The sequence below is a fragment of the Lactuca virosa genome, chromosome 1 (genome assembly GCF_052849685.1).
Source record: "Lactuca virosa cultivar CGN04683 chromosome 1, Lactuca_virosa_CGN04683_v6, whole genome shotgun sequence".
Taxonomy (NCBI): domain Eukaryota; kingdom Viridiplantae; phylum Streptophyta; class Magnoliopsida; order Asterales; family Asteraceae; genus Lactuca; species Lactuca virosa.
Window position 1 is genome coordinate 299837432 of NC_136426.1, and position 72089 is coordinate 299909520.

Here is a 72089-nt window from a genome sequence, read left to right on the forward strand (position 1 = left end):
CATGAAAGCGATATCTGTGGGCCCCTCGATGATTTAGTGATGACACCTAAGCGCTTGGCCAAGCCTAGACTAAGTTGATGTGTTCAATTGTAGTCTATTGTCAGTCGTCATAAATTCGAAATCAGGAAACAACACATGAATAGAGAGTATGATTAAAATCCATTTCTCAGTTCATACGATATCTAGAATGGAGGAATATATGATCCCTTATCTAAAGGACACGTTTTTTATAAGATCAGAGTTGACAGCGGATTTTGAAAGCTACGATTGCTGATCAGGTTCTGAAGTCGTAGTTGCAAAATAGTTATTAGACTTATCTAAGTGGGAGACTGTTGGATTAGGTGTCTAAGCCCATAACTATTTTGGTATGTACTTGACCCGATTATGAGCATGGTCCTTTTGGGTTGCCTTCACCATAGCAACTGATAGGATGAATTATGGAGAAAGAGGATTAATTATGATTTATTAATATATTATATGAATAATATATTAAAAGAGAAATCATATTGTTTAATTAATATTGATCATGAATTAATTTAGTATTAATTTGGTGATCAAAAGAGATTAATTAAACTTAGGGGACTGATACTGTAATTATAAGATAAATGCAATTGGGCTGATGGATCACTTTGGAATATAGGTTGGACGAATTCTGTGGGAAGCCCATAAGGAAATCGTCCAAGGGATATTCTAGAAGGAGTCAATGGACTGCTTAAGGCTTAAGCAGTCATATTAGGGTTTCCAGCTAAAAACCCTAGCAGCCACAAGTATAAATAGACCCCCTAGCCTACGGAATTTGGCCCTATGCTTCCTGGTGTTGCCCTAGCCGATTTCCTCCCCTCTCGTAAGTCATCTTGTTGCTAGTGGTCTTTGTGACTTCATTAGAGGTACAACATTTGAGGCACTAGGCTTTTAGAAGTCAAGATCAAGAAGGATTGTGATTGTTATTGCTACATAACAATCAAGGTAAGATCTAAACCCTAATTACATGTTAATTTCGATTATAGTATGCTAGATCTAGGTTTTATGAGCTTTGGATGATTATTGCATGTACAACTATATAAACTAGATCCAAAGCTTTAGGGTTTGCATGTGCACCATAAGATTGATGTAATGCTCAAAATCCATCATTGTTAATTAGAGATAATTATCATATGTGTTAGATGGAGGCTAGATTGGTGATTCCTGTACGAGGTTTATTTGCTTGCTTACGAAGTGAGTTTTCACACTATGCTTACTTAGAGTGGTAATCTTTGTGTGACCGGAAGGTCAGTGTGCTTATATTGAGTATTGTGATATCCTCCATTATGTATTTGTGATTTATGTTGTGTATTATTCTGAGCTTACTGAGTTAGGTCCGGAGGTGTTCACACGAGTTGTGGGACCGGAGGGTTCCACTGAGACACATTGACCGGAGGGTCTTATTCGAGTATATCCATGAGAGGCTAATAAGATTTGTGTGGTATTTTGGGGAACTGACTAAGCTTCATGCTTACCGTGTTATGTGTTATGTGTTTCAGGTACTTCTCAGGATCACGGGAAGGTGCCGAATTGATTGTACACACGAGACGGAGTTATGTTTTTTAGGATCCTGGATTTTGTTAAACAATTATGAATATGTGCTTTTGATAAATTGGCATTTTGGGGATTTATGAATTGTGTTCATGAGATTCATGTGATTTTAAAAATGAAAATTTTGTTTGAAAATTTACGGTGTTACAAGTTGGTATCAGAGCCTTGGTTTGAGGGATTCGTATGTACCATCGGGTGTATCTGGACTCAAACTGAGGATTTGAGAAAGATTTTCAAAAGAAATGATTTTTCTAAAAAAGAGTAAGAGTTTTAAGAGAAAAACAAGTTGGGGTAGTATGTACAATCAGCCAGTGCCCGATCGGTGATTTCCCAAAAATACCCTAACTTATTTGTGTTATGCGATATTTATGGGATGTTAGGGATGCATGCTAGAGGATAGGCTAAGTATTTCATAATTGAGGGCTCGAGTTGCCTGATTTGTGATGCCTTAGCCTAGGATTTGCTGCTATCTGTTGTTTGCTTTGAGTATGTGCTGAGTAGGAGTATCTAGCAGGAATCACTTAGAAAGAGTTCCGAGTCGAGGGATAATCTAGGAGAGATATCTAGATGAGTATACGAGGAGTCTAATGAGAGTGTAGTCTGATATGTTCGATTAGTGTCTAAGTCCATAACTATATTTGGTATGTACTTGACCCGACTCGGCATGGTCCATTTGGGTTGCATGGCATCATGCATTTGGATAGACTAAAATAAGAGAAATATCACTTAAGGTTTATTAATATATTATAAGTTCTAATATATTAATAAGATTATTTAATTTGTATTGATCAAGAATTAATTTGGAATTAATTAAGTGATCAAAAGGAGACTAATTAAATATATGGGTTGATTGTGTAAATCATCCATACTTGTATAGTGGGCTAATGCTCCATGGATTATCAGGTTGGGCTAAAACCCATAGGATGATCCATGGATGCTCCATGGTGTTTTTGTACCCATGGATCATGGAAATGAAAGGCCATGATAATTAGGGTTTACATGGTGTAACCCTAATTGTGACACACTATATAAGCATCTTATTCTTGACTAAAATCAGCCACTATGTATGTATGGTGAGGGCTAGCCGATTTCATGAACTGTATCATTTCTCTCAAGTTATTCCAAGTGTATTTTGATGTTGTGTGAACCATTTGAGGTGTCACACTTGGGGCACTCGGCTCTTAAGCATCAAGGAATCAAGCTACATAAAAGGTATGTCTTCTAACTTGTTTTATTACCCAAGTATAAAAGATTGTATGCTAGATAGAGTAATAACTTGGAATATTCATATTTGCATGTATAATAGAGAAAACATAGATCCAAGGTATTTAGGGTTGCATGTACACTTAGGAGTGTTAAAATGCTCATAACCCAACAGTGGTATCAGAGCCTAGGCTTGTTTTCTTGTTATACTTGCTAAAGTTGCTGAAAAATCGAAGTTTTTTGCTGTCTGAACAGCAGACTCACCGTGTCCATAAAAGGACTCGATGAGTCCAAGGCTAAAATCATCCAACTCAGCGAGTTGGTTCATGCACTCGACGAGTTGGACCCCCAGACAGCATATCTTCGACTCCTTTGGCTGGAATTGGACTTTGAACATTACCCTAAGCTGTTTTTCAACTTATAAACCTATTATTGATGTGGTAACGTTCAAGATAATCCAATTTCAAAGATAAATGTCAATAGATTCATGTTTTGTATTAGTTTAAGAGTTATTCTAATTACATGAAAAAAGTTTGATTGAATTATCTTGTTCTTATGAGTTGCTTAGATTAATAGAAAAGTTATGAGTAATTGATGTTTTCAATCCAAATTAATCTAAGAGTTGATTCTAAAATGTATATTTGTAACTTGTCCTCAAGTTATATGAAAAGTCACATTTAAGATTCATAAAACTCAAAAATATTTCCATGGTTATGAATAAAGAAAAATTCATATTCTTTTAATAGTTTAAAGTCTTCCATAGCTTGTCCTCAAGTTATGGAACTTGAAGAGTTTTTGAATTCAAACTACTTTAAACACATAAGTTATGGAATTGAATTGTTTTGAATAGTTTCAAAACTTGCCCTCAAGTTTTGGAATTTGAAAAGTTTTCTTTCATGAATACTTTAATTCCAAATTAAGCCCTTAGGATTTTAAAAGTTAAAATTCAACCCTTATACTTTATAATATTATAAGTTTATATATATATATATATATATATATATATATATATATATATGTATAAGAGCAAGTCGACTTACCATTAGTAGGCCTCATTCACGAAGTCGGTCTATAAGGGGGGGGGGGGAGGCGGTATAAGGTTACTGCCTATAAAAATGGCAGTTTAATGGGTGTCCACTCTCACTCACCGCTTCCTTGACTGGTGGAGGGTCGTTAGCCGAACGGGTAGGACAAGGACTATAATTCTTCCTTCATTATAAGTATAATGATAAATACTAAGTAACTAAAACACTTATAAATTCCCAAACTTAGTTACTTAGGAAAATGTGAATAAGGTGCTAATCCATGAAATTACACTTTGTACTTTGTTTGAGCTGTTAGTGGAGTGTGTGTGGTTAACCGACACACTAACTGGTTTTAACAAAGTAGGCAAAGGGTTTCTTAAAGTTTATCATAGGCCGGTGGAGCTGTGTGGTTAACCGGCACATCGGTTGAGTGATAAACATTTAAGAGTACCAAGTAATTTGCATGGTTACTTCACACCTTGTTTTGTGATCCTCGACATCCCAGTCACAAAAGCTGAAGGGCACAATCGAGATTGAAACATGCCATTGAAAAGTTCAATGAATCTCAAAAGAATCTAGGAGTTTCAAAACCAATTAAAAACGTAATGAATTATTTCGTTTTTCATGGTGGAAATTGGTGAATCGTCATTCACCTACCTTCAAATATTTTATAGCCTAGATTACGGCATCCCTCTTCCAAGTTATAAAGTATTGTGTTGGGTCCTAGCCTTAATATTTCATATTGGGTGTTATATTAAGGACTTTACATCAACTATCTTGAATATCTCCCAAAAGATGTCTAGTTCAGGCATCTATGATCTTCCCAAATCTCTTGGAACTTCACTTCCTCCACCTCCTCCAATTATTCTCCATAACCCACAAGTTCAAGGTCACTCAAGCCCTATTGGCAAGCAAGGTCTATGTGTGATTGCATCTTGGATATGAAGTCACATATTGACAAGCCGGGAGAGTTGGGTGTCAAAGTCTTGAGAAACTTGGTTGTTCAATCACTTTTTAAGTCACACAGTGAGTTCCTTTGGGACTACTATGTAACAGACCATGACATGACCCTTAATGATCTTATCTAGTTTCTTGGTGCAGCTGAATCAGCAATGATTTGGAGTTCTGGTAAAACAAATTTGATTAGTAGATCAACTTCCCAGACTTCCATGGACATTGACAATGGTAACATTGAATATCCAGAAAAGCTTTCTCTTCCCAATGGAAAGGGATCGGCCATAGTCAACTCGGTTGACCAAATGGTAAGGAGAAAAGATAAGTCTGAGATAGTCCTGTGTGTCATTCCCAAAGGGTCCATATGTTTCTGTTGCCAAAGGAAGGGAAATTGACTGCGAAGCTGCCTTAACTACCTGAAAGATCTAAGAGAAGGTCTAGTCAAAAGTTTGACTCTACTTCAGGTAAGTCCACTATCTAACTCTATTAAGTTTCTATTTGGAGATTCTTATTACATGATGTGACTGGGTCACATGTTGAAGTTTTAAGAATCAAAGAAAAAAAAGGAAACTTAAAAAAGAAGTAAGCTGATTTTGATCGCGAAGATGGATTTCGATCGCATGGTTCGGTGATCAGAATTTTTGAGCTGCTGCTTAAGAGTTGTGATAGATTGCTTAGGAATAGATAACAACATAGTTTTCATATGCATTTACATTGTAAGGATAAGTTTTTCCGCAAGTTTTAAAATAAAAGAATTTTTTTTTGATTTTATTTATTTTAAGTATCTTTACAATGACATTTGTGAAAAATTGTTGTTTATGTGATTCCATTGATAGCAATAATGGAAATATGAATTTGATTCTTTCTTTATGGTAGTGTCTGAATTTACCAAATAAGGAAAGACTCTCATCACCCAAGTGTCATTTGGACCGAAACTTGGAATCATGTAAGTTGTACAGTATGATGGATGAGAATTTTCAACTTTGGGAAATTAAGACTAGTTCCTTGTTTACAAGTATATGTGAGTCAAGTGAAGGACTAAGGGATCGAGTACACATTCTTGTGCACTGGTCAGGTTCACCACAAAAAGATCGATAAGACTGTTTGTCATGATTTACTAAAGTTTAGTAAATATGGTTATACTTACAAGTTTAAGTATAATTCTGAAACATTGGAAAGGTTTCGATGTATGGCAGAACGAATGAGAAGAATCAAATTTGGCAGAAAGATAAAAGTTTCTCAAATCTGAAAAGATGGGAGAGTACTTTAGTATCATATTTTGTGATCATCTCAATGATTAAGAAACAATATCACAATTGGTCCTCTAAGGACATCTTAGTGCATTTGTATGGCTAAGAAGAAGAATCAAGAATTGCTGAAATGGCTAAATCAAGAAGATGAGTCATACTTCGTTCCAAAACAATTCTTAGAGTTATACTCCAAGATTGTAACTTGAGTGACATATTTTAAAGAAAGGTTTATAACACTTGTCAAATGTAAGAGGACAAGTGTCCTACTCTAGTACATTTGAAATTGGTAAGTTGTGATGTTTTGGATAAAACAAAGACCAACTAAGGCTAATTGTGTGAAGTGTTTTTCCTGATAAAGGATCTGCACTATCTCTTGAATATTTGGCAAGTGAGTCTTATATGTCAAGAGGAGAGTGGGAGTGTTAATGATCTTGAAAAAGCTTCTAGATCTAATCAAGAAGAAAAAACCTATAGTTTATCACTAGCTCACGACTTGAGGTTTATAACCTATCGTGATGACATATTCTTCTTTCTGCGCCCATTCCAGTTAAAGTTGGCTTTGCATATGAGTTCTGAGAGTTATCAATTGGTTTCATAACAACTTGGAAGGAATGGAAGGCCCTTGTGCTGCCAGGTGGCAAGAAGTTAAGATTGCACAAGTTCGGTCCATATGAGTTTGGATTTGTCACTAACCTTGTCTTCTGATTATGGTTTTGACAAATTCATCTGGATAAGAACACATACACCATAAAATCTAAGTGTCATAAGGTTTCTCTCCGATTCATGAAAATGATGGTGAGGAAACACTTTCAATAAGTAGATTTTAAGTAGATGACAGTTGTGATATTTTCATTCTCAAAGTCGTTAGAGGAGCGTGTGTGGTTAACCGGCACACTAACATGGACTTGTGAGAAGTGGAAAAGGTCTAAAAAATTGAGACTATGATTACGGCATCCCTTTTCATAGTTCTAAAAATTGTTTAGACACACATATGAGCTATCTAAAGTAAGGTGTATGACTTTGATAAAGTTTTATCAATGCATCTCGTATCAGAAAATCTGAAATTTGGAAAGAAAGTCAATAAAGTATTGATTTCTAGAAGTCCAGCTGATTTCTGAGTACATGTCAAAGCTAGTGGGAGCATAAGTGTTATGCTAATAATCCTCATGTTAGTGGGAGCATGATAATTATTATTAGTATTGCAAGATAGCAATGTTAATTATAGAAAACAAAAGTTTCAATTCGTGGAGTTGCAGGGGTTGAAAAGTTGTTTTGCTATAATTAAGGGAGAGGAAATTATACTTCATTCCAATTCTAAAAGATTAGATTGAGGTTTTAATCGTCTTTAGTCAAGGATATATATACGAATTTTATGTTGGAGTGGCTCAACATAAGGAAATTCTATATATGGGTCCATTATTTGCGTTCTAAAATTCGATTATGATTACGGCATCCCTTTTCATAATCTGAATTATGAGAACTTGGCAAATAGACATAGAAATATTATAGCAAAAAGACTGGTCTAGTATCATGTCTTTATGTGAGACATCATGAATCGTGTCCCATATGCTTCGGATATAGGATCGATTGCATGTGCTATAATATTCATTTGTTCTAAATTTTTCAAATGCATATGGCATTAAGAAAGAAAAAGTACTAGAACTGGATATGACTAAAGTGATTAAGCAATTGTCGATAACAATCTAAGGTTTACCAAAGATTGGTTGCTCATGGACAAATTGGAAGTATAGTGTTAATTTTGAAAGGACTATATTGACATATTCTGAAAAGAGGCAACTCTTGTTCAGAAATGATAGTCAAAATAGGAATGTGGCAATATTTGCATAGGTGGAAGTTATTCATTAAATTTGTGTAAGATTAGAAAACTTAATGCAAGAAGAATGTTCAAAGGCAATTAACTTTGAATATGAGACTTCGATTCCATGGAATTGATCTCCATTGGAATACTCTGTAATGTTTTTTGTCAAGTCTTTGTGACTTTGTGCATAATAATTACAAGAGGACCAATTCATATAAGTTTAGAATCTAACAAATTTCGGTAAATGGCATGAATTTGGAATTCTTGAATTTGCGGTAAGGATTTGGGACTGTGAAATGAGAATCATTGGAATTATGTTCAATCGATCTATTTCACAAAGTAAAGATCATAGACAAACTTAGTATGCATACTTGGTGTATGGCATGACTAATGTTTAGACAAACATAGTGTGCATACTTGGTGTATGGCATGACTAGTGTTTAGAAAACATAGTGTACATGCTTGGAGCATGGGACAACTATTGTTTTAATTCAAGTATAAAGTTGATAGTTTGAACCAGTATGCAATGAATAATGTGTAATCAATATGGTGATAAATAAAAGGTGTTTTATTTTTATTCATAAGTTCTGAGACCATATTGGATTCGATTATTCTTGTATTTCACTTTGCATGTTTTGACTCCCAGAATAACTAGGTCGTTCTTCCTGAATGACTAAGTTATTCAAACCATCCACATTCGCCCATATGTTGGAAGTAGATATGAATCAAGACTGTCATGGGTTGGTTTGTAGAGGTCCAAGTTGGTGGACAAAGTGGTGCTACAACACTCATGAGTGCTCATAAGTTCTGAGTATTGGATTCAACCCGCGCTCATTTGAATCACTTCATGGATTTTATCACGAGTGATCATGAATTAATTTGGAATTAATTAAGGGATCAAAAGGAGACTAATTAAATCTATGGGTTGATTGTGTAAATCATTCATACTTGTATAGTGGGCTAATACTCCATGGATTATCAAGTTGGGCTAAAACCCATAGGATGCTCCATGGTGTTTTTGTACCCATGGATCATGGAAATGAAAGGCCATGACAATTAGGGTTTACATGGTGTAACCCTAATTGTGACACACTATATAAGCATCTTATTCTTGACTAAAATCGGCCACTATATATGTATGGTGAGGGCTAGCCGACTTCATGAAGCGTATCATTTCTCTCAAGTTATTCCAAGTGTATTTTGATGTTGTGTGAACCATTTGAGGTGTCACACTTGGGGCACTCGGCTCTTAAGCATCAAGGAATCAAGCTATATAAAAGGTATGTCTTCTAACTTGTTTTATTAACCAAGTATCAAAGATTGTATGCTAGATAGAGTAATACCTTGGAATATTCATATTTGCATGTATAATAGAGAAAACATAGATCCAAGGTATTTAGGGTTGCATGTACACTGAATTGGAATCCTAAGAGGAGGACTTGGGGTGACTATAGGTTAGTGTGGAAGGTAGTATTGGGCCCGTACTACTGAAAGCACTGGATCTGTAAGCAACCCAAGTAAGAATCCTTAGGATGCTAAGGAGCATGTAGGGACGGGTAATTGAGTGTGAGTATACTCGAGCTAATCTCTGATGATTTTGGTGTTGTGTTTCAGAGACTTCATGGTGGGTACATGACACAACCCCGGGAGCATAGGGACCAGTCACGAGGAGATCCACAGGATCATTCATGAGGAGGTGGACGCAGCCATCCGAGAGGCGATACCAAAGATGTTTGGGTCTATTAAGACCACACTGATTGAGACATACGATGAGCGATATGCTGCTGTTACTGAGGCTGCTGCTGCTGCTGCAGCCACAGCAGCTGTTGTCGCTGCTAGGCCACATGTAGGTGACTCGTTGTTGTTCCAGGAGTTCAGCAACACGAAACCACCAGAGTTTGATGGGACACAGGATCCGATTGCTGCCATGAGATAGATCTCTTACATTGAGGGATGTTTTTATACGTGTTCATGCCCAGATCACTTGAGAGTTCGGTTTGCGCTGAAACAGATTTGCTTGGGAGTGAAGAACTGGTGGAAGTTTCTGACTATCAGTTTTACTCCTGCAGACCATACTCCACACTTCACCTCCTCATTCTCTCTCACACTCTTCATCACCACTCCATCTTCTCTCTTCCCCTCACCCTAACCACGAAATTTTCCAGAAAAATGGCTCCAAGAACATACCTTAAACTCTAAATATTCATCATTTGAAGTAATCTTGAAGGTAATCCCGAATTTTCTTTCATTCTACTTCACATTTCCTTCAAGTTTTGCAATTTTCTTACACTTTCTCCTTCTTCTACTTCTTCATCTTCTTCAAACTTGTTTTGTTTTTGTTAAAATGGTTTTTAAAACATCATGGATGTGTTTTAACACCATGAATGTATGATAAACAAGGTTTCATGTTCATGATCTTAGTGCAAAAATCGATTTTCAAGATGAAAACATCAAACTCAAGTTAAGAGTTTTTGAGAAACAAAATTTTGTTCATAAATGTGTAACGCCCCGATTCCCATGTATCGTTTAAATAAGAATTTAATTGGTTTCAAGGCTTACTCGACGATTTGGTTGCCCTACTCATCGAGTAGCAACGGGTTTGATACGCGTGTTTAGTGACCTACTCGCCGAGTCCATGAAGAGACTCGACGAGTAGGATCTGGCAGAGGAAATCCTAAATTCGGGGTTTTGCACCCTATTTAAGGACCATGTTTTCCCCCTCAGCCTCTTTTACTAGCCCCTCTAATCCAGAAACCCTAATTCGTAATATTCTCTACTTTGGTGTGCTCTTTAGCTTGGAAGAAGGAGTTGAGTGAGGAAAAGTTGAGGGTCAAGGTGCTTTGAGCAAGGAAGCAGTTGAGGATGTGAAGTTTATCTCAGTTTATCATCTTTTGGAGGTATTCTTTCATCACCTTGAGCTTCTTCTAATAAAACCCCTTTTCTATATTTGAGTTTGGGATCATTTTGGGGCTTTGGTGTTGCATTTCGAGTAAGGAGCCAAGATCTGAAGTTGTAACTTCAGATCTGGGCTCATCTTGGCCATCATTATCGCAAGAACCCAACTTTTAGCATGTTGATGGAGTCCTTTTTGCCTAGAACCTTCTCTTTATGTCATTATGGGTCATTACCTCATTGCATGCACGTAAAGTTTGCAACTTTATGTGATAGACATGCCCTAGGAGCTTGGATATGTGGTTTGGAGGCGTTGCATGACCTAATAAGGTTCTGTATAGATGGAGAACTGCATGTACTCGGCGAGTCGCAAGGTTGACTCGGCGAGTCATATGAAGATGGCCATAAACTCGACGAGTTGGATGAACAACTCGGCGAGTCCGATGAAGATTGCCATAGACTCGGCGAGTTGTATAAACAACTCGGCGATTCAGATGAGTTTACTCCAGGATATGTATGCATGTATATCCGTCGAGTTGCAAGAAGGAAACTCGACGGGTGGCCTTAAAGTTTGATCAAGAATCGGAGGAACTCCACGAGTCACCTCGATGACTCGGCGAGTTGGAAAGTGCTTCAAGGAACTCGGCGAGTAGCCGAGGGTACTCGGCGAGTTAAGGTCAACATGGACTGTTGACCTTGACTGAGGACTTTGACTTTGACCAGGGGTTGACTAGTGGGTTATGGAGTACCTTATAAGGTTAAGGACTTATGAGTATATTGTACTATGGTAATAGGTGGTGGAGCCTGTGTCAAGTGATCCGAGAGTTGGATTTTACTTTCCCAGTCGACATCTGCGAGGTGAGTTGTCCTCACTATATCGATAGGGTCTAAGGCACCAAGGACGGCCCTTTAGTTGTCATCGTTATGGTATGCTACATGTGGATATGATCTGTTAGATCAGAATCAGGATAGACTATATGTTATACTCTTATGATCCGTAGGGATTTATATGTTAGTGAGCTGCTAGGTCAGTGCTCTAGTTGTGAGAGATTGCTATGTTTGGTAATCAGTGAGATAGATATGTTCAATGTTTGTATATGCCAGTAAATGTTAGTTATGCGCACATGGTTATTTGCTTGTTGCTTGGGTTGAGGCGGTCCTGCTTTGTGCTGAAGGCCAACACACCCTATGAGCGGTCCGGGAAGACTGTAGGCCCACGCGGTGGTCCAGTCATGCCGAAGGCTCGGTATAGATTCAGTTGGACTGTAGGCCCTGTAGGGCGGTACAGTCAGGCCGATGGCTCAGTATGCATGTTGATTGGTTGATTATTACGGATATGGTATTATCAATGTGGTATTGGTATTTTGGGGGTAGCTCACTAAGCCCTTGGTCTTACAGTTTTCAGTGATTGTTTCAGGTACTTCAGGAGATCGTGGCAAGGCGAAGGCGTGACCGTACCGCTCCTCATGCTTATGATCTGTTTTCGGGACACTCTGATGGAGATTGATTTGAAAATGTTTTGTAAACAAATACTATTTGGTTTTTATTATGGATTGAAAAGTTTAAATTTGGCATAAAATTTATGGATGTTACAAGTTGGTATCAGAGCCTTGGTTTGAGCGAATTGGAGGAACACTCGTGTGAATCCAGTCTCAAATCAAGGATATTTTCGGAAAGTAAAATTTTAAAATGGTTTTCAAAATAAAGGATGGAGGATGCAGAGGGTACGATCAGCCGGAGCATGTAAGTAAACCCCAAAATACCATACAGTCATTTGATATTTTGATATGTTAGAACAGCATGCTAGTGCTAGGCTAGGGATCTTCAGGAATCGCATGATACACTTGCCTGATTATATGATGCCCATTAGCCTAGGGTTTCTTGTATATGGAATTGACATCATAAATGTAGATGTTTAGTGTATGCATCACGGGTGTGCATAATAAAGACCTCATAGCCTGAGAATGTTGATTCGGCCTTCAGGTAGGATTGGACATTCGAAAGTCTATTGGGTCCAGCGTTATGTGCAGTTAGCATACACTAGCGCTACATGGGATGATGACAGTTTCATGGATGTGTGAGTTGTGAGAAGCGGTAAGACCCGTTGCGAGATAGTTGATATTCCTCTAGGGGTGAGGGTTGAGCGCATTTTATGTTGATGCTAGTGTTAGGGTGTTGTGGTGATACTTGAGACAAATATGGGTAGGTGTGGAAGGTAGTATGGGCCCGTACTACTGAAAGCACAGGACCCATACGCGTAGCAAGGAAGTCACAAACCCTAGGGTTTGTGGGTTTTGGTCTCCCGATATTATGTTATTATCTGATGAATTGAGTATATCTTTCAGTATGGTGGTGACGAGACGTTTTGCTGCTGGACCCGGATCAGGATCAGGGTTCGGATCAGGGTCAGGGTCAGGAGACGGAGGGTCGGACGTCCCGGTAGCACCTGAGCCCGTGGTACAGATAGGGACATAGGAGTTGGATGATAGGATCCAGGAGATTATGCACGACGAGATTGTTGCGGCATTCCGAGCGCAGCTGCCAGAGATGTTCGGGCCGATTAAGACCGTGATGGTTGAGTACTTTCATGAGCGATATGCAGCTCTAGCAGAGACAGTTGCCGTTGCAGCCACTTCGGCTGTAACTGCGGCAGGGGTTGGAGGAGGAGCCAACAGGGCTTTCCAGTACCGAGACTTCGATAATACGAAGCCCCCGACGTTTGTTGGTACATAGGATGCGATCAAGGCTATGAGGTGGTTATCTGACGTGGAGGGATGTTTCTTCACGTGTTCATGTCCTGCTGACCAGAAGGTCAGGTGTGCCCTGAACCTGCTGAGGCTTGGGGCAAAGGACTGGTGGAGATTGACGACAGGGTCGTACACTGATGATCAGCTGGCTGCCATTACTTGGGAGCAGTTCAGGGATATGTTCCGCACCCGCTACGTTCCACGTGTTGAGCGGGAGCGGCTTGCTCAGGAGTTTTTGATATTGAGACAGGATGGGGAGTCTGTGATGGAGATTACCCGTATGTTCACGGAGAGGGCTATGTTTTGCCTGGAGTTTGCTTCAGAGCTGTCTCAGATGACTCGTTATCTGAGTATGCTCAAGACTGATATTCGACAGTTTGTGTCTACACAGCGATGTGATACCCTCCTGGATCTTCAGGAAGCCGCGAGGCGGCGTGAGTTGGAGATAGAGCTGCAGTTGAAGGAGCAGCGTCAGGCACTGACACAGTCTCAGCCGGCGCCTAAGCGGTCTAAGACCGTTGATACTCGGACTGGGAATCAGCAGATCCGCACTTGTGGAAAGTGTGGCAGGGGTCATTCGGGGGTTTGTCGAGAAGGAGGTGGGTGCCACAAATGTGGCAAGGAGGGGCACTATGCCAGGGACTGCCGTCAGTCCGCCCCTCCAGCAGATATGAGGATTTGTTACCATTGTCATTAGGTTGGTCATGTGAAGACCAACTGTCCGCAGCTCGCCGCCAAGCCGACGTAGGGTCCCGTGCCAGCTACGGTGAGGATTGGAGATGGGATGCCAGTCAAGGTGGAGCCTCCGAAGGCTCAGGGTCGCACCTTCCAGCTTACGGCCGAGGAGGCCACGGTAGCACCGGATGTGGTTGCTAGTACGTTTCTATTCTCTGTCTCAGTTATTGTATTTGTGTTATGCTTATTGGTTGTACCTGTGATTAGGTACGTTTTTAGTGAATTCTTTGCCTGTTTTGGTTTTATTTAACTCGGGGGCGAGTCGGTCGTTCGTATCTCAGACTTTCAGTAGAGGGTTTAGTGTGCCGGTAAATGATCTTGAGTGTCCGTTGCGAGTTTTGATCGCCAACGAGCACGGGGTTTCTGCTTCTTCGGTCTACCGGGGATGTGAGTTGGTGATTTTCGGGGTGCCCTTCCCGATAGATTTGATTCCTTTTCCCATGGGGGAGGTGTGCGTGATCGTAGGGATGGATTGGCTCAGTCCATTTGGCGTCATGATCGACTGTGAGGGAGAGCGAGTGGTAGTTCGAACCCCAAGTGGGGGAGAACTGGTGGTATATGGTGAGGGCACCAGAGTAGGATCAGGGTTTTGTTCGGCCGCCAAGGCTCGACAGTATATTCAGCACGGATGTGCAGGTTATTTAGCATGTGTGGTGGGCACGCGGGTCAGGGATCAGATTTCAGTTTCAGAGGTCCCGGTGGTTAGAGAGTTTGCTGACATGTTTCCGGAGGAGTTACCTGGAGTGCCTCCGGAGAGGCAGGTTGAGTTTAGGATTGACCTAGTGTCGGGTGCGACACCTATCGCTAAGGCGCCATACCGTCTGGCACCGCCTGAGATGCAGGAGCTGTCATCTTAGTTGCAGGAACTACTAGGTAAGCAGTTTATTCGTCCGAGTAGTTCACCTTGGGGAGCACCGATCCTTTTCGTCAGGAAGAAGGACGGTTCGCACAGGATGTGCTTTGACTATAGGGAGTTGAATAAGTTAACGGTGAAGAACCATTATCTACTCCCGAGGATATATGATCTTTTCGATCAACTGCAGGGTGCATCTTGGTTTTCCAAGATCGATTTGAGGTCCGGATATCACCAGGTCAGGGTGAGGGAGGAAGACGTGGAGAAGAACGCATTTTGGACTCGTTATGGTCATTACGAGTTTGTGGTGATGCCGTTTGGGCTCACCAACGAGCCGGCAGTGTTCATGGATTTGATGAACCGGGTCTGCAGACCGATGCTCGATCGCTCGGTCATTGTGTTCATAGACGATATATTGGTGTATTCCAAGACCCGATAGCAGCATGAGGAGCATCTTAGGGAGCTGCTGGAAGTTCTGCGGCGAGAACGACTGTATGCCAAGTTCTCGAAGTGTGAGTTTTGGTTACGAGAGGTCCAGTTCCTCGGACATCTTGTTAACAAGGAGGGGATTTTGGTCGATCCTGCCAAGGTGGAGGCGGTTATACAGTGGGAGACTCTGAAATCTCCCTCAGACATCAGGAGTTTCTTGGGTTTAGCAGGGTACTACCGGAGATTTATTCGAGATTTCTCCAAGATCGCAGTACCCCACACTCGTCTTACGAGGAAGGGGGTGGATTTCCGGTGGGGCCCTGAGCAGCAGAGGGCGTTTGAGACCCTCCGACGATGTTTATGTGAGGCGCCAGTGTTGACGCTCCCCGAGGGAGTGGAGGATTTTTTGGTATTTTGTGATGCATCCATCACAGGTCTGGGGGCGGTCCTCATGCAGAGGTGACAGGTGATAGCCTATGCAGCACGGCAGTTGAAGTCGCATGAGACGAGATACCCTACGTACGATCTTGAGTTGGGAGCGGTGGTTTTCGCTCTCAAGATTTGGAGGCATTATCTGTACGGGGTCCGATGTACTATATACACGGATCACAAGAGTTTGAGGCACATCATGGATCAGCCGAACCTGAATATGAGGCAGCGCAGGTGGCTGGATGTAGTCAAGGACTATAATTGTGAGATCCTTTACCATCCTGGTAAAGCGAATGTGGTTGCGGACGCTTTGAGCCGCAAGTCAGCTGGGTCTTCTACCCCGGCAAGGTGTATGAGGATAGCGGTGGATTACCCGCTTGTGAGCTTGATTAGGGATGCTCAGGTCGAGGGCATGAGACCAGAGAACTGGAAGATGGAGCGGATTAAGGGCGAGAACGCCCGGTTTGTTCAGGATAGCCGCAGATTATTGACCCGACACGGTCGGGTTTAGGTCCCGATGTCCGGAGGGATCCGGCAGACAGTGATGGAGGAGGCTCATAAGTCTCACTTTTCTATACACCCGGGGGCCACCAAGATGTACCGGGATTTGAGTTTGAGCTACTGGTGGCCGTGCATGAAGCGAGAAATCGCTTGGTACGTCGAGAGGTGCTTGACTTATAGGATGGTCAAGGCCGAGCATCAAAGGCCGCATGGTAAACTGTAGCCCCTGGAGATTCCTATGTGGAAATGGGAGCAGATCACGATGGACTTTATTACCAAGTTGCCGAGAACGGCGAAGGGGCTTGATGCTATATGGGTAATCGTGGATCGATTGACCAAGAGTGCCCATTTCTTGGCCATACGGGAGAGTTCGTCGGCCGAGAAACTGGCCGATATGTACGTCAGTGAGATTGTTTCTCGCCATGGGGTTCCAGTCTCCATTGACTCCGATCGGGATGTCAGGTTTACTTCCTGTTTTTGGCAGAAATTCCACGAGGAACTGGGTACGCGGCTGCACTTTAGTACGGCTTTCCATCCGCAGACCGACGGTCAGAGCAAGCGGACCATTCAGACCCTCGAGGATATGTTGAGGGCGTGTGTTATTGATTTCGGTGGGAGCTGGGATTCTCACCTACCGCTGGCAGAGTTCGCCTACAACAACAACTATCATTCCAGTATTGGCGCCGCGCCTTTTGAGCTGTTGTATGGTTGGAGATGTAGAACCCCGGTCTGTTGGGGTGAAGTTGGACACAGAGTGATAGGTCGAACAGAGGTAGTCTTGCAGACTACCGAAAAGATCCAGCAGATCAGACAGCGGCTGCAAACCGCTCAGAGTCGGCAAAAGAGTTACGCTGATAGGCGCCGATCGGATTTAGAGTTTCAGGTTGGTGACATGGTACTTCTGAAGGTCTCGCCCTGGAAGGGTGTGATCCGTTTCAGGAAGAGGGGAAAATTGGGTCCCCATTATATTGGGCCATTCAGGATTATTGCCAGGGTTGGGAAGGTGGCTTATAGGCTTGAGCTACCGGAGGAGCTCAGCCGAATTCATAGCACATTCCATGTTTCGCAATTGCGGAAGTGTATTATGGACCAGGAGGCAGTAGTATCGATGGATGATATCCAGGGCGATGAGCGCCTGAATTACGTGGAGAGGCCGGTAGCCATCTTGGAAAGGAAGAAGAAGAATTTGCGGAATAAAGAGATACCTTTGGTAAAAGTGCAGTGGGAGCATCGGAGAGGATCCGAGTGGACATGGGAGCCGGAGGTGGAAATGCGGGAGCATTACCCGACATTGTTTAGTCCAGCGGACTTCGAGGGCGAAGTCTAGTTTAAGTGGGGGAGAATTGTAATGCCCCGATTCCCATGTATCGTTTAAATAAGAATTTAATTGGTTTCAAGGCTAACTCGACGAGTTGGTTGCCCTACTCGTCGAGTAGCAACGGGATTGATACGCGTGTTTACTGACCTACTCGCCGAGTCCATGAAGGGACTCGACGAGTAGGATCTGGCAGAGGAAAACCTAAATTCGGGGTTTTGCACCCTATTTAAGGACCATGTTGTCCCCCTCAGCCTCTTTTACTACTCCCCTCTAATACAGAAACCCTAATTCGTGATATTCTCTACTTTGGTGTGCTCTTTAGCTTGGAAGAAGGAGTTGAGTGAGGAAAAGTTGAGGGTCAATGAGCTTTGAGCAAGGAAGCAGTCGAGGATCTGAAGTTTATCTCATTTTATCATCTTTTGGAGGTATTCTTTCATCACCTTGAGCTTTTTCTAATAAAAACCCTTTTCTATATTTGAGTTTGGGATCATTTTAGAGCTTTGGTGTTGCATTTCGATTAAGGAGCCAAGATCTGAAGTTGTAACTTCAGATCTGGGCTCATCTTGGCCATCATTATCGCAAGAAGCCAGCTTTTAGCATGTTGATGGAGTCCTTCTTGCCTAGAACCTTCTCTTTATCTCATTATGGGTCATTACCTCATTGCATGCACGTAAATTTGCAACTTTATGTGATAGGCATGCCCTAGGAGCTTGGATCTGTGGTTTGTAGGCGTTGCATGGCGCATGTACTCGGCGAGTCGCAAGGTTGACTCGGCGAGTCATATGAAGATGGCCATAAACTCGACGAGTTGGATGAACAACTCGGCGAGTCCGATGAAGATTGCCATAGACTCGACGAGTTGTATGAACAACTCGGCGAGTCGGATGAGTTTTCTCCAGGATATGTATGCGTGTGTATCCGTCGAGTTGCAAGAAGGAAACTCGACGGGTGGCCTTAAAGTTTGATCAAGAATCGGAGGAACTCGATGAGTCACCTCGATGACTCGGCGAGTTGGAAAGTGCTTCAAGGAACTCGGCGAGTAGCCAAGGGTACTCAGCGAGTTAAGGTTAACATGGACTGTTGACCTTGACTGAGGACTTTGACTTTGACCAGGGGTTGACTAGTGGGTTATGGAGTACCTTATAAGGTTAAGGACTTATGAGTATATTGTACTATGGTAATAGGTGGTGGAGCATGTGTCAAGTGATCCGAGAGTTGGAGTTTACCTTCCGAGTCGACATCTGCGAGGTGAGTTATCTTCACTATATCGATAGGGTCTAAGGCACCAAGGTCGGCCCTTTAGTTGTTATCGTTATGGTATGCTACATGTGGATATGATCTGTTAGATCATAATCAGGATAGACTTTATGTTATGCTCTTATGATCCGTAGGGATTGATATGTTAGTGACCTGCTAGGTCAGTGCTCTAGTTGTGAGAGATTGCTATGTTTGGTAATCAGTGAGATAGATATGTTCGATGTTTGTATATGCCAGTAAATGTTAGTTATGCGCACATGGTTATTTGCTTGTTGCTTGGGTTGAGGCGGTCCTGCTTTGTGATGAAGGCCAACACACCCTATGAGCGGTCCGGGAAGACTGTAGGCCCACGCGGCGGTCCAGTCATGCCGAAGGCTCGGTATAGATTCAGTTGGACTGTAGGCCCTGTAGGGAGGTCCAGTCAGGCCGATGGCTCAGTATGCATGTTGATTGGTTGATTATTATGGATATGGTATTATCAGTGTGGTATTGGTATTTTGGGGGTAGCTCACTAAGCCCTTGGGCTTACAGTTTTCAGTGATTGTTTCAGGTACTTCAGGAGATCGTGGCAAGGCGAAGGCGTGACCGTACCGCTCCTCATCCTTATGATCTGTTTTCGGGACACTCTGATAGAGATTGATTTGAAAATGTTTTGTAAACAAAAACTATTTGGTTTTTATTATGGATTGAAAAGTTTAAATTTGGCATAAAATTTATGGATGTTACAACTTGGTATCAGAGCCTTGGTTTGAGCGAGTTGGAGGAACACTCGTGTGAATCCAGTCTCAAATCAAGGATATTTTCGGAAAGTAAAATTTTAAAATGGTTTTCAAAATAAAGGATGGAGGATGCAGAGGGTACGATCAGCCGGAGCATGTAAGTAAACCCCAAAATACCATACAGTTATTTGATATTTTGATATGTTAGAACAGCATGCTAGTGCTAGGCTAGGGATCTTCAGGAATCGCATGATAGACTTGCCTGATTATATGATTCCCATTAGCCTAGGGTTTCTTGTATATGGCATTGACATCATAACTGTAGATGTTTAGTGTATGCATCACGGGTATGCATAATAAAGACCTCATAGCCTGAGAATGTTGATTCGGCCTTCGGGTAGGATTGGACATTCGAAAGTCTATTGGGTCCAGCGTTATGTGTAGTTAGCATACACTACCGCTGCAGGGGATGATGAAAGTTTCATGGATGTGTGAGTTGTGAGAAGCGGTAAGACCCGTTGCGAGATAGTTGATATTCCTCTAGGGGTGAGGGTTGAGTGCATTTTATGTTGATGCTAGTGTTAGGGTGTTGTGGTGATACTTGAGACAAATATGGGTAGGTGTGGAAGGTAGTATGGGCCCCATCGTCTTAAGTCCCTTCTCTTACACTTTAATCCAACCATTAACTCTTTTAGCCAATGGTCATTATGGATAGCGCTATTAGGAATTGACAACTCCTCACTCGCCCGATTGCTGGAGTGCATGATACCATATAATCTATGGAAAGATAAGCATAGATCTTGATAGGGCATCGGTCATAGGCTTGGTTGGGAACTCATTATTTGCTCATACACATACAAACTCGTTACTTATTATAGCAATAAACTTTGTATCTCATTATAACAACGAACTTTTGTTACTAGATACTTATTTATTTGTTTTAGCAACGAACTTGGTTGCTCCTTATAGTAACAAACTTGTTTGCTCCTTGTAGCAACGAACTTGATTGCTCATTATAGCGATGAAACTTGTTTACTCATTTTAGTAACAAACTTTATTTCCCATGAGAATATGAACGTTGCATCTCATTTGGGCAACATACTTTATCTCTCATGATGACAACGAACTTTGTTTATGCAAACTTATTACTCATTGTTCCAATATATTTCTATTTATGGAAACTTTATTACTCGCTTTAGCAACGAACTTCTATTCATGAAAACTTATTTACTTATTTTAGCAATGAACATTTGTTTATGGAAACTGTTATCAATATTCAGATTATCATGAATTTCAAACTATATTATGTTATAAACTTGTGAGTGCTCACCAACTATTTTTATAGTTGACGCTCGTTTTACATGCTTTTTCAGGAATCATCGAGTAAGTGGCACTTAGTGACACTTCACTTTTAGGTGCATTCACATGTGTTGTATTTCAGTTTACATTGTAATTTCATTTAAAAATTTGTTCAAACTCATTGTAAATTTTCAAATGATTTTAATACTATGGTTGGTGGTGTCTTTTAACTTTTAATATGAAACCCTTCGTACTGCCAGGCCCCGTATTTCCGCTTTAGCGGGGTGTGACAGAAATGGTATCAGGGCCAAAATTTATAGAGAATACCAGTTTTCCTTTGGAGAACCACAACTATAGCCAAAAATTTTCAAAACGTTTTTAAAATACTGAACATACTACTGGTGTAACTAATTCTAGTATGCATTATTGGACTTTAATTAAGTATAGCCTGGCCAACTATGCTTAATCAAGGAAAGGTAATTTGAGGCTGGAAACTGTTATAGTAGAATTATGTTCAAAACGATTTTCAACTTGAACTTTTGAAAAACAAAATTTTCCGGTGTGCGTACGGGCATTGCATATTATAGGCATGCATCTAGGTACCCTTAGAAACTCCGTGCACTTTTACCACAATGTCTTATTTAGAAATATTCTTATCCCTTATCAATTGGTAGGTTAACCACTTAGGTTATATCACTAGCCACTCTAGGAGCAATCCACTTAGTACTGAGAATAAGTATTCCTCGGTAGCTATTGACTTTAGATGTAAGCTTAGTAGCTAGATAGACACTATTAATAATCTTAAGTCGAAACCTATACCAATTATTCCTCAATATCTCTTCATCGTCTTCGTACTAGACTTACAAATAGGAAAAGCGTTCCGATACCGACACAAATGAGAATTGGAGCATCGCGTAAGGAGGTAGACGAGTCGCCACTAAATAATCACTTGGAAACCATTGGCGGGCATTCCCAATACGACTCACAAGTAGACACAAAGGTTTAATCCATTGCTACTGATACGCAAGGCTTCTCTTCTATGCTACGATTGAGCTCTAGGTTGTTTCCACCTTGAACTTAAAACTTAACATAGGATATCCCTTTGACCTCTATAAAAGGGTGTAAATTGCATTGACACCATAAAACATTTTACAAACAATTTTTCTTATCCTTTATCTTTGGTAAAAGACATAGATACTCGCCTTGTACTCGCTTTGTACTCGCCTTAGTATTTAGGTACGATCAGTTACACTAATCTACCTATTCCTTACTTCTTAATCTTCCATCGAAAAGTTATTTTGCTTCATCGGTTTTATTTATCATCGATAAAATACTTTGTAACCGCTTCATATAACTTACTAGACCTTTCCTCACCATATAAGTCATATTTCTCGCTAAAAAACAACCAACTTCACTTTTGACAACATGCTTTAATTTAACACATTTCTTCAAAACCCAATTTAGCCAATGTTGGTTTTAACCTTGCTATTTCAATATCATTTCAAACTTATTTCAATGCAAATATGTGCTTTTTAAGGGCATATAAACTATTTTAAACCTTTCTTACCGTTTTGGCACGATTTCGAAAAACATAGAAACATTTTCTTTTGGAAAAGTGTTTAGACTCTATGCTATAAACCTTAAACATATGACATTGAAGTTCATATTACGTGTAAGAGCTTCACCGAATCTTTCAAACCACTTTTGTTTTGGCTCTTTTGACCACTTTCTCATCTAGGCATTGTACTTGACTTAAATGTGTTTTCTTGAAACCCAATATGATATTTCTGCAACTTTCTACTTCACACATGTTTAGAAGACATCTCTAATGCTTACATTTCAAAACACACCTTATTTGTTTATTTTATTTCAAATTGGTTTTATAATTTATAAAGTTTCTAGATTTTATCGGATTGTAAACCATGGCGTTCACTTTTAAATTTCCAGTGATACACTCTCAATAATGTATGATTACTCTTCTAAATATATTGATTCTTTACCTTATCCATTTTAACCATTGTTGGACTCCAGTCTAAAAGGTATAAACTGTCAGATTTTCAAATACCAGTTGTAGTGGTTCTTCGTTTTTGCACAAATGGAGTTTAACTTAATAGATCACCCATGATTTTTAGCAAACACTTTAAAACTTCCGTATGTCTATTTAATCATCAACATACATCAAAGATTTAAGATTGAAATATATCTCGACCTGGTTTTAAATCTACCTATATGTATTGTTCTTAAAATTTTAACAATAACAATCATTGCTACTACGTTCCTTTTCTTTCCCCCGAACTTGATTTTTTCTCTCCCTCTGACATGAGATCTCGCAAACCCATAATAATAACATAATACATTGCCTAACTTTGTTTCTGTCTATTTTGCTTCTCTTGGTACCATGTTTGTACACATATAGACTAGAAGTCTACCCTTTCGTTTTGAGCGATTAATACGTGTATAGTCCTGAGGAGATTTTTTAACTTCGTCAACTTTGAACTGTTCAATTTCGTCTTTTGTCATATACATTTTGTTTTTATTCTGAATTCTACTGTAAACAAGTAATCCTTATTTACATTTGCTCTTTCGTTCTAAATTCAGAAACTTGATTTAAAGTGCAATTTTCATTGTATTTCTTTCCTTACAATTAATACACAAGATGAATACCCTTGTTCTTATCATTTTTCTAAATCCGGAAAATATATGTGAAAGATAAATTTTCTTATGTTTCTTCTTCTTAAAAACATATATATATATATATATATATATATATATATATATATATATATATATATATATATATATAAAATATTACGATTATCTATCCTTCAAATGATTGTCTTTGGTACAATCACTGAGTTGAGAATGCACTATTTTCGATGATCGATATTCTTACTCACTTTTTAAAATAGCATTCTACTTTTCAATTTCCAATGAGTTCGTAAACTCTCAAACTTGTTTTCATAAGTATTCTGGCTCCTAGTAATCATGAATTTGTCCTGACTTAAATAATTGGACAAATTTTCAAAAAGCGTAATACCAATATTTCTATATGAATTCCCTTAATGGCGACTTAAACATTTAACCTTAATTAATCTTTATATTATTTTACTACTTTGTTTGATCGTCACTCATGTATCTTCATTCTCTTGGAATTCTTACATATTTTGATACTAGTGAGATTACTTATCATTTCTAAACACTCAAAATGCTATCTAGACAATGTGAATTAATTTATCATAAACTTTCATCGCCTCCATTTGCAAAAATGACTCTCTACATATATACATTCTTTGAATATGGTTTTATGTAGCAAGACTAAATTAGTAGTAAATATAGCCTCTAAGATCCTTGATCATTTCGTAATTTAATGTGTAATTCGACACTTGTATAATCTTCACATTTAAAATGCACAAAAACTTTGACGCCTACCCTTAATATGTATATGTAGGAACTTACCATCGATCGTTTCTCTTTCATTTGTGCTACCCCTTCTTATTTCGGAATATAAATTTTCCAGATTTAGTAGCCAACCCGGAAGCGAACAAATTGTTCCTAATCTCTTCGTTATTAGCCGGAAAACTTACACGTAGTGTTGATTTAGAGCGTGCCTCAAGGATCAATGCGGACTTAACGCTGAATGCAGTTGGTGCTTCAACAAAAATTATAGCTCTCTTTTAAGTCAGATAATATCCAACTAGACGATCTTTTTCTTCTAGGTCACCATGGTTGGATCATGATTTTCCATGATCCTAATTTCCCACAATCTAGACTCTAGAACTCGAATTAAGGACACACTAATTTGATTATAGCTAAAGAATTGGGCTCTTCCCTTAAGGAATTCACCGAAAATAATCAAAGAGCTTTTCAAGTCACCACCTCTCCAACTATACAATTGTATTCGGATGAGTTCTAATAGAATACGTCACAAATTGAATTTCAGGACGAAATTCTTTCAACCGGGGGAGACTGTGACAACCGTCAAAATTCGAGTCGGTTCTAGATTTGAATAAACTTAATTGCACATATAGGCACGACACATACTAGACTTTGTAACTTGATGCTAAGTTATAACCTACTAAAAAGTAGGAAACAAGTAGAATCGATGGATAGTGTACTTAGATTTCACATTGTTATGTGAATTCTACAACTACTTAACTATAGAGACTATCCATATTCGGGTCACTCTTTGACTCGAACACCTTTTCATGAATCATATACACACATTATGCACTTGACCTAGTAGTAAAAATTAGGTCGGAGTCTCGTGGAACTTAAGTCTAAGTTGAAACTATGACTAGTATACTTGGTTCTTCAAGTTCACTTGAATCTCGGAACCACTAGATATAAATGCCAATAAACCGACAAAAAGGAATTACAAACATTATTTATAACTATAAAAGAGTTATAAGACTCAAAAATAATTTGATGCCTCCAAAATTCAATCTACCTTGATGTCTAAAGGTTAGCAAAATCCGAAAAACCCTAAAAGCCCTAAAAACTCATATTTATAAACCTTAACCTTAAAAATCCTATAAAAATAATTATGAACCTTATAATATTATGTTATCATAATAATTATTATGAAATACAATCAAGGAAAAATAAAAATTAAGTTATTAACATTTACCCTTGATTTCTAAGTCAAAAATCAAGAGTTTTATGCATAAAAACTAGGTTAAGGTGCACATTTTATAAAAAGTTGGATATTTTTATAAAAGATTTGAATTTTTATAAAAGAAACAAGATATAGGGAGCCTCCCCCCCTAAAATTCATCCTCTCTCTCCCATTATCTCTCTTCCCCAAAATATGAATCATTTCTCACTTCTCCACACTTCACCTCTTCATTCTCTCTCACACTCTTCATCACCACTCCATCTTCTCTCTTCACCTCACCCTAACCACGAAATTTTCCAGAAAAATGGCTCCAAGAACACACCTTAAACTCTAAATATTCATCATTTGAAGTAATCTTGAAGGTAATTCCGAATTTTCTTTCATTCTACTTCACTTTTCCTTCAAGTTTTGCTATTTTCTTACACTTTCTCCTTCTTCTCCTTCTTCATCTTCTTCAAACTTGTTTTCTTTTTGTTAAAATGGTTTTCAAAACATCATGGATGTGTTTTAAAACCATGCATGTATGATAAACAAGGTTGCATGTTCATGATCTTAGTGCAAAAATCGATTTTAAGGATTAAAACATCAAACTCAAGTAAAGAGTTTTTGAGAAATAAAATTTTGTTCATAAATGCATGTATACATTTTGATAAGTTTTAATCTTTTGATCTCTGGAAACATGACTAGAATATGAGTTTATCATGATATCTTTAAAATATTTCAAAAGATTTACTCAAAGAAATCATGAAAACTCATTTTTCTAACCGATCATCATGCATGCAATTTGCTAGATTTCTTTACCTGACTTTAAACTGCCATATCTCACTCATTTCTTAACCAAAATTCGAGATTCTTTTTCTGAAATATAATATTGTGAGTTAGCTTTCAAACCCATCTAACCTCACTACAAAATTTTACTATTTCGATTTTTAGCAACTTTTACAAAACTGTTGCTCAAACAACACCTTTTTGTGAATACTAGTTTTGTATTGCATGTTCAAATGTCTTATTCCTTACTAAAAATCTAGGAAAATATAATTTGAGTACTTAACATCATGTATTAATAGGGACAAAAACATCTTGATTCAAAAGTCTTTGGAACATGTTGCAAAAATTCTCAAAATAATATCAATAATCTTTACCAAAATCACAAGAACCAAGTTCTCTCTATAATTTATTGAGCCTTTAGGCATGTTTTTCGACACCAAAAATAAGAAAATGATTTTTCGTTGTTATTCAATTGTATAAAGATGCATTCTGGAAATTTTCAGCCCAATATATATTTTCTTTATTTTTACATGAAAATAATAAGAAAATAGAGTGTTAAAGAAAATAAAATACTTACACTAGCAAATAAATTCTAGAAATATTCATGGATGATCCTTTAAGTTAATAAACATCTCTCATGAAGTTTCATTGATTTTTGTTACTGTTTAGTATGATGTTGAATTTTCTTTTTATTTAGCTCCAATAAATCATAAAACCATTTTAGAGAATGTGAAAATATTATCTCTTATTTTTCGCAACTTCTACCTTATATTTCAGACTCGGAAGAATATTTTTGGAATTTTTCAAAATGTATATCTAATTTTCCATTATTTTTGTGTTTATAATGGACTAAAAACAGGAAAAATATTTTACTTATCCAAAATTCATGAAAGTTTACCAGAACACCTTTTAATATATTAGGATGCTACATAAAAGTTTTGATGATTTTTCTCTTCTCTATGCTTTTTTTCTTCTATTTTCTCAAGATTTACTACACTTAAATCCACAAAAATCATAAAATTGGGCTAAACAATTTAGAAATCAAATTTTATATTTTTCCCAACTTAAGAATGTTTACTAACACTATTACAAAAAGTTTGGGTAATTTTGGAAACTGTTTTCTATTTATCAACATTTTTATTAGAATAAATGCACAAAAATCATAAAATTGGGTTAAATAGTTTAGAAATCAATTTTTATATTTTTCCCAGATTAAGTATGTGTAATGGCAGTATTATAAAAAGTTTTGGGGGATTTTCTTAATAGATTGCTATTTTTCATGAATTTTTATCTATTTAGAGAAATAGATATAAAAAAAATGGTTATACATATCTATAATCCATGAAAATTTATCTGGAAGTCTTTTTAATGCAGTTAGAACCAAAATCTAAAGTTTGATAAATTTTATTAACTGTTTAGTATTTTTCATGATTTTATGGTTATTCAAAAATCAAAATGGTGAAAAATAGTTAGACATATCAAAAAATGCAAGAAAAATTATCTTAACATCCTTGACTTCATTTGAAACTAAAATACAAATATTGGGAAATTTTAGAACTAAGTTGATTTAGTTTTCCAATATTTAATCATTGGAACACCTCTAAAAATGTTAAATATTAGCATTTCAATAATGAGAAATTTTCCACTTAAACTGTTATGTAACAATTGATTCATTGAAATTTAATTTTCACAGAAAAATGTTTGTTACTTATCAATATTAAATTTTGACACAATATTGGCAAAATTCTATTGTAGTAGGAAGTATACTAGTGTTAGATTCCGATTAGAGACTCACTAGTGAATACCATTACTGTAGGAATCGGTAGTGGTACAAGTGGAACGTAGTTGAAGGCACCATTTGAATAATCTCAATGCATAATGAGTATTCACGCACTCCCCTATTTTCGGTTTTTATGTTTTGGGGTGGAAAAGCATGTCTGAAAAACTGTTTATTGTTCGTTGTATTTAAATTGATTTGTATCAAACATGATTGCTATATTTAGCTATATCTCGCTATGTATGTTTATGCAACTTGAAATGTGAGGCCTTATCGTCTTAAGTCCATTCTCTTACACTTTAATCCAACCATTAACTCTTTGAGCCAATGGTCATTATGGATATTGCTATTAGGAACTAACAACTCCTCACTCCCCCGATTGCTGAAGTGCATGATACCATATAATCTATGGAATGATAAGCATAGATCTTGATAGGGAATCAGTCATAGGCTTGGTTGGGAACTCATTGTTTGCTCATACACATACATACTCATTACTTATTATAGCAATAAACTTTGTATCTCATTATTACAACGAACTTTTGTTACTAGATACTTATTTATTTGTTTTAGCAACGAACTTGGTTGCTCCTTGTGGTAACAAACTTGTTTGCTCCATGTAGCAACAAACTTGATTGCTCATTATAGCGATGAACTTGTTTACTCATTTTATTAACAAACTTTATTTTCCATGAGAATATGAACGTTGCATCTCATACTTTATCTCTCATGATGACAACGAACTTTGTTTATGCAAACTTATTACTCATTTTTTCAATATATTTCTATTTATAGAAACTTTATTACTCGCTTTAGCAACGAACTTCTATTCATGAAAACTTATTTAATTATTTTAGCAATGAACATTTTTTTATGGAAACTGTTATCAATATTCAGATTATCACGAATTTCAAACTATATTATGTTATAAACTTGTGAGTACTGTTAACACGCTGTCGCGCACGTATTAAACAAATAAATTTATCAGTGCTTGGAATGCACTAAAAAGATAGCATAGGAAAGCAGGGTCGAATCCTCAGGGACATAGCCTAAAAGTCAATGCCTTTTTGCATCAGGCACATCTAGTCAAGAAACAGAATATAAAGGGGGATTTAATTATGAACTAAAAACTAAAAATGCAGTGATATTAAATTAAACGAGAATCAATAAAAAAACGGTTTCAGCTCTGCTGCGACTTTCTTAATCATGCAATCAACATCGACATGGTTATTTTGTTGGGTTTTGAGCATTCTAACACTCCTATGGTGTACATGCAACCCTATAAATCTTGGATCTATGTTTTCTCTATTATACATGCAAATATTAACTATTCCAAGGTTTCATCCTAACTACCATATTATGAAGCACCTATACTACAAAGTTCTAGTTAGATGACATACCTTTTGATGTAGCTTGATGTCTTCAAGCTTTAAGAGCTTAGCCCCAATAGTGTGGAAGCCTCAAATGGAATCACAAATCACCAAAACACCTTGGAAGAACTTGAGAGAATATGTATGCACACTAAAATCGGCCCACTCTTATTTTCACACACTTGTGCCAATTTTGTGAGCCAAGGACCCCTTTATATATTATGGAGGATTAGGGTTACATCCATGTAAACCCTAATACCCATGACCTTTCATTTACATAGGATCCATGGGTTAAAAGCTCCATGGACCATCCATGAAAGCTTAGCCCAACCTAAATGAACTTGGCCCATTCCATATGTATAAGAGTCCATATTTAATTAGTTATTTTTGATCACTTAATTAATTCGAAATTAATTCTTGGTCAATACTAATTAAATAATATGAATCCATATTAATATATTAGAACTTATAATATATTAATATAAATCATAAATATACTATTCTCAAAAGACTATCCATATAAATTGTGCCGGTGAAGTGCAACCCAAATGGACCATGCCGGGTCGGGTCAAGTACATACCAAATATAGTTATGGACTTAGACATTAATCCAACAGTCTCCCACTTGGATAAGTCTAAAACTATTATTGAGTATGACTTCAAAACCTAACTGGCAATCGTAGCTCTTAAAGTCGCTGTCGAACTCTGACCTTGTCAATGACTTGTCCAATAGATAAGGGATCATATATCCTCCATTCTAGATATCATATGGACTGAGACATGGATTATAATCATTCTCTCTGTCCATTTGTTGTTTCCTGATTTTCGATTTATGATGACTGACTGATTGAACAAATCAAATCAGTCCTGGCTTGGCCAAGCACTCACATGTGTCATCGCTAAATCATCGAGGGGCCCACATATATCGCTTTTATCCCGAAGGTAAAAGGAATGGATAAACTTCGACTCATATGGCTTGTTCTACTACTTGTTGAATCATACACAAAGGCACGTTTTATAACATCGAGTTACCAAATGCGTTTTCGTGCAATCAATGTATAACCAACTCATAGTAACAACTCATATCTCTAGGTTTGAAGAATATAAGATATTATCGTCTCATGATCACTCGTGATAAAACCCATGAAGTGATTCAAATAAGCGCGGGTTGAATCCAATACTCAGAACTTATGAGCACTCATGAGTGTTGTAGCACCACTTTGTCCACCAACTTGGACCTCTACAAACCAACCCATGACAGTCTTGACTCATATCTACTTCCAACATATGACCGACTGTGGATGGTTTGAATAACTTAATCATTTAGGAAGAGCGACTTAGTTATTCTGGAAGTCAAAACATGCAAAGTGAAACACAAGAATAAATGAATCAAATATGGTATCAAACCCTATGAATATAAATAAACACTTTTATTTATCACCATATTGATTACTCATTATTCATTGGTTCGGTTTTATCAACTTTATACTTGAATTAAAAACACTAGTTGTCCCATGCTCCATGCATGTACACTATGTTTTTGTTAAACAATATCTTTGTCATACACCAAGTATGCACTCTAAAATCGTTAAACAATATCGATTGAACATAATTTCAATGATTCTCTTTTCACACTCCCAAATCGTTATCGAAAAAATGTAAGAATTTCAAATTCCTATCATTTATCGAAATCTGTTTAGATTTTAAACTTATATGCACTGACCCTCTTGTAATGAATGTGTACAAAGTCACAAAACTTGTCAACAATCATTACAGGGCATTCCAATGAAGATCAACTTCATGGAAATTAAGTCTCATATTCAAAGTACATAGCTTTGAACATGCTTCTTGCATTAAGTTTTTCTAATCTTACACAGATAACTTCCACCTATGGAGACAACTCCAAATTCCCATTTTGACTACCCCTTCTGAACAAGAGTTGCCTCTTTTCAGATTAGGTCAATATGGTCCTGCCAAAGTTAACACTATACTTCCAACTGTCCTTGAGCAACCAATCTTTGGTAAAGCCTTAGATTGTCCTCGACAATTGCTTAATCACTTTAGTCATATCCAATTCTAGATATTTTTCTCTTAATGCCCCCGGGCATTTGAAAAATTTAGAAAGGATGAATATTATAGCACATGCAATCGTTCCTGTACCCAAAGCAAATGGGACACGATTCATGATGTCTCACGTAAAGACATGATTCTAGACCAGTCTTTTGCTACAATATTTTTTATTTGCCATGTTCTCAAGATTTGACTATGAACAGGGATGCCGTAATCATAATCGAATTTTGAGAACACGATATATAGAATTTCCTTAAATTGAACCAATCCAACATGAAATTCATATATATATATTCTTGACTAAAGATGATTAAAATCTCAATCTAAGCTTAAAATCTCACTCTAAGCCTTTTAGAATTGACATGAAGTATAATATCCTCTCCCTTAAATATAGCAAAACAACTTTTTCAACCCCTGCAACCTCACGAATTGAAACTTTTGTTTTCTATAATTAACATTGCTAACTTGCAATACTTATCATAATTATCATGCTCCCACTAACATGGTGATTATTAGCATAACACTCATGCTCCCACTAGCTTTGACATGTATCCAGAAAACAGCTGGACTTCTAGAAGTCAATACTTTATTGACTTTCTTACCAGAGTTCAGATTTCTGATACTAGATTGCTTTGATAAGACTTTATCAAAATCATAAACCTTATTTTAGACAGCTCATAGGTGTGTCTAAACAATTTCAGAACTATGAAAAGGGATGTCGTAATCATAGTCTCAATTGTTTAGATTTTTGCCATTTCTCATAAGTCCATGTTAGTGTGCCGGATAACCATGCACGCTCCACTTAACGACTTTGAGAATGCAAAGATTACAATTGCTATCTTACTTAAAATCTACTTGGTGGAAGTGTTTCCTCACCATCACTTTCATGAATCGGAGAGAAACCTTATGACCCTTAGATTTTATGGTGTATGTGTTCTTATCCACGTGAATTTGTGCAATCTTAACCTCTTGCCACCTGGCAGCACAAGGGCCTGCCATTGCTTCCAAGTAGTTATGCAAACAATTGAGAACATGTAGAACTCAAATGTTATAGCCAACTTAAATGGAATGGGCACAGAAATGTCAACACGATAGGTTATAAACCTCTAGTTGTGTGCTAGTGATGAAATACAGGTTTTATTCTTGATTAGTTCTTGAAACCATTTCAGGATCTTTTAGACTCTCACTGTCTTCTTGACCAATAAGACTTTCTTGCCAAATATTCAAGAAGTAGTGTGGATTCTTAATCAAGACAAACACTTCACACAATTGGCCTTAGTTGGTCTTTGTTTTATCCAAAACATCACAACTTACCAATTTCAAATGTACAAGAGTAGAAAACTTTTACTCTTACATTTGACAAGTGTTATAAACCTTCTTTAAGATGTGTCACTCAAATTACAATCTTGGAGTATGTCTCTAAGATTTGTTTTGGAACGAAGTATGACTCATCTTCTTGATTTGACCACTTCAACAATTCATGACTTCTCTTCTTAGCTATCGAAATGCACTTAGAGGATGAATTGTGATATGGTCTCATAATCTTTAAGATGACCATTAAACATGATACTAAAGTACTCTCCCATCTTTTTAGATTTGAGAAACTTTTATCCTTCTGCCTAATTTGATTCTTCTTATTCGTTCTGCTATACATTGGAACTTTTCCAATGTCTCAGACTTATACTTAAGCTTGTAAGTATAACTATATTACTAAAATTTAGTAAATCATGACGAGTAGTCTTATCGATCTTTTGTGGTGGACTCTGATCAGTGCACAAGGATGTGTACTTGATCCCTTAGTCCTTCACTTGACTCACATATACATGTGAACAAGGAACTAGTCTTAAATTTTTCCAAAAATGAAACTTCTCATTCATCATACTATACAACTTGCATGATTCCAAGTTTCGGTCCAATTGAAACTTGGGTGATGAGAATCTTTCCTTACTTGGTAAATTTAGACACTACCACAAATGAAAGAATCAAATTCATTTTTCCAATGTTGCTAGAAACATACAAACATCAAGTTTTCATAAATGCCATTGCAAGGAGATATAAAATAAAGTAAAACTTTTATTTATTTATAAAAATACAGAAAAACTTTTCCTTATAATGCAACTTGAAATGAAAACTATGCTAGTACATGTTTCCTAGCAATCTATCATAACTCCTAAGAAGTAGCTCAAGAATCCGATCTTCAACCAAGCGATAGAAATCCATATTCGCGATCAGATTCAGCATACTCTTTTCTTTAAGTTTCCTTCCCTTTGCTTGATCCTACTAAATATCAAAATGCAACCGAGTCACATTTTGTATTAAGAATCATCAACTGGTAACTTAATAGAGTTAGATAGTGGACCTACCTGAAGCAGAGTCAAACTATTGATTCTTCTTTCTTTCAGGTAGCTTGGGCAGCTTCGCTTCCAATGCCCCTTTTCTTCACACTGAAAACATATAGACTCTTTGGGAATGGTACAAAAGGCAATTCCAGACTTAGACTTTCACTTTACCTTCCGGTCAACCGGGTTGACCAAGGCCGAGCCCTTTCCATTGGGAAGAGAAAGCTTTTCTTGACTTCCAATGTTACCATTGTCTATGTCCATTGAAGTTTGAGAAATAGACCTTCCATCCATATTTGCTTGACTATTGCACCAAATCATTTCTGATTCAGCAACAATAAGAAGATAAGAAAGATCCATTAGGGTCATGTCGTGATCTGTCACATAGTAGTCTTTCTATATGACTCAGGAAATGACTGAAACACCCAGTCAATAGCCAACTTCCTTGGGACAACGACACCCAACATTCTCAACCTGTCACTGTGTAACTTCAGTCCTAAGACATGAGTGCACACAAGACTTCCAATTTGATGTTTTATTGTGAGTAGGGATTGAGTAATCTTGAACTTTTCAAGTCTTTAAGCTTGTGGGTCAGGGAGAATAATTGGAGGAGGTGGAGGAAGAGAAGTATGACTTCCAAGAGCCAAACTCGGGAAGTCATATTCATTAGGAAAGCTTGGTTTGGGAAGATCATTGTTGTCTAAACCAGACATCAACAATGGGAGAAATTCACGTAAAGTTGATTTAAGTCCTTAATATAACACCCAATATGATATATTAAGGCTAGGACCCAACAAACTATTTTATAACTTGGAAGAGGGATGCCGTAATCCAAGCTATAAAATATTTGAAGGTAGGTGAATGACGATTCACCAATTTCCACCAAGATAAATGAAATGTATTATTAGGTTTTAATTGGTTTTGAAACTCCTAGATTCTTTTGAGATTCATTGAACTTTTCAATGACATGTTTCAATCTCGAGTGTGCCCTTCAGGTTTTGTGACTGGGATGCCGAGGATCACAAAACAAGGTGTGAAGTAACCATGCAAATATACTTGGTACCCTTAATATTTACCCCTCAATCGATGTGCCGGTTAACCACACACGCTCCAACGATACTATGATAAACATTAAGTTACCATTTGCCTACCTTGTTAAGTCCAGGTTAGTGTGCCGGTTAACCACACACGCTCCACTAACAGCTTAAACAAAGTGCAAAGTGTAATTTCATGGATTAGCACCATATTCACATTTTCCTAAGTAACTAAGATTGGGAATTTATAAGTGTTTAGTTACTTAGTATTTATCATTATACTTATAATGAAGGGAGAATTATAGTCCTTGTCCTACCTGTTCGGCTAACGACCCTCCACCCGTCAAGGAAGCGGTGAGTGAGAGTGGACACCCACTAAACTGCCATTTTATAGGCAGTAACCTTATACCCCCCTAATAGACCGGCTTCGTGAATGAGACCTACTAATGGTAAGACGACTTGCTCTTATACATATAATATATTAAAATTTTAATATTATAATAGTATAAGGGTGTATTTTAGACATTTAAAATACTTGGTGGTTTAATATATTAATTAAACTAGACTTTTAATTTAATTAAACTCAAACCATATATTTATGGATTAATAATACTCTTTTAATTAAACGCTTTAATTAACTATTAATAAAGTCCATAAGAGTTAATTTGAAGTATTCAACAAAACATCATAATTCCAATTATTAAACTCAAAATTAAAACCATTTAATTAATTGTTTAAGTTATGAACCCAAGAGTTTTAGAATTCAATTATTTTTTTCATAAAAAACTTTTCTCAAATTCCAAACTTGAAGGCAAGTTTTGTAATTCTTGAAAACCTTTGGATTCCATAACTTATGGAATTAATGGTGTTTTATGATGAAACTTTCCATGTTCCATAACTTAAGAACAAGTTATGGAATTCTTTAAAACATTAACAACAAATTTTGTAACACCATAAAAACTTTGAATCAATTTTTTTTTTAAAACTTTCATATGCATAACTTATGGAAGTTTCAAAAACCCTTAAGATCACAACTTTAAAAAGAAAATTTGAGCTCCAAAATTTTATGACAAAATTTGTAACTCCTTAAAACATTTAGATCGAACTTTTAAAACTAATAAAATAATCATATCATTTTATCTTTTACTAAATTTGACCTAATTCAACTCATATAACAAATGATTCAAATTTTACAAATAATTCGTTTTTCACAAAACAAGTAATTATCTTAAAATTTGACAAACGTCATGTTTTTTTTTTCCTTTTTTTTCAACTTGAAAATAAAACATTTGCATCAATATAACAGAAAACAACCCATGACTCTGATACCACTGTTGGGTTTTGAGCATTCTAACACTCCTATGGTGTACATGCAACCCTATAAACCTTGGATCTATGTTTTCTCTATTATACATTCAAATATTAACTATTCCAAGGTTTCATCCTAACTAGCATATTATGAAGCACCTATACTACAAAGTTCTAGTTAGATGACATACCTTTTGATGTAGCTTGATGTCTTCAAGCTTTAAGAGCTTAGCCCCAATAGTGTGGAAGCCTCAAATGGAATCACAAATCACCAAAACACCTTGGAAGAACTTGAGAGAATATGTATGCACACTAAAATCGGCCCACTCTTATTTTCACACACTTGTGCCAATTTTGTGAGCCAAGGACCCCTTTATATATTATGGAGGATTAGGGTTACATCCATGTAAACCCTAATACCCATGACCTTTCATTTACATAGGATCCATGGGTTAGAAGCTTCATGGACCATCCATGAAAGCTTAGCCCAACCTAAATGAACTTGGCCCATTCCATATATATAAGAGTCCATATTTAATTAGTTCTTTTTGATCACTTAATTAATTCTAAATTAATTCTTGATCAATACTAGTTAAATAATATGATTCCATATTAATATATTAGAACTTATAATATATTAATATAAATCATAAATATACTATTCTCAAAAGACTATCCATATAAATTGTGTCGGTGAAGTGCAACCTAAATGGACCATGCCGGGTCGGGTCAAGTACATACCAAATATAGTTATGGACTTAGACATTAATCCAAATTTTGAAAACATGGCAAATAAAAATATATTGCGTTAAGAAGGGAAAAGGTCTAGAATTGGATATGACTAAAATGATTAAGCAATTGTCGAGGACAATCTGAGGTTTACCAAAGATTGGTTGCTCAGGGACAGTTGGAAGTATAGTGCTAATTTTGGAAGGACCATATTGACATATTCTGAAAAGAGGCATCTCTTATTCAGAAGTGATAGTCAAAATGAGAATATGGAGTTGTCTCCATAGGTGGAAGTTATCTGTGTAAGATTATAAAACTTAATGCAAGAAGCATGTCCAAAGCAATGTACTTTGAATATGAGACTTAGTTTCCATAGAGTTGATCTCCATTAGAATACCTTATAATGACTGTTGACAAGTCTTTGTGACTTTGTACATATTCATTACAGGAGGGTCAATGCATATAAGTTTAAAATCTAAACAGATTTCGATAATTATAGGAATTTGAAATTCTCACATTTTTCGATAACGATTTGGGTGTGTGAAATTAGAATCATTGAAATTATGTTCAATTGGTTTATTTCACAAAGTAAGGATCATAGACAAACATAGAGTGCATACTTGGTGTATGGCAAAGCTATTGTTTAAGAAAAACATAGTGTACATGCTTGGAGCATGGGACAACTAGTGTTTTTAATTCAAGTATAAAGTTGATAAAACCAAAACAATGAATAATGAGTAATCTGTATGGTGATAAATAAAAGTGTTTATTTATATTCATAGGGTTTGATACCATATTTGATTCATTTATTCTTGTGTTTCACTTTGCATGTTTTGACTTCCAGAATAACTAAGTCGCTCTTCCTGAATGATTAAGTTATTCAAACTATCCACAGTCGGTTATATGTTGGAAGTAGATATGAATCAAGACTGTCATGGGTTGGTTTGTAGAGGTCCAAGTTGGTGGACAAAGTGGTGCTACAACACTCATGAGTGCTCATAAGTTCTGAGTATTGGATTCAACCCGTGCTCATTTGAATCACTTCATGGATTTTATCACGAGTGATCATGAGACGATAATATCTTATATTCTTCAAACCTAGAGATATGAGTTGTTACTATGAGTTGGTTATACATTGATTGCACGAAAACACATTTGGTAACTCGATGTTATAAAACGTGCCTTTGTGTATGATTCAACAAGTAGTAGAACAAGCCATATGAGTCGAAGTTTATCCATTCCTTTTACCTTCTGGATAAAAGCGATATCTGTGGGCCCCTCGATGATTTAGCGATGACACATGTGAGTACTTGGCCAAGCCAGGACTGATTTGATTTGTTCAATCAGTCAGTCATCATGAATCGGAAATCGGGAAACAACAAATGGACAGAGAGAATGATTTATAATCCATGTCTCAGTCCATATGATATCTAGAATGGAGGAATATATGATCCCTTATTTAATGGACAAGTCATTGACAAGGTCAGAGTTCGACATCGGCTTTAAGAGCTACGATTGCCAGTTAGGTTTTGAAGTCATACTCAATAATAGTTTTAGACTTATCCAAGTGGGAGGCTGTTGGATTAATGTCTAAGTCCATAAATATATTTGGTATGTACTTGACCCGACCCGACATGGTCCATTTGGGTTGGCACTTCACCGGCACAATTTATATGTATAGTCTTTTGAGAATAGTATATTTATGATTTATATTAATATATTATAAGTTCTAATATATTAATATGGAATCATATTATTTAATTAGTATTGATCAAGAATTAATTTAGAATTAATTAAGTGATCAAAAAGAACTAATTAAATATGGACTCTTATATATATGGAATGGGCCAAGTTCATTTAGGTTGGGCTAAGCTTTCATGGATGGTCCATGAAGCTTTTAACCCATGGATCCTATGTAAATGAAAGGTCATGGGTATTAGGGTTTACATGGATGTAACCATAATCCTCCATAATATATAAAGGGGTCCTTGGCTCACAAAATAGGCACAAGTGTGTGAAAATAGGAGTGGGCCGATTTTAGTGTGCATACATATTCTCTCAAGTTCTTCCAAGGTGTTTTGGTGATTTGTGATTCCATTTGAGGCTTCCACACTATTGGGGCTAAGCTCTTAAAGCTTGAAGACATCAAGCTACATCAAAAGGTATGTCATCTAACTAGAACTTTGTAGTATAGGTGCTTCATAATATGCTAGTTAGTATGAAACCTTGGAATAGTTAATATTTGCATGTATAATAGAGAAAACATAGATCCAAGGTTTATAGGGTTGCATGTACACCATAGGAGTGTTAGAATGCCCAAAACCCAACAGAGGCTAGAGGAGAGTTTGTTTAATAAGTTATATGAAAAGTTATATGATAAGCTGATGACTGATATGGTGCCTGATATGATGGCTAAGGTGGTAGAGACTGTCGGGGACATGGTCGACTCTATGGTGGCTACTAGTGTGAATCATGGCATGATGCAACATAATGATACTCGTAGGAACGAGGCAATAAAAGTTAGAAGCCCGAAATTGAAGAAACCTAGTGTTGGATCTACAATGATGGATGCATTAGATAATATAAAGTATACATTGTTTATTCATATAGAATACATTTAAACACGTATAAACAAACTAACTAAGTACATGTTATGTATATATATATATATATATATATATATATATATATATATATATATATATATATATATGTGTGTGTAGGATCCCATTGAGTGTCAGTTGCTGCTACCATCAGATACAGAACATCATATAGTTGCCGAAGGGAAAGTCTACCCATCGGAGAATGGGATGTTACATGGGATACCACTGAAAGAGCATCATGTGAAGGTATCCGTACGAAAGATTTATGATGGTTATAATTTTTTCCCTCTTCCCGTGCCAACTGAAAAAACATGTAATTTGGGGAATGCATTGTATGGTTTTACTCAATGGCCACGAAATTCAGTTGCTCTAGTTAAGGTAAAATACAAATTTCCTTTATTTTTTAATATTATAGTCATATATAATGAAATCAATATGTAACCTTTTCTAAACATCCCAGCCCACTCCAACTGTGCAAAAAGATCAAAGACCTCCCCACACATCGACAACGATACCAACACCGACACCATCATCAACACAGGTTAATACTTCTCATAATCCTGGTGATAAAGTAGTAGCTTAAACTTATTGTTAGGCCTTAAAACTTTTAGCTGATCAAATGGTTTTTTAATGTAGATACACCAAAAAAGAAAGTACGAGGAGACCAACAGTTTACCCCTTACAAACAAAATACGACAATTTGTAGTGCCAAAAGAACTAAATGGCAGGCCGAAGATCAAGTTATTATATATAAATTTTATGAGCCGCAACATTGAATATCCAATTCATATGAGAAGTGAGCCAGTGATCTTTGGAGATGGGAGGACTGACGTTGTAATCTATCCGGACGTGATTAAAGAGCTTATGACGAATAAGCAACTCGATATTGATTCTATTTTTTGCTTTCAGATGTGAGTATGTTAACATTTAAATAACTAATATTTCATAGTAGTTTACCTTTATAATATATACATTTTTTTTCAGGATGCTACATTTAATGTTTCAACACGATAATAAATGTGCCTTCATAAACCCGCAAAAAATAACGAGCTTGCAATGTGGAACCGATGAGGAACTCGGAACAAACTTTGTTGTAAATGAGTTAGTTGATGCGATGAACTTTCATCAAGATAAAGATATTTTTCTAGCACCGTATTTGCAAGGGTATGATATTCTAGAAAATGCTATACGCCTTATATGTTTGTCAATAATTTTTGCTGATATGTTTAAACTTTTCTAGGTTTCACTACATATTATTTGTAATCTGCCCTCGTAAACATGTGTGCTACATTTTGGATTCATGTCAAGGTATGAAGACATTTGAAGACTATGATATCGTAACACATATCGAAAAGTAAGAAGTTTCTTATTTTAGTATTTTGTGACTGTTACTTTTTCAATAGATTCTAAGAAATCAATAATGCTTACTTTTTTAGAGCTGTTGCAACGCTAAATAAACAATCCAAATCCAGATCACGTGCAATGACATGGACTATCGCAAAGGTAACTAATTTTACTTTCAATTATATGTATATATATATATATATATATATATATATATATATATATATATATTTATATATATATATCCTCCTATGTATTTTATATTTAGTGCAACCAACAAACGTCGAATTGGGAGTGTGGCTATTACATCTCAAAGTGGATGCATGACATGGTGATCTACAGACAACGAGGATTTCCTAAAGTAAGTAGTTTTGTTAATTTTAAAACTAAACCTTAATTTTTATATAATTAAGTATTTTGTATTACTTTTATGTAGAACCTTTGGAATGATAAAACACCATTTACGGATGCGGAGTTGGACGATTTTGTTGAGTTTTGGATGACATCTCTTGTGGAGAACTATTTGAAATGAAGACCTCAAGAGCTACATACAACACAGTTTAGATGGAAAGAAATAAGCAAATGTAATTAAGATTTTAATTGAACATAACAATACGTTGTTTAGTTGATTTGCCTCATATTGAACATAACATATAGCTACTTCATCTATATAATAAAATATTCTTTTTTTTATATTGTATTGTAATTTACATTTATTTTATCACAATCCACTAGAATGTTTGCTGATAAATATGATGGGATACACTATATATGATACACCATATACAATAAGATACACCATATAGGATACACACCATATACAATAAGATACACCATATAGGATACGACAAGGTAAATTAGATACACCATATAGGATACACCATGTACAATAAGATACACCATATAAGATACACCATGTACATATATCACCATATATAGGATACCCATATATCGTACACCGTTGGATAGCATACGGTTGTTGTGACCATAATCTATTTATCTTGTAATAGGATACACCCCTAATAGAATACATATGATTATCCGTATTATATTTGCAAAAATAGCCGTATCCCATTCCCTGTTTTGTAGTAGTACTCGTCTGTATAACAGGTACATGTATGGATGCTATCTCATCATGGTAGAGACTATTGCTTTTGTTTTTTTATAAGTAACTAAACATATAAATACAAAATATAGTTCAAATAAGCATATTCAAATTACATGAATTTGTTTATAGTTCAAAAAAAGAATGAAAAATAGCAGGGCATTATCAGAATTTCTATATTTTCTGTGTTTATGTACAAAAGCTTAACTCAACTCAACTAACAATAATGGTTGAAATGGGGAAAATAGAATTATATCTTTGTTTATTAGATTTGCTGCAGTAGAAAACAAATGACGAGGAAGAAAAGCAAAGACGGAAAAACTTAAAAGAATGCTTATATATGCGAAGGTAATGAGCCGATTATATTTTTAATCTCAAATAATATGTGAATGATGATTACAGTCGATGAAGATACAATTGAAAAACTGAAGGGATCATGTTTTTACGATATTTAAGGTAATAAAGTGCATGATTTTTATTGATGATAATTAGGGTGTTATATATTAAGGGGTAAATTTATGTAGATACCAAATAAAATTGAAATGTTCTTGATTTTCTAGGATTTTTTTTCTAAACTATATATCTTATTCTTTGTTATCTGCAATAAAAAAAATACATAATAACAAAAAAACGAAATATAGTTGATTGTTGTTAGTTGTAACTTGCAATAAATACAAAACACAAGCAGAAAACACGAAATGAAATAAAAAACAATGACAAATTCAAAAGGCTAACTTGATTTGCAATTTGTTGCAGAAGGCTGACTATATGAACTTCAGAAATGTGAAACAATGGACGACAGAGGGGACTAAAATCGGGTGAGAATAATGAACATTTTAAATAGTAATCAGAATTTAAATGAAATCATAAAATGATATTATCCCGTTAAATATGCCATCTTTAATGCATTTCCTTTTATAAATTTGAATGCAGGTAAAAGCTTTAGCTGAATTTTAATTTATTTGCAAGTAAAAGCTTTATTAGAATTTGAATTTATATTCATGTTTAATTTATATAAAAAAATGGTAGCTAGGAATGTAAGGGCAATTTCGGAAATTCAGAAAGGACACACATAGAAACACATACAGATATTGAGATACACACACATACAAACATGCACACACATATGCATATGTTATTTCTGAATTATAACATTGGACTTTCAAAGTACAATGTTAAAATAAGAAAAAAAAAGTTAATAAAACAGAAAGTTTTCTATCAAAAGTATGGCTTAAATAACAAAATTACAGAAAACTTTATTTCAAAAGCATTGTACTTATATTAATATATTAGAACCATCAAAATTCAAACTGATATAAAAGCTGAAAGAAGATTTTTACGTTTTTTTATTCTTTATTAGTTCAGAACAAAAAAAGGCACAAAATTTTGATTTTTTTTGCAATTATGATTTATAGTTTTTTTGATTATTTTTTTTTTGTTTTTGGGTTTCTTTGATTTATGATATTATATTCATGTATACACAGGAAGAATTAAGAACATAAACATGAAAACTCTAAAAAATATATGCAGTTATCGAATTTGTACAAATGCATGAATTCAGATTGTCCTGTAAAAGAAAGACTGAACAGGATTTCAGATTGCTAACCTTGAGTAGTTGTTCCTGTCGTGGAGGATGAATATGCAGTAAATGATCACAAAATCAAGGAAATTATAACTGGTACTGACAGGAAGGATTGAAGAACTTATGTTTGCAACTTGATTTATTGAATAAATTATTTTAAAACAAATAAAACTGAGAAGGTACAGTGAAGAAAAACTGAAGAAGCATACCGTTTGCAAAGAATTCTCTGAAGCAGAATCGTGAACAAAATAGAAGCATATAGATGGTATAGTGGTATATATTTCGGTATGCATTTATTTGGTGCAGATTTTTTGGGATTTAATGACTGGAAATTAATCAACTTCCAATTAGAATAAACAAACTTCTATATTTTATTGGATATGACGAATTTGAAATTTGAATTTACGATTTTTGCATATTATTTGGAAATCTTTTATAAATTTTAAATTGTTGAATGCATTTGATTGGTGCAAATTTTTTCGGATTTATTGATTGTATATGATATATGAATTGGAGGGCATTTACGTAAATGTAGATGAAGAAAATAAGCGGGAAAACACGATTAGGGGGCTGGGAGAGTGACACGTGGACATATTCTACTTATAATTGAATGGAAATTACATATGTGATTAACAAATAAATGGTAATTGCTAAACACGATAGTTAAAGTTGCTAGTATGTTTAGATATTAGTACCCATCATCGTCAACCTATTTAGTTTATATTAAAATTAAATATTACAGTACTAAAGAAAATTGAAAGAAGAAATGAAAAAAGTAAAAGCAAGAATAAATGATTGGTGGCCTTTAAATGAACATGAGCTTTAAGGCTTTCTCTTGTACCAATGGAAGCATCTACCATCCCAATTCAACGTCAAAAACAACACTAAAATTGGAGGAAATAACAAAAAGTTGCAAGATAATCCTCTTGCTGCAGTTGGAGGTGGCTTCCGGCTACTTTCTCCCTTTTGTGTCTCCTTGTCTAATCACGATATAAAACTCAATGATGTTTAAGTATTTAATGATCAACATATCGGAATGACTATGTTGTTCTTTTGGTAAAACATAAATGATAAGCTTGTTGGTTTATTTGAAATGTTCGGTATATTTTATGAAATTAGCTCTAGTTTTCGGTTGTATAAAAATGTTTATAACGAAAACTAAATGCATAAAAACACCGAAGCGGTAAACATAATTAGCCAATTCGAAATTTTATAAATAATAGTCAATTTTTATATATAAGTTATAAAACTTATGATCTGGAGTTAGACATTTTGATCTTTAAATAAAGATGCCAAGGTTCGTTTAACCAATGAATTGGCTAACCAATGATCTGGAGTTAGACATTTTGATCTTTAAATAGGAGTTGATATTGATTTAAAAATAATATCCTAATAAGGTGAAAAATATGGTAAAATGTTGTTGAAGTTTATTACTATGTTGACATTTGAGACTAAATTGTTTAGGTCAAAACCGTGGATAATTAAAAATTCAATGATGTCATTAATCATACAGTGCGGTTTGTGCCATTTGGCATCAACTTGTGTAGTAACTAGTAACACAATAACCATGGCCCACCAAAATTACCGTTAGGTATACCATATGTCTAACGTTAGGAGTGTTCAAAAATATTCTTATTCGAAAACTGAAAATCCTAAAACCTTATGAAATTATCCAAATTTTCCTACATCCGAAATTAAGATATTTGAAAATCAAATATCCGATATTTAGGACTTTGGTAACCTTTTGTATACCCGAGATCAGAAAAACAAAAAGGTTTACTTAATTATCTTTTAGTTAAAAATATATTGGATCAAGAGAGTCAGGAGCTTGGATTACTTTAGTGGCTTTACTTATACATTTTTCATTTAGTTTTTGCATTTTTTATTTTATATATGTTCTATTTTAAAACATTTTTATGATAATTTACTATATTTTATATAATTGATTAATTTAATTAAATGAAAATGAAAATAATATTTTATGGTGTGTTATATATAAGTAAAAGGATTTTTGTAAGTTTAGAATTTCCACATATCAGTTTAATAGTCGAATTCACATTCGAAATTTTTGATATGGATTTGGTATCAATATCTATTATTAAAAAATTTTGGATATTCAAATTTCATTCGATTTTGAACACCCCTACCTAAAATACATCACACAATCTTCTATCTTTATTTCTTTTAACTTATTTCTTTTAACTGTCAAAATTTTTTAAAATTATTTTTATTATTTTGACCATTTTCCACTCTGTAAATACTAACCTTTTTAACCTTTAATTTCACACCACATTCTTTATTTATCCTATTCGATCATTTTCCATCAAAATAGATTCTAACATCCCATCCTAAAATCCGGTCAAAAGAAATATCTTGCTACTAGTTCAAGTACACCAACTTGAAACATTTTTCTTTTCGAGTTGTTGGTATCGACTTATCGTCCCTAATTAGACACATCTATTTATTCACCATTCCAATTTTAATTACAAAATGTTCAACGATATTATCTAACTAGGCGATAGGCCCGTATGAACACGAGTATAAATGTTGATCTTGAAAAATGGTTTACTAAAAATACATAAAAAAACACTTTATTTATTTATATTCAAAGAAAAAACTTAAATACATTTTAACACATTAGCTTATCTTAAAAAAGAACATTAATATGTTTCTTTTTCTTCTTTAAAACATTCGAAAACCGATTCTAGAGACCTAATAAGAACACTGTCAGTACGGTATTATACATAATAGAATGTTGGGTAAATTACACGAATGGTCTCTGTGGTTTGGGGGAAACTGCACGGTTAGTCCCTGGGCACGATTTTTAACTCGGATGGTCCCTATTATATATTTTTGTTACACGGTTGGTCCCTATCTGACCTAGAAAGACTATTATACCCTTATTCATTTCTTTGTGAATTAATTTTATTATTAGTATATTACTTTTTTTAATTAAATCTTAAAAAAAAAAACAGGGCCCACCCCTCTTTCACAGTCTTCCTCTATTCTTCTTCAACTGTGCCCTAGTTCTTTATGCTGCCGACGATCCCCTGATTCTTAACCCCTTCCTTCTCTGTTCTATAAACGTCACAATGTACTCTGACGAACATTGCACCACCAACCTTCATTGATTTCTCCGTTCCAAAACACCATACACGTCTCCGCCCTCCGTTCCAGAAACGCCACACACGGAATACACTGTTTGAGACTAGATGAGACGAGAAGTGAGTTCTTAATTTACAATCCTAAACCAAGTTCATAATTACTGAATCAAACAAACCAAGAATCATACACACGATTTCAATCTTTTATGCTTTAATTTTTTTTTTCAGCAAAGGATCAGTTGATTTCAATCATAGTCAAACAACCCAATAATCAAATAGAGTCAAACAAAGCCTATAATCAAATTCAGAGGAGGAATGAGGAACGATGGTCGATTTTAGAAACACCAAATTTCCAAGCAACCAAAACGGTGGTCGATTTTAGAAATCAATTTAGAGTGGGTTTAATTTTTCAAGCCCACATATCAAAAATTGACCTACCTTTCCGTAACCGATTTTGATTCTCTATATCTCCTTTTCTTTTCTTTATACTATACTACCACCCAACCCATCAAAATCAAATTTGCAGGTTTCTGGCGAGTGAAAAGGAACGGGAGGCAGTGACATGGGATTTTAGAAAAAAAAATCTGTGAGATGATGGATTCATATCAGATAGGGAGGGGTTGATTTAGACAATGTAGGAGGATGGAACGAGGTTTTAGAGCGGTGAGCGGAAGAGTGGTTGTGGTGATGGACTCCGACAAGGGTGCGAGGAACAGATCGAAGAAGATTAGTGCTCTCATTCACCGAGAACATAACTGAGAGAGAATGAATCAGGCATTTCTTAATGAAGAAGGGATATGGGTGGGTCCTTTTTAATACCTAAATAACAATTTAATTAAAAAGAAAATAGGTGAGGGCAATTTTGTCTTTTTATGTTTACTAGGGACCATAGACGCAACAAAAATAAATATTAGGGACCTTTCGAGTTAAAAATCATGCCCATAGACTAAGGGTGCAGGTTTCCCCAAACCATATGGACCATTCGTGTAATTTACCCAACCCTAGAATGTTATTGCCAATGTGATTACCTAAGAAGGTGTTTTATCATTTATTTCATCAAGTTTTTGCCTTTTAGTCTGCAAGCCAAATTGAGGTAAAGCTTTGTTATCCATCATCAACGTGATGTGGTGCATTAGTTTCTCATTGTATGATTAAAAAATCTAAGCCACATCGTGTTTGTAATCTTTCTCATAAATTATGTTAGTTAACATAATGAAAGAGGGACGACAAGACAGAGGGAGAGAAAATGTGTGTGTGGTTGAGAGAGATAGATAGATAGAGATAGATAGATAGAAAGAAAGAAAGAGAGAGAGAGAGAGAGAGAGAGAGAGAGAGAGAGTGCAACACCTCATTTTCGCCTTATAGTATAAACGACAAATTACATAAATAAGGGTTTTTAATAGAAGACTAATTAGGATAAATAGCATTGATATAAGTCGTAGTAATAGAAAAAGCAAACTCATGCATATAAAGAACACGTAAATCTGACTTCGTAGGAGAAAGTTATTGTTGGAAAATATATGTATATGATTGTCACTTGAAATAAGTTGAGTCTTCTTAGACATCTCTCTAACAAACATTATCAGAATGTTTCAGCTTGGAAAGATCATGAAAATTCAACATGTGTTTGAATAATTAGATGCTGGAGCACTTGAAGTGAACATAGAACACTTGGTGAACATGGAGAACTTGAACAAATCAAGTTGGATCATCATGATCTCAGATGGCATATCTAGATCATATATGGAGCATCAAGATATTGGTGGATCATCAGGAATATTGATGGCTCATCTGAAACAATGTTAGCTCATCCACAACTCTATGGCTCACCAAGAAGTTGATAGATCAACATGAATAGTTTGTGACTCAACTCAAGACAATGGATCAACATGATCACATTGATGGTTGAACAAGATTGCACATGGCACATCATGTACCATGGAGGCGCTTCCAAATGCTCAAAGGCACATGAATTTCGTTCATGGTCCATCATGAACAAGTAGTTGTACATCTTCAAGTCCAAGACACATTCCAACATTCAAGAAACATCTCAACTTGATCAACGACACTTTTGGAAGTTAATGACATCTCAGAAGATAATTGAGTAACATGATGCTCATGTTCCAAATCACATTTTCAATGTTGATCAAGAAGGTATTGGATTAGGTGTCTAAGCCCATAACTATAATTGGTATGTACTTGAGTTGATAGCAGCACAGTCCTTTCGGATTGCCCTCAAACCTAGTAATTGGACAAGGAAATTATGAAAGGAGGGAAATTAATTTATTATAAGATTAATAAATTAATATAAATGATTTATTAATGTGTTATCAAAATGATATATTAATTAGAAATCATAATATTTAATTAATAGTTACCCAAAATTAGTTGGAATTAATTTTGGGGTTAATTCTATTAATTATATAGTATAAGGACTAGTTTGCAATTAGTAAATAGTTGGAAGGAACATTCCAGGACCTCCTAGGAGGAGGTGGATGAAATTCTTAGGGAAAACCCTAATGATTTTGTCCAAGGGCCTTGGATAAGGCTTCTAGATTAGCTTGGGCCTTAAGAAAAGGAACATTACGGTTATCCTTTAAACCCTAGCTACCTCAACTATTTAAGGAGCCGCTTAGCTCCAAATTTCGGCCACCGCTATTCCTGAAGAAACCCTAGGCCGAAATTGCATACCCTTTCCTCTCTCTCACACTCTCTCTCTCTCTCTCTCTATATATATATATATATATATATATATATATATATATATATATATATATATATATATATATATATATATATATATATTCCTTCTTGATAGCTCTTGGGTGTGATTCCATTAGAGGCACGACAATTGTGATCTCATGTTTCCAAGAAGATCAAGATCTAAGGAGTATCAATTGTTTACTTTAACAATTGAAAGGTATGTGATTCTAAAACCCAAATTAGTTATTTTCGAATATAGTCTCTTCTCTTAGGGTTCTTGTTTTACAATTCAAAGTTATATGTTCAATAGTTAAAACATACATCCAAAGTTGGTTGCATGTGAACTTAGGAATTGTTTTCTAGTTTATTTGTTTTACATAAAACCCATCAGTGGTATCAGAGCTATTGGTTTTGTTTTAAATTGAATTGCTATAATTGTTGAATTGCAAATTAGGGTTGACAGTTATTAAACCCTAAAAGGCTATGTTTTCGGTTTTAGGGTTTTGGTTTGAGGGGTTTTCGAAAAACCCTAGCATCCATAAATCCTAATGAAAATTAGGGTTAGGCTTTTGAAAAACAGTAGCCTCCCTCCCTTGATTTTGAAATATGCCTTAGGGTTTTAGGGTTCCTATTTTGGATAATTGTTTCTTAATTGGATAATTGGTAAACAAGGAAATTATCCTATACCCTAAATTTCGAAATCTAGAGGGTTAAGGATTTGGATTAAAATAATTGTTTAATTTAATTAAATAATCCTCACAAGATTTAATAAATTAATTAAAATTTAATAATAGATAATTATTAAATCTAGTTTTTGGTTTATTTTGAAATTAATAGTTTAATTTTCGAAATCTTATATAAACCTTAAAGCTTCAAAAAATTCAAAACACACCTTATATATATATATATATATATATATATATATATATATATATATATATATATATATATATATATATATATATATAGAAACACACACACACACACACATATATATATATATATATATATATATATATATATATATATATATATCAATTAAAAGTTAAATATTATATATGTATAAGAATTGGTTAGTCGAATCGCTAGTATACGTCATTCACGAAGCTACTCTATATGGGGGTATAAGGAAACTGCATCTAAAATTGTTGTTGAATAGGTGTCCACTCTCACCTACCACTTTCTTTATTAATGGAGGGTCGTTAGCAGAACGAATTTGATAGGACAAGTTAATCTCATTAAAAGTATAATGTTATTAATAAAGTACTAGAACATCATTTTTACAAAATCCCAACTATAGTTACTTTAAGAGAAATGTGAATAGCATGCTAACTAATGAAATTGCACATTGCACTTAATAAGTCGTTAGTGGAGCGTGTATGGTTTACCGGCACATCAATAGAAAATGATAAAGACAATGAGGTTACTAAGCACATTTTCATGGTTATTCACATCTTGTTTGTGATCCTCGGCATCCCAGTCACAAATAGAAGAGCATAATCCGAGATTAAAACATGCCATTGAATAGTTTCAATGTATCTCAAAAGAATTAGGAATTTCACTTCATTTCATTTCGTCTAATGGTGGAATTGGTGAATTATCATTCACCTACATTTATGAAATGTACACTAGGATCTCGGCATCCCATTTCTACTATGTGAATCCTCACAGTTGGATCCTAACCTTAATATTATATCTTTGGGTTATTATTTTGAGGTATCCTAAAATCTAACTAAAATTATCTTCTTTTGTAGATGTCGGCTCCTGGAAACACTTTTGCTTCATCAACCTCCAACCACAACTTCTCTTTGCTCTCAATTTGCTCCAAAGTCATTATGGATGGCTCAAACTATAACGATTGGATGCGTAACATTAAAATGGCACTTTGCTTTAAGGATAAAGAGTATGTCCTTGAGAAGGAGCTCAAAGATATTGATGAAACCAAAGCTACCCTCGAAGAATATGCTGCCTACAAGAAGCACTATTACGATGCAACCAAAGTGGCTTGCATCATGATCGCAACCATGTCCCCAGAACTGCAGAGGTACTATGAGGACTACTGACCTTTTGATATGAACAAGGACCTTATGGAAAAGTACCATAAGCAAGCTCGTCAGGAAAAGTTTAAGGTAGTCAAGTCACCCATGACTTTCATGATGAAGGAAGGGGACTCGGTTGTTAGTGATGTGAAAAGAATGCAACGCTACATAGAGCGTTTGATCAAGCTCAACATGCAGTTTGATAAGGAATTGGCCATTGACATGGTCTTGAACTCACTGCCCGATTTTTATGGTCAGTTCATCCTACCTTACCATTTGAACAACACCGAGCGGACATTGGCCAATTACATAACTTGTTGCTGATTGTCGAGGCAGGGATGAAGGGTAGAAGTATAGCCTCTACTCGTGCTAGTGCCCCCGTCTTGGCTATTGGACAAGGAAAGGGGAAGAAGAGGAAAGGTCCTCCTAAGCAAAATTGGAAGGGAAAAGGCCCAAGCCGAGTCATCTAGCAGTGGCGTAAAGGCCAAGCCCAATGTTGTCATTCCCCATGTTTCTGATCCAAAGGATGCTGATTGCTTTTATTGCAATGACAAACGGAACTGGAAACAAAGCTGACCAAAATATCTTCAGCAGGTATTTACACTATCTCCTCTAATAACTCACTATCTTCTCGTTCTTGGGTCCATGACAAGGGATGTGGTTTTCACATTTGTTATGATTTGAAGGGGCTAAAAGAAAGTGAGGAGGTGGAGCGAGGGAGGATAAACTTGATCATGGGAAACAGAAAGTCTTCACCAGTAACCAAGATTGGAGTTTATCAACTTTTGCTTAGTAATGATGTTAGATTAGATTTATTGAATTGTTACTATTCGTTAGAAATGACGCGAAACATTATCTCATTTCATGCATTGTTCAAACAAGGTTTTAAGTATTCTTTTAATAATTTTAATGGTTTAATTTCTATTTATAAGAATGGCATTTTTGTGTTTGAAGCTTTACCTTGTGATGGTGTATATGAAACAATGACTTGTGTTGATAGTGTGTTTAATATTGACTTGTCTAATAATGTAGACAAGGCATGATTTTTGCATTGTCGTCTTCAACACATTAACAAGAAATGCATAGCCCAACTCCAAAAGGATGGAGTGTTGGAATCATTTGACCTAAAATCATATGATATGTGTCAATCTTGTCTTTTGGGAAAGATAACAAAATCACCTTTCACCGGATCTTGTGAAAAAGGTGAGGGTTTATTGGACCTCATACATACTGACGTGTGTGGGCCCTTCAGATCAACTACAAGGGATGCTAATCGATTCTATGTGACTTTTACTGATGATTATAGCATATATGACTATATCTACTTGATCAAGCGTGAGTCAGAATCCTTTGAAAAATTCAAAGAGTTTAAACATGAGGTCGAGAATCAATTGGGCAGAAAGATAAATATACTTAGATCTGATAGAGGTGGAGAGTATCTTAGTATCGAGTTCAACAACTATCTAAAGGAAGGTGGAATAGTTTCACAATTAACTCCTCCCACGACGCCACAGTTGAATGGTGTGGCTGAGAGGCGTAATCGAACCTTGTTAGACATGGTTCGTTCCATGATGAGTCGTGCTTCATTTCCTATTCATTACTGGGGGTATGCCTTAGAGACAGCCGCCCACATCCTTAATCTTGTCCCTACAAAGAAGGTTGCCAAAATACCTCACGAGATGTGGACGAGGAAAGTTCCCTCGTTGGCACATATTAAAGTATGGGGTCGTGAAGCTTTCGTAAGACGGGAGACTCACGAAAAGCTAGCAACTAAAAGTGAGAAATGTATTTTCATTGGTCACCCAAAATAGTCTTTTGGATATTTGTTCTACAGACCTAGTGAGAACAAGGTCTTTGTAGCATGAAGAGAAGTCTAGGAGTACCATTGACCTTGAAGAAATTCAAGAGTCAACCAATGAAGGAACCTAGAAGATAATAACACTCAGCCAAAGGAAACAGTTATTGTTGAGCCAGTTGACAATACATTACCTCTTCGGAGATCCACTACGGTTAGTGTGTCACCTGAGTTATATGGTTTCCATATTACTTCAGATAGTGACATGTTTATCAATGATAGGACACTGGTGAATCTGGATGAACCAGCTAACTACAAGGAAGCAATGGCAGGCCCAAGAGCTTCCAAGTGGAAAGAGGCAATGGACAGTGAGATAAAATCCATTTAGAACAACCAAGTTTGGAATTTGGTTGAAAATCTATCAAGTCGAAGGACAGTTGGATGCAAGTGGATCTTCAAAAAGAAGACCGACATGGATGGAAACATACACACTTTAAAGGCTCGACTGGTTGCAAAAAGTTTTACTCAAACCTTGGGGGTTGACTTTGATGAGACCTTCTCACCAGTAGCTAAGATTAAGTCTATTAGGATATTTTTCGCCATAGCTGCCTTTCATGATTATGATATACGACAGATGGATGTCAAGACTGTTTTCCTTAACTGGAAGTTGGTTGAGGATGTTTACATGAATCAGCCAGAGGGTTTTCTTGATGCAAAGTTTTCCGATAGAGGTGCAAGCTTGAGAAACCCATTTATGGATTGAAACAAGCATCTCACAGCTAGAATCTTTTCTTCCATGAGAATGTCAAAGAGTTTGGTTTCTGTAGGAGTGAATATGAGTCCTGCATGTATATCAAGGCTAGTGGGAGTATAGTAGATTTTTGATGAATTTGGTGTCTAAGCCCATAACTATAATTGGTATGTACTTGATTTGATTGTAGCATGGTCCTTTTGGGTTGCCTTTACTCACACAACTTGACATGATGACTAGTGGAGAGAGAGAGTAGAATTTATTATTTGAAATAATAAATTCTTACTCAAAATGATTTTATTAATATATTACAAGATTAATATATTATTTGGAAATCATATTATTGATTGGTATTTAATCAGAAAATAATTTGATATTAATTTTGGGATTAAAGGAACTGATTAATAATAGAGGGGCTGTTTCGCAAATCATTTATAGTTGTAAAACTGGGCTTAGGGACTTCCAGATGAAGGTGAACGAAATTTATAGCTTGGGCTTATAAGATTTCGTCTAAGGCATCATATGGATGTCCATGGGTTGCTTTGGGCTTTAGGTAAGAATTAGGGTTTCCATATTCAAGTCCAGCTTCAAGACTAAGCAACCTAGCCATATATAAACCCTCTAAACCCTAGGAATTTCGGCTCTACGCATATAATCTTAACCCTGGCCGAAATTTCCTTGTCTCTCCACCATCCTTTGCATTGAGTGTTTATGACTCCGTTAGAGGTGCAACATTTGGGGCACTAAGCTTACAAGAGTTAAGGAACTTTAAGGTGGTTCTTGGTATTGCTACATAACAAGTGAGGTAATAATCTAACCCTAATGCCATATGAATTTCGAAAATTATATGATAGTCTTAGGGTTATTGCTTTGGTATTCAATTTGCATGTTCAATTATTGAAAAACTTAGATCTAAAGCAATTAGGGTTGCATGATCACATAGGAATTTAGATATGCTCATAACCCATCAGTGGTATTAGGGAGTGGTTGTTTTTCAATTGAATTGATATAAGAGTGAATTGTCCAAAGACTAAAATCGAATATTCCGAAAGATAACATTATAACCTTATCAAAATTAAAAGATTTGGTTAAATTTGGATAATAATAAGATTATTTTGTGTTTAAATTTAACCTAGTATTTTGAAAAGTTTTAAAATACATCCTTTTGGTTTTATAATTTAAATTTGAAATTAAAAGTTTTAAAATTTTAAATTTAAATGGACTAAACCCTAGTATTTTTTGTATAGTTTTAAAATACACTCTCATAGATTTAATTAATGATTTAATTAATGATTCAATTAAAAAATTAATTAAAAAAATAATAAATTGATAAAATGGTTTAGATTTAATCAAATTAAAAGTTTAATTTAGTAAAAGATTAAACCTTAATATTTTCAAAGTTTAAAATACACCCTTATACTATTATAGAATTAAAAGTTTAATCTATATATATATATATATATATATATATATATATATAGGTATGTATGTACGTATGTATGTATGTATGTATGTATGTATGTATGCATGTATGTATAACAAAAGCCAATCTTACCGTTAGTAGGTCTCGTTCACAAAGCTGGTCTATAAGGGTGTTTAAGGAAGCGGCCTATAAAATGACCATCATTGGGTATCCATTCTTACCCACCGTATTCTTGACTAATGGAGGGTCGTTATCGGAGCGGGTAGGATAGGACACTTAATTCTCATTAAAAGTATAATGAATTATAAAGTAACTTAACGCTTTTATAAAATTCCCAATGTTAGTTACTTTAGGAAAAATGTGAATTTGATGCTAACCCATGAAATTGAACATTGCACCTTATTGGTTGTTAGTGGAGCGTGTGTGGTTAATCGACACATTGATTAGGCTATAAATGACATCGAGAGTACCAAGCTAATTGTAACACTCCGTTTTGAAATTAAAATAAAATAAGTAAATAAATAATAAATTCTAAAATCCCGAGATGTGAATTATATTTTATTTTATAATTTTGTAGCCAAAATCAATAAATATTTAGCAAGGTGTTGGGTTCGGGGAGTTAAACGTCATAATTTTGGAATTGGGGGATTAAAAGTGTAAGTCCGGATTGGTTTTGTAAAGATTTTCAGAAGTCAGGGAGTGTTTGGTAAATGTTGGACTTAAAATTTAAGGATTTTGGAGGCTAAAGGGTTGAATTGTAAGATATGGACTTAAGTTGAAAATAATTTGTAGAGAAGGGGCTATTTGGTTAAATCTGCACTTAATTTGAAAGAAAAAGGAGAAGGAGGGACCGATTGTGCCATTATGGGATGAAGTTACATGGAGTCGGGGTATAAAACCCATCACCCTCCTGGTAACCCTAACCCTAAATGCTACCAGCCGCCACCCATGACCTCTCCAACCGGTCGCAGCTGCCTCCTAGCCACCCAGTGTCACCAATCGAAGCCAAATCGTCGTTGTAACCCCCAACAAGGACGAAGAGCCACACGTGACGTCGAATCAGTGGGTCGCTGGACGTATAGCACCGCTACTGTCGTCGCGTATCAACTTTTCTCCTTCGTTTCGCCGGTGCTACTCTGACCAACCTTCGCCATCGTCCTGTCCAGCAGCCGCCAACGTCCATGCCGCCCTCCAGCGCTATCGTTGTTTCCTATGCCGGCGATGACGAGAACCACCGGCGGGTTCCGTTCCTATGTTGTTGTGCTTTCGATCAAGGTCGCCATGCCATTTCTCCGTTTCGCCGGTCGATAACCCTGCAGTCGTTGGAGCCGTCATTGTCATGGTGAAGTTCTGCCGCCGTCAGCACCGCTGCTGCCCGCTATTTCGTGCCACTGCCGTCGACGTACGCCACCAGGTGGGTGGTGGTGCTCCTATTCTTGGAAAAACACGGGTGTTTTTGTGTGTTTCTGCTATTAGTGTGTGCGTGTTTCTGTTTGTGGGCATTAGTTTGCTTGGCCGGACTTCACAAGAAAGGCCACCACTACCACCGTGAGGTGGTGGCTGTCACCTCCTACCACCGCCTGCCGCCACAAGGGTGGCTGTGTGTGTATTATTTTGTGTGTGTGTTCATTTAGATATTGTTGTATAATTGTATTTAGTGGCCGTAATAAACAAGGATTTCATAACCACCACCGTGAAGTGGTGGCCGCCGCCGCGAGCCGCCATTGACCTCCACTACCCGAGGTGGTAGTGAGTGGTGCCCGATTTAATTAACAATTAATTAACCCAAAAGCTTAATTAATGGTCTAATTGGAGCGTGATGGGGTTGGAAACCCTAATTAGGGTTTAGAAACCCTAATTTTAGATATGTTAATTTGGAATTTTCGGGACCCGCATGTTTGGACCGTTGGATTGGAATTAATAATTAGTCCCGACCATATTGTATGTTTGACCTAGTAGAGTGATAGACTTAGTGAGAACACTTAACCATAATCGTTATTTTATGTGAAAATCCTAATTTTATTTGGGCCTTGATTTGGGCCTGTCTGTTGGGCTTTTGGTGATTCGGTTACTGATGGGCCATCCAACAACAAGTATATGGACTAGGATATTTGTATGGGCTTAGGGTAAGGCCCATGTGAGGGTTTGAACCCAATTTAGAAAATTGGGCCATAGGTGGGCCATAATTGGGCCTTGATGATTATGAGATGTTAGACCATTGGAATGCCAAGTGTTTGGACTAGAATAAATGGTTGGGCCTTAAGGTAAGACCATGTGAGGGGTTTGGGCCCAATTTGGAAAATTAGGCCATATGTTGGGCTTTGGTTCATTGTTTGATTTTTGGGTCCTGTGGATTGGGGCTTGGGCTTGAATAAGGCTAAGTTGGGGGTAAAGTTGTCTTTTACCCTAAGCATGGATTTATGGTTATGAATTGGAACCAATTATTAAATGGGCGTTTTTCTTATGTTGACTGTTTAGGAATCTGTCATCCAGCAGCTAGAGTTTTGTCAGCAGGACTTCTGCAGTGTGAGGTGAGTTACCTTCCAGTAGAAGTGGGTCGAAGGCACCAATGTCGGCCCATTGGTAGTTGATTATAGTAGAGATGATTGTCTTTGTGATAGTTGTCTGGTATGCCACTATCTGTTATGCTTTATGTGCTAGTATGCTATGATATTATGTGATAGTGGTAGGAGGGGTGAAATAGACGCCGTAGCCGGTTGAGATTAACCAGAGGGTAGGTCGGGCACCCAGATATGCCTGACAGTATAATTATGATATGTTATTATGTGGTAGTGGTAGGGGGCTAAAGTAGACCACAAAGCCGGTTGAGATGAACCGGAGGGTAGGTCAAGCACCCATATATGCTTGGCAGGGTAGGTCTATTGGATATGGTGTCTAAGCCCATAACTATAACTGATATGTACTTGACCCGAGTGTAGCATGGTCCTTTTGGGTTTCCTTCACCAACACAATTTTATAGGATGAATTTTGAGAATAAGGTTATTTATGGTTTATTAATATATTACAAGTATAATATATTAATACAGAATTATTTAATTAGTATTGATCAAGAATTAATTTATTAATTTTGTGATCAAAATAGACTTATTAAATATAAGGGGATTGATTATGTAAATCAATCATTCTTGTAGTGTGGGATAATGATCCATGATTATGGGCTAAACTAATCCATGGATAGTCCATGGAGGTTAAACCCATGGATCATGAGAATGTGAAAAGTCATGGGATATTAGGGTTTACCAAGTGTAACCCTAGCATGTCCAACACTATAAATAGAACCCTCCACAGACCAGAATCGGTAGCCTCTTCTCTTTGGGATAAATAGATTATTCTCTTAAATCATCCTCTTGCATATTGGTGTTTGTGAACCATTAGAGGCATCACACTTGAGGTGCTCAAACTTTCAAGGGTCAAGAACTACAAGTCCGTCAAAAGGTATGTCATCTATCTAGATGTTTTATTTAATTGGTAATTTGTATGCTAGTTAGGACAATGCTTTGGAAAAATTGAAAATATGCATGTATAATAGAGAAAACATAGATCCAAAGCATTTAGGGTTCCATACGCACCATAGGAGTGTTATAGTGCTCAAAATCTAACAATGGTATCAGAGCCTAGGATTGTTTTCTATTATATTTGATGCTTACTAGTTTTTCAAAGCTGAAAAAGTCGAAATTTTTGCCTCTGACTGGTGAACCCGCCGAGTACATGAACAAACTTGACGAGTCCACTCAGTAACATAGCAACTCGCCGAGTCCAGTTCATGTACTAGACGAGTTGAATGCTCTGTGTGCAAAATTTCCAGTTTATTTTCCTGGTTTGGATTTGGAACACTACCACAAACTGTTTTGGATCTTTGGAAATGTTTTTTATGATATGGTAGTGCTTGTACTCATCAAAGTTTTAAAATAATTGTTGTTTTTTATATGATAAACAAAATTGCTTTCAAATTGTTAACTATAAATTATCTTGATTATGAGTTTAGTTAGATCATAGATTATGTGATAATTTTAGTTGTTAGAATAATGATCTAAATACATTTTAATGACCTCCATAACTTGTCCTCAAGTTATGGAAAATGAAAGGTCTCTTCATTAAAATCAAATTAAACTCATAGGTTATGAATGTGAAGAGTTTTGACAAGTTTCAAAACTTGCCCTCAAGTTTTGGAATTTGCAAATTCTCATTAAATGAAACTTTAATTCGAAACCCTAGAGTTTTAAAAGTTAAAATTTAACCCTTATACTTTATAATACTACAAGTTTAATATATATATATATATATATATATATATATATATATATATATATATATATATATATATATATATATATATATATATATATATATATATATGTATAAGACAAAGTCGGTCTTACCGTTAGTAGGCCTCATTCATGAAGCCGGTCTTTAAGGGGGGTATAAGGTTACTACCTATAAAATGGTAGTTTAATGGGTGTCCACTCTCACCCACCGCTTCCTTGACTGGTGGAGGGTCGTTAGCCGAACGGGTAGGATATGACATTAATTCTCCCTCATTAAAAGTATAATGATAAAAAATATAAAGTAACTAAACTTTTATTAAATTCCAAATCTTAGTTACTTTAGGAAAAATGTGAAATGATGCTAATCCATGAAATTACACTTTGCACCTTGTTAAGTTGTTAGTGGAGCGTGTGTGGTTAACCGACACTCTAATCTGGGACTGACAATGTGTGGCAAATGGTAACTTGGTGTTAATCATAGATCAATGGAGCGTGTGTGGTTAACCGATACATTGATTAGGTGATTTGTGACATTGGGTGTACCAAGCTAATTTGCATGGTTATTCACTCCTTGCTTGTGATCGTCGGCATCCCACTCACAAACTTGAAGGGCACAATCGAGATTTAAATATGCCATTGAAAAGGTTCAATGAATCTCAAAGATCTAGGAATTTCAAATCCAATTAAACTTAATAATCTATTTTGTTTTTCATGGTGGAAATTGGTAAATCATCATTTACCTACCTTCAAATATATTACAATTGGATTACGGCATCGCTCTTCGCAATTGTAGAATATTGTGTTGGGTCCTAGCCTTAATATTTCATATTGGGTGTAATATTAAGGATTATCATCTAAACTAAACTTTTTTCTTCTTCTTTTACAGATGTCTATCGCAAACAATGCTTCCAACCCAATCCCTTTAGGGTCTTTCTCCCTCATGAACCTATGTGGGAGGGTGATTTTCGATGGCTTGAACTTCAATGACTGGATTCGAAACATCAGGATGGATATTCGTTTTGAGGACAACGAATATGTCCTAGATAAAGAGCTCAAAGAGATTGATGTCACCACTGCTACTCCTGAACAAATCGCTGAACACACTACTCATGAGAGGGATGCGACTAAGGTGTCGTGTCTAATGATTGCAACCATGACTGCTGAGCTGCAGAAGTCCTATGAGGACTACTACCCCTATGAAATGTATCATGATTTGATGGAAATATACCATCAAAGTGCTCGACAGGAGAGGTATGAGATCATTGCCTCCATGATCACAACCAAAATGAAGGATGGTGAACCCATCACAATCCACTTGCAAAAGATGCAGAGATTCATGGACCGCTTGCTAAAATTGAATGTCAATTTTGATGAAGAGTTGGACATAGATATAATCATATACTCTTTACCTCCTTGTTATGATCAATTTCGTATGACTTATCATATGAACAAGGAGGAGGTCACTCTTAGCAAGCTTCAAGGCCTTCTTAGGACTGCATAAAGCAATCTGAAAGTAAAGTCGGTTGTGTCTACTCCAACTACTACTTCTGCCCATGTTCTGGCAATCAGACGTGGGAAGGGAAAGAAGAGGAAGGCTCCCTCCAAGAGCAGCAAGGGAAAGTCTCTTGACGAATTCTCTTCAAGTGGGACCAAAGCTGGTTCTGCTATTCTCTCTTCAAATCCGAAGGAAGCAGAGTGCTTCTATCGAAAAAGGGCACTTGAAACGAAGCTGCACCAAGTACTTGCAGGACATAAAGGATGGCAAGATCAAGCCCTCCTTTGCAGGTATTTAAACTATTCAATCTAATAACTCATCACATGCTAATTCTAGGGTCCTTGATACAGGTTGTGGTATTCACATTTGTTCTGATTTGCAGGGACTAAAAATAAGTAGGGATGTGGAGCACCGGAAGATAAACTTAATCATGGGAAATAGGAAAGTGTCGCCTGTGACAAGGATTGGAGTGTATTCTTTATTTATTGGTAATGGTTTAAATTTAGATTTGAATAATTGTTGTTACTCGACCGATATGGCGAGACATGTTATTTCCTTTCATGGTTTGTATAAACAAGGTTTTACCTTTTCCCTTAATAATGGAAATGGCGGTATTTATGCTTATTGTAACGGTGTATTTTATTTTGAAGCATTACCTTGCAATGGTATATATGAAACTGTGATGATTGTAGATAACTTAGGAAATAATGTGTTGAATATTGATTCTTCCAATGATTTGGATAAAGCATGTTTGTGGCATTGTCGTCTTGGACATGTCAACAAGAAGCACATAGCCCAACTCCAAAAGGATGGAGTTTTGGAGTCATTCGACTTAAAGTCGGATGACAGTTGCGAATCTTGTTTACTTGGAAAGATGACCAAGTCACCTTTCACTGGTACTTGTGAGAGGGGTGGAGGTTTGTTGGATCTCATACACACTGATGTGTGTGGACCATTTAGAACCGCCACAAGGGATGCTAACTGCTTCTATGTGACTTTTACTGATGATTATAGTAGATATGGGTATGTTTACTTAATCAGACATAAGTCAGAAACCTTTGAAAAGTTCAAAGAGTTTAAGCAAGAAGTGGGGAATCAATTGGGCAGGAAGATAAAGATGACGTGATCCGATCGTGGAGGAGAGTATCTTAGTATCGAGTTCCTTGACTATCTTAAGGAATGTGGAATTGTTTCACAATTGACGCCACCTAGGACACCACAACTTAATGGTGTGGCTGAGAGGTGTAATAGAACCTTGCTAGACATGATTTGTTCCATGATGAGTCGAGCTTCGTTACCAATCTCATTCTGGGGGTATGCCTTAGAGACTGCCGCCCATATCCTTAATCCAGCCCCTACCAAAAAGGTTTCCAAAACATCTCACGAGATGTGGACTGGGAAAGTTCCCACATTAGATCACATCAAAGTTTGGGGTTGCGAGGCTTTTGTGAGAAAAGAAACTCACGACAAGATCGAACCTCGGAGTGAGCGATGTATTTTGATCGGCTACCTACATAAATCCTTTAGATATCTCTTCTACAGACCGAGTGATAATGTTGTCTTCATTGCGAGGATAGGGGTCTTTCACGAGAGAGAACTCATAGGCCAAGGAAACAGTGGGAGGCAAATTGACCTTGAAGAGTTTCAAGAGTCAAGCGGTGAAGGAACCTCAAACACTAGCAATTAACCTGCGGAGGAAACTCCAGTTGATCCAATTGACGAGTCCTTACCTCTGAGTCGTTCAAGTAGAGTTAGAAATACACCAGAGTTTTATGGTTTCCATATTACTATTGAAGGTGATACATTTATCAGTGATAGCACACTGGTAAATTTGGATGAACCTAACAACTACAAGGAAGCCATGGCAGGCCTCGAGTTTGCAAAATGGAAAGATGCTATGGACAACGAGATTTAGTCCATGTATGTCAATCAAGTTTGGAACTTGGTTGACAATGTACCGGGTCGAAAGATAGTCAGATGTAAATGGATCTTCATGTTGGATTAGTGTCTAAGTCCATAACTATAATTGGTATGTACTTGACCCGACTCGGCATGGTCCATTTGGGTTGCATGGCATCGGAACATTTGGATAGACCGTTTATGAGGAAAAGACATTCTGTGACATATTAATATATTATAAGTTCTAATATATTATTATGAAATCATGTTATTTAATTAGTATTGATCAAGAATTAATTTGGACTTAATTTAGTGATCAAAAAGAGACTAATTAAATATATGGGGATTGATTGTGTAAATCATTCATTCTTATATATGTGGGCTTATGATCCAAGATTCCTTTATGTTGGGTTTAACCCATGTGGTGATCCATGGATACTCCATGGAGGTTAAAACCCATGGAGCATAAGGAATGGGTAAAGTCATGAGTTACATGGTGTAACCCTAATAGCCACACTATATAAGAACCCCTTTAGTTCAAGAAATTGGCACTAGTGATACATATTTTGAGGGCTAGCCGATTTGAACATGTATGTCTTCTTCTCATGGTTATTCCAAGAGTTCATGATGTTGTGTGAACCATTTGAGGTGTCACACTTGGGGCACTAGGCTCTCAAGCTTCATGGAGTCAAGCAACAACAACAAGGTATGTATTCTATCTATTTTATTATCCTAGTATCAATGTTTTGGTATGCTAGTTAGGATAATACCTTGGATAATCATATTTGCATGTATAATAGAGAAAACATAGATCCAAGGTATTTAGGGTTGCATGTACACTTAGGAGTGTTAGAATGCTCAAAAACCATCAGTGGTATCAGAGACTGGTTTGTTTTCAATTATACTTGATGCAAATTGCTGAAAAATGCTGAAAAAGTCGAATTTCGGGCATTCTGGGCACTGGACTCGCCGAGTCCACTGATAAACTAGCCGAGTCCATGAAGAAAATCATCCTACTCGGCGAGTAGGTTGATACACTCAACGAGTAGGAGCCCCTGACAACATATTTTCAAGTTTTTTGGCTAGAAATGGACTAGAAACATTACCCTAAGATGTTTTTGAACTTATAAACTTGTTTTTGATGTGGTAATGTTCATACTAATCCAATTTCAAAGATAATTGTCAATAGATTCATGTTTTGTATTAGTTTAGTGATTAGGCTAATTACATGAAAAATTTTGATTTGAATTATCTTGTTCTTATGAGTTGCTTAGATTAATAGAAAAGTTAATTGATTATGTGTTTTCAATCCATTTTAATCTAAGATTTGATTCTAGAATGTGTTTTTGTAACTTGTCCTCAAGTTATATGAAAAGTCACATTTAAGTTTCATAAAACTCATAAAAGTTGGCAATGGTTACAAAAATGAAGAGTCTTGTCCTCAAGTTATGGAGGTTCAAGAGTCACTTCATTAAGTAATAAAATGTGTAACCTTAATTAATTCCATAAGTTACAAAATAAAGAAAAGTTACATTCTTTTATTAGTTTAAAGTCTTCCATAACTTGTCCTCAAGTTATGGAACTTGAAGAGTTTTTTAATTAAAACTAATTTAAACACATAAGTTATGGAATTAATTAGTTTTGAATAATTTCAAAACTTGCCCTCAAGTTATGGAATTTGAAAAGTTTTCTCTTATGAATACTTTAATTCCAAGTTAGCCCTTAGAATTTTAAAAGTTAAAATTCAAACCCTTATATTATTATTATAATTTTAATTATATAGATATGTATAAGATAAAGTCAATCTTACCGTTAGTAGGCCTCATTCACGAAGCCGGTCTATAAGGGAGGTATAAGGTTACTGCCTATAAAATGGCAGTTTAATGGGTGTCCACTCTCACCCACCGCTTCCTTGACTGGTGGAGGGTCGTTAGCCGAACGGGAAGGAAAGGACTATAATTCTCCCTTCATTAAAAGTATTAATGATAAATACTAAGTAACTAAACACTTATACATTCCCAATCTTAGTTACTTAGGAAAATGTGAAAATGTGCTAACCCATGAAGTTACACTTTGTACCTTACCAAGTCATTAGTGGAGCGTGTGTGGTTAACCGGCACACTAATAAGGACTAGTAAGAGTGGCAAAGGGTAACTTGACTCTATTATAGATCGGTGGAGCGTGTGTGGTTAACCGGCACATCGATTAGGTGATAAAGTTAAGGGTACCAAGTCAATTTGCATGGTTATTCACACCTTGTTTGTGATCCTCGGCATCCCAGTCACAAACTTGAGAGGGCACAATCGAGATTCAAACATGCCATTGAAAGTTCAATGTATCTCAAAAGATCTAGGAGTTTCAAATCCAATTAAAAACTTAATTATATTTCATTTTTCATGGTGGAAATTGGTAAATCGTCATTTACCTACCTTCAACTATTTTATAACTTGGATTACGACATCCCTCTTCCAGTTATAAATAGGTTGTTGGGTCCTAGCCTTAATATTTCATATTGGGTGTTATATTAAGGACTTTAAATCAACTCTCTTGAATATCTCCCAAAAGATGATCTTCCCAAATCTCTTGAAACAAGCTTTCCTAAATGAAGATGATGTCCCATGGAAATCATACTTCTTTCACCTCCTCCAATTATTCTCCCTAACCCACAAGTTCCTAAAAAGTTTAAGGTCACTCAAGCCCTATTGGCAAGCAAAGGTCTATGTGTGATCACATCTTGGAGATGTAGTCACATATTGACAAGCCGGGAGAGTTGGGAGTCAAAGTCTAGAGGAAGCTGATGATCAATCACTTTCTAAGTCACATAGTGAGTTCCTTTGGGACTCCTATGAAACAGACTATGACAAGACCCTTAATGATCTTATCTATTTGCTAAGATCAACTTCCTAAAACTTTATGGACATTGACAATGATCACATTGGATATCCAGTAAAGCTCTCTCTTCCCAATGGAAAGGGATCGGCCATAGTCAACTTGGTTGACCAAATGGTAAAGAGAGAGGCTAAGTCTGAGATAGTCCCATTATCAATGGTCCATTGCCAAAGAAAGGGGCATTGGTTGCAAAGCTGCCAAATTTACCTAAGGATGTTAAAGTCAATAAGTTTGACTCTACTTCAGGTAAAGTCCACTATCTAACTCTGCTAAGTTTCTATTATGAGATTCTTGATACATGATGTGACTGGGTCACATGGTGATGTTTTAAGAATCAAAGAAAAAGTGAAGAAACTTAAAGAAAGAATATGCTGAATCTGATCGCGTAGATGGATTTCTATCACATAGTTTGAAGATCGGATTCTTGAGCTACTTCTTAGGAGTTATGATATTTTGCTTAGGAATAGATAACAACAAGTTTTCATATGGATTGTAAGGATGAGTTTTTCCACAAAGTTTTAAAATAAAAGGTAAATCTTTTGATTTTATTTATTTTAAATAATCCTTACAATGACATTTGTGAAAAACTGTGTTGCTTATAAGATTCCATTAAGAGCAAGAGTGGAAATATGAATTTGATTCTTTCATTTGTGGTAGTGTCTAAATTTACCAAATAAGGAAAGATTCTCATCACCTAAGTTTCAGTTGGATAGAAACTTGGAATCATGCAAGTTGTATAGCATGATGAATAAGAACCTTCAAGCATTGGAAAAATTAAGACTAACAACTTGTTCACATGGATGTGTGAGTCAAGTAACGGACTAAGGGATCGAGTACACATTCTTGTGCACTGATTAAATCCACCACAATAGATCGATAAGACTATTCGTCATGATTTACTAAAGTTTAGTAAATATGGTTATACTTACAGGCTTAAGTATAATTCTGAAGCATTGGAAAAAAATTTCAGTGTATGGCGGAACGAATGAGAAGAATCAAATTAGGCAGAAGGATAAAAGTTTCTCAAATCTGAAAAGATGGTAGAGTACTTGAGTATCATGTTATATAATCATCTTAATGATTAAGAGACCTTATCACAATTCATCCTCTAAGTGCATTCTGGTAGCTAAGAAGAGGAGTTATGAATTGTTGAAGTGGTTAAATCAAGAAGATGAGTCATATTTCATTCCAAAACAATTCTTAGAGTCATACTCCAAGATTGTAACTTGAGTGACATGTCTTAAAGAAGGTTTAAAAACACTTGTCAAATGTAAGAGTATAAGGTTTCTACTCTTGTACATTTGAAATTGGTAAGTTGTGATGTTTTGGATAAAACAAAGACCAACTAAGGCCAATTGTGTGAAGTGTTTGTCTTGATTAGAATCCACACTATCTCTTGAATATCTGACAAGAAAGTCTTATATGTCAAGAGGACAGTGGGAGTCTTAAAGGTCTTGAAAGTCTCAAGAACTAATCAAGAATAAAACCTGAAGTTCTTCACTAGCACACGACTTGAGGTTTATAACCTATCGTGTCGACATGTCTGTGCCTATTCAAGTTGGCTTTACATAGGAGTTCTGAGAGTTCTCAATTGGTTGCACAGCTACTTGGAAGCAATGGCAGGCCCTTGAGCTGCCAAATGGCAAGAATTTAAGATTGCACAAGTTTAATCCATATAAGTGTGGATTTGTTAGTAACCTTGTCTTGTGATTATGGTTTTGACAAAATTCATATGGATAGGAACTCATACACCATAATATCTAAGTGTCATAAGGTTTCTCTCCGATTCATGAAAATGATGGTGAGGAAACACTTTCACTAAGTAGATTTTAGCTAGATAGCAATTGTGATATTTGCATTCTCAAAGTCGTTAGTGGAGCGTGTGTGGTTAACCATCACACTAACATGGACTTGTGAGAAGTGGTAAAGGTCTAAACAATCGAGACTATGATTACGACATCCCTTTTCATAGTTCTTAAAATTGTTTAGACACACCTGTGAGCTATCTAAGATAAGGTGTATGATATTGATAAAGTTTTATCAAAGCAATCTAGTATCAGAAATCTGAACTTTGGTAAGAAAGTCAATAAAATATTGATTTCTAGAAGTCCAGCTGATTTCTGATTACATGTCAAAGCTAGTGGGAGCATAAGTGTTATGCTAATGATCATCATGTTAGTGGGAGCATGATAATTATGATAAAGGTTGCAAGTTAGCAATGTTAATTATAGAAAACAAAAGTTTCAATTCGTGAGGCTGCAGGGGTTGAAAAAGTTGTTTTGCTATAATTAAGGGAGAAAAAATTATACTTCATTTCAATTCTAAAAGCTTAGATTGAGATTTTAATCGTATTTAGTCAAGGATATATATATGAATTTCATGTTGGAATGACTCAACATAAGGAAATTCTATATATGGGTCCATTATTTGCGTTCTAAAATTCGATTATGATTACAACATCCCTTTTCATAATCTGAATTATGAGAACTTGGCAAATAGAAATGGAAATGTTATAGCAAAAGACTGGTTTAGTCTTTATGTGAGACATCATGACTCGTGTCCCATATGCTTCGGATATAGGATCGATTACATGCCCTATAAGTTTAGAATCTAACAGGAGGATCAATGCATATAAGTTTAGTCTTTATCTGAATTCTGTAATGTTTGTTGTCAAGTCCTTGTGACTCTGTGCATAATCATTACAGGAGGATCAAATGCATATAAGTTTAGAATCTAACAAATTTCAGTAAATGGCATGAATTTGGAATTCTTGCATTTACAGTAAGGATTTGGGACTGTGAAAGAGGATCATTGGAGTTATGTTCCATTGATCCAATTCACAAAGTGAAGATCATAGACAAACATAGTATGCATACTTGGTGTATAGCATGACTAGTGTTTAGAAAACATAGTGTACATGCTTGGAGCATGGGACAACTATTGTTTTAAATTCAAGAATAAAGTTGATAGCTGAAACAATATACAATGAATAATGTGTAATCATATGGTGATAAATAAAAGGTGTTTTATTTATGTTCATAGGTTTTGATACCATATTAGATTATATTATTATTGTGTTTCATTTTGCATGTTTTGACTTCCAGAATAACTAGGTTGTTCTTCCTGATTGACTAAGTTATTCAAACTATCCACAGTCGGTCATATGTTGGAAGTAGATATGAATCAAGACTGTCATGGGTTGGCTTGTAGAGGTCTAAGATGTTGGACAAGGGGCTACAACACTCATGAGTGCTCATAAGTTCTGAGTATTGGATTCAACCCACGCTCATTGGAATCACTTCATGGATTTTATCACGAGTGATCATGAGACGATAATATCTTATATTCTTCAAACCTAGAGATATGAGTTGTTACTATGAGTTGGTTGTACATTGATTGCACGAAAACGCATTCGGTAACTAGGTGTTATAAAACGTGCCTTTGTGTATGATTCAACAAGTAGTTGAACAAGCCATATGAGTCGAAGTTTATCCATTCCTTTTACCTTCAGGATAAAAGCGATATCTGTGGGCCCCTCGATGATTTGGTGATGACAAATGTAAGTGCTCGGCCGGGCCTGGACTGATTTGATTTGTTCAATTAGTCAATCGTCATAAATCGGAAATCGGGAAACAAAAAATGGACAGAGAGAATGATTATAATCCATGTCTCAGTCCATATGATATCTAGAATGGAGGAATATATGATCCCTTATCTAATGGACAAGTCATTGACAAAGGTCAGAGTTCATCTACAAGGTCAGAGTTCGACAGCGACTTTTGAGAGCTACGATTGCCAGTTGGTTCCTGAAGTCATACGCAATAATAGTTTTAGACTTATCCAAGTGGGAGACTGTTGGATTAGTGTCTAAGTCCATAACTATAATTGGTATGTACTTGACCCGACTCGGCATGGTCCATTTGGGTTGCATGGCATCGGAACATTTGGATAGACCGTTTATGAGGAAAAGACATTTTGTGACATATTAATATATTATAAGTTCTAATATATTAATATGAAATCATGTTATTTAATTAGTATTGATCAAGAATTAATTTGGACTTAATTTAGTGATCAAAAAGAGACTAATTAAATATATGGGGATTGATTGTGTAAATCATTCATTCTTATATATGTGGGCTTATGATCCAAGATTCCTTTATGTTGGGTTTAACCCATGTGGTGATCCATGGATACTCCATGGAGGTTAAAACCCATGGAGCATAAGGAATGGGTAAAGTCATGAGTTACATGGTGTAACCCTAATAGCCACACTATATAAGAACCCCTTTAGTTCAAGAAATTGGCACTAGTGATACATATTTTGAGGGCTAGCCGATTTGAACATGTATGTCTTCTTCTCATGGTTATTCCAAGAGTTCATGATGTTGTGTGAACCATTTGAGGTGTCACACTTGGGGCACTAGGCTCTCAAGCTTCATGGAGTCAAGCAACAACAACAAGGTATGTATTCTATCTATTTTATTATCCTAGTATCAATGTTTTGGTATGCTAGTTAGGATAATACCTTGGATAATCATATTTGCATGTATAATAGAGAAAACATAGATCCAAGGTATTTAGGGTTGCATGTACACTTAGGAGTGTTAGAATGCTCAAAACCCATCACTTCAAGAAGAAGACTGACATGGATGAGAATGTACACACATATAAGGCGCGACTGCTTGCGAAGGGCTTTACTCAAACTCCGGGAGCTGACTATGATGAGACCTTCTCACCAGTAGCGAAGATTAAATCTATAAGGGTTATGTTGGACATAGTTGCATTTCATGATTATGAAATATGGCAAATGGATGTCAAAACCGCTTTCCTTAATGGAAAGTTGGCTGAAGATGTTTACATGAGTTAGGCGGAGGATTTTGTCAATGCAAAATACCCTAATAGAGTGTGTAAGCTTGAGAAATCCATTTATTGATTAAAACAAGCATCTCGCAGATGGAATCTTTGTTTTGATGGGAAAGTCAATGAGTTTGGATTTTCGAGAAGCGAGGATGAGTCCTATGTATATGTCAAAGCTAGTGGGAGTACAATGAGCTTTCTGGTATTGTATGTAGATGACGTACTGCTAATAGGAAATGACATCCTAACCTTGCAGGAGGTTAATTCCTAGTTTGGGAAGTGTTTATGTAGGTCCTCGGAGAAGCTGATTATATCCTAGGGATAATGATATTGAGAGACAAGAGTAAATGGATAATAGGACTTAGTCAAAGTACCTACTTGGAAAAGGTGTTGAAACGTTTCAGCATGGAGAACTCCATGAAATGTGACTTACCTATCCAACGCAATGCCAAACTAAGTAAGACTCAGAGTCCAAGTAAAGAGGCTGAAATAGCAGAAACGAGTCATATACCATATGCTTCCGCAGTTGGTTCGATCATGTATGCTATGAATTGTACTCGCCCTGATGTGGCCTTTTCTTTGAGCATGGTCAGCAGATTTCAAGGGAATTCTGGTAAAACTCATTGGACTGCAGTTAAGAACATTCTTAAGTACTTGCGGAGGACTAAGGATTGGATCTTTACCCTCAGTGGGAGTGATGACTTGAGAGTGACAGGGTATAGCGATGCCAGCTTCCAAACCAACAGAGATAATTTCCGCTCTCAGTCGGGCTGGGTGTTTACCCTGAATGGAGGAGCAGTGACATGGAAAAGTTCCAAGAAGGAAACTGTAGCTGATTTGACGTGTGAATCGGAGTACATAGCAGTAAGAGAAGTATCGAAGGAAGCGATATGGTTGAAAAACTTCATCGGAGACCTTGGAGTTATCCCATCCATAAAGGAGCCTATGGAGATTTTCTGCGATAATGAAGGTGCCGTTGCCTTAACCAAGGAACTGAGAGATCATGGTAGATCTAGGCATATCGATAGAAAATATCACTTCATAAGACATCAGGTAGAAGAAGGGCACATCGTGGTAAAGGGGATATCGTCATAGGACAACCCAACAGATCCTTGTACAAAAGGATTGACTAGGGTTAAGAACTTGCAGCATGCGAGGAACATTGGCCTAAAGGACGATATTAGTTTTACTAATTAGATA

General features: G+C 36.2%; 1 protein-coding gene across 1 annotated transcript; it reads left to right on the forward strand.

The window, feature by feature from the left end:
- The first annotated feature begins 39323 nt into the window (after window positions 1-39323).
- LOC145130731 (uncharacterized) lies at window positions 39324-41490 on the forward strand. The gene is made up of 9 exons (XM_079065504.1): window positions 39324-39521; window positions 39735-39992; window positions 40075-40155; window positions 40251-40525; window positions 40599-40778; window positions 40855-40968; window positions 41051-41117; window positions 41227-41319; window positions 41395-41490. Exons 1-9 carry the CDS (start codon window positions 39324-39326, stop codon window positions 41488-41490), a joined length of 1362 nt encoding a protein of 453 aa, XP_078921630.1.
- Window positions 41491-72089: the final 30599 nt, after the last annotated feature.

Coding starts and splice junctions, on each gene's coding strand:
- LOC145130731 (XM_079065504.1), top strand. CDS start 39,324: ATGCCCAAAACCCAACAGAGGCTAGAGGAGAGTTTGTTTAATAAGTTA. Junction 40,526..40,598: donor TCTATTTTTTGCTTTCAGAT/GTGAGTATGTTA, acceptor ATTTTTTTTCAG/GATGCTACATTTAATGTTTC. Junction 41,320..41,394: donor GACAACGAGGATTTCCTAAA/GTAAGTAGTTTT, acceptor ACTTTTATGTAG/AACCTTTGGAATGATAAAAC.